General features: G+C 45.2%; 1 non-coding gene across 1 annotated transcript; it reads right to left on the bottom strand.

Moving 5' to 3' along the window:
• Positions 1 to 53266: 53266 nt before the first annotated feature.
• LOC138990602 (U6 spliceosomal RNA) lies at positions 53267 to 53370 on the bottom strand. The gene has a single exon (XR_011466727.1). It is a non-coding gene; the product is annotated as a U6 spliceosomal RNA (small nuclear RNA).
• Positions 53371 to 72089: the final 18719 nt, after the last annotated feature.

Here is a 72089-nt window from a genome sequence, read left to right as displayed (position 1 = left end):
AGCAGTTTGTTGAAAAGATCGCTGCCTTTTGGGGATCCTTTCATCATAAATCAGGTGGATCTGGTTCTGAATTCTCTTATTTCTCTCATTGTCTATCCAGTCAATCCCCTCCAAACACATATCCAGGATCTACAAAGAATTCATGCTAAAGGCAGCCAAGTCAAAATGGGCTGATGAGTTGTACAGGTGTTCGAGTCTATTTTAATTCTGTGCTTGTAATCATTAATTTAACATGCATTTATTGAGTGCCTGCAATGCACCATGCTCAGACCACAAAACTTACTACATTTATGTATGGTTGTATGTGTGTATACTGACTTACTTACTGATCTTTATCAGGTTTACATATGATTTTTCACTTCTCTTATCAGTGGTATGTGACCAGACAGAGAGGCAAATGTCCAAGGATTTTGAAATTTCAAGGGCTGAATAATTACAGAAATGCAAACAGAAGCTTGGCCAAAGGCAGTGAAACTATAAACGATCCGGGAAGGGAAGTGACAGCCTCCTGGGGGTGTGACAGGTTTTGTTTCTGTTACCAACTGGGAAGAGTCCACCTGGAGTGACCTCTGAGTCTGGTATACAGCAGCCAATTGTTCAAGGCTTTTCAGAAAACTGGAGCTTGATTCTTCTGGATAGAATAGGGTACAGCAAGCCAAATAAAACTGGGAAAATGGATGGATGTCAAGGGGCAATTGGCTGATAGTCAACTCTAAATCTTAACAAAAGTTTTAGAGATGATGACTCATGTGAAGCCTACATTGTAAGCATCCTTGGTGTGCAAGAAACACTATTCTTTCAGTTTTGGTGTTGTCATGGCAACCGTTAGCTAATGACACTTGCTGTCTTTTGTCAAAGGACACACATACCAGGAATGTGGTGATTGTGTCTAAGCTGGGCATGGCACTTGTTTGGCTACACATACTCCATCAATGGCCAGAAAATGAAGGTCATAAATGCAGGTGAGTGGAAATGAAAGTTGTGAGAGGGTTTGGGTTTTACTGGTCAGCTGGGGGAATCCGAACGTGAAGTGGAACTATTGAAATAATTTCTCAGATCATCCCAGTTCAGAGCTAAAACCTGCCTACTCTTGTGACGTGACGTTTTTATTAAGCTTAACAAAAACTTGACTTTGATCACAAGATACTAGGTTTATGTGAACGACATTTCTGGCAAGATCTTGAAAATGAATCTTATGACCCTGAGAAGTAAGTTCTCTCTCACTCTAAGTGGAGGCACCTCCTTCTTCCTCTTCAGGTTTGAATATGAGTCCCCAGGGACTTGGGCAACTGAATTTTCTGGGCTTTGGTGAACTGAGCCAATTCAGCACTCAAGTGTGTCCTGAGTCACAGGGAGTGTGGTGGGTGTGGCTGCCAGGGACTTTGGGCTGAGCTGTAGCAGAGCACAGGCTGCCCTGTATTTCTTCTCAGACACAGGTACCAGGGGCACCAGTGGTAGGGGATTCAAATCCTGAATTGACCCCTACTTCATGGGTTGGGATGGGCTTCCAGGTGGTGCTGCAGTAAAAGAACCCACCTGCCAAAGCAGAAAACGTAAGAGACGCAAGTTCGATCCTTGGGTCAGGAAGATCCCCTGGAGGAGGGCATGGCAATCCACTCCAACATTCTTGCCTGGAGAATCCCATGGAGCCTGGCGGGCTGCAGTCCATAGGGTCACACAGTGTTGGACACGACTGAAGCGACTTAGCACACACACACACACATGCACCGTGAGTTAGGAAGAGTCCCCTTCCCCAGAGCCTGTCCCCACAAACAAGTGATCAAAGGTGTGAAAAGGCCTTATAAATGGTGCAGTGTCATCACACATGAAAGTATTTTGCAGTAAAAATCATTGAACATCAGCAATGAAGGACAGTTCTGTTGAACAGGGAGTGTTTTCATCCAGCAAACCCACTGGCCCTCTTCATCTGTCGCTGTGTCATTAGAAGGTAAGTCTACTGGTTCATGCACCAAAAGCATTTATGAAATGCCAGCTAAGCAGCCAGGACTATGTTACACACTAGGAACAGAAAACATGAAACAAAGGTCAAGGTCAGGAGAAGGGAGTAGTCTGCCAAGCAACCAGCGAGTCAAGAAATCTGCAAGAGGAAATCTGCAAGAGGTTTACAAACAGAGATAGCTTCTGATCTCCAGAATGGACACATTTTCGAAAGTGCTCAGTTCAGTTCAGTCGCTCAGTCGTGTCCGACTCTTTGTGACCCCATGAATCGCAGCACGCCAGGCCTCCCTGTCCATCACCATCTCTCAGAGTTCACTCAAACTCATGTCCATTGAGTCGGTGATGCCATCCAGCAATCTCATCCTCTGTCGTCCCCTTTTCCTCCTGCTCCCAATCCCTCCCAGCATCAGTATTTTCCAATGAGTCAACTCTTCACATGAGGTGGCCAAAATACTGGAGTTTCAGCTTTAAAATCATTCCTTCCAAAGAACACCCAGGGCTGATCTCCTTTAGAATGGACTGGTTGGATCTCCTTGCAGTCCAAGGGACTCTCAAGAGTCTTCTCCAACACCACAGTTCAAAAGCATCAGTTCTTCGGTGCTCAACTTTCTTCTCAGGGGGTGGCAAGTAAGAGAAACAATTGAAGTTGAATTAAGCATCTCCCATATAGAAAGGAGCTTGTCCCTCAGTTCTGGGGGCGTGGGGGAGGAGGGTGGAGCTCGACCTGTGTCTCCCAAGGGTGGGCATATCCCCTGATGCTGGAATAGGACACAGTCGTGGGCTCTCATGTGGCAGGCCCTCCCGCCCCCCTTGGGTCTTAGTCTCTCCATTTCCTTTCTGGTGCTCTGTAGACTCACTTCTCTGCTAACCACACAGCAGGAGGAGGATCACTCTCCCACCTGCAGCCATGTTTACACGGGTGGTGCCCTGCTGCCCAAGGACACCCAGGCCAGCACCCCAGGGAGGTGACTGTGTGGATTGGCTGGCCTCCCCCACATGCCCGGGGTGAAATGTCCTCACACACACACTGCACACCACCCAAGGCTGCAGGGGCTCCTGGGTTGATCCATTGGTTGATTTGGCTTGAGTGGCTAGCAAATCTATCATTCTGCACTTACTTTTTTCATGTAATTAATCTTAATTTTTTCCATGTGGTGAACATTGGCTTACATCATTCTTCTAAATGGCTGCACCATATTCTAGAGAACAATCCATATTCCATCATCTATTTAACTATTCGGGGTGTCCCAGATGGCTCAATGGTAAATAATCCACCTGCCAGTGCAGGAGATCTGGGTTAGATCCCTGGGTTGGGAAGATCCCCTGGAGAAGGAAATGGCACACCACTCCTGTATTCTTGCCTGGAAAACTTCATGGACAGAGGATCCTGGTGGGCTACAGTTCAGTTCAGTTCAGTTCAGTTGCTCAGTCGTGTCCGACTCTTTGCAACCCCATGAATCTCAGCACACCAGGCCTCCCTGTCCATCACCAACAGTTCATGGGGTCACAAAGAGTCAGACATGACTGAAGGACTGAACACACGCACATTTAACTAGTTCCCTGTTGATTCTTTTTTATTTTTTTCCAATTTTTGGTATTATTTGCAAAGTCATGGTTACCACCCCCTTGTATATCTTTAAGTAGTTCTAGACTAAATTTCTGAGATGTAGAGATTAGATGGAGAAGGAAATGGCAACCCAGGCAAGTACTCTTGCCTGGAAAATCCCATGGACGCAGGAGCCTGGTAGGGTGCAGTCCATGGGGTCGCTAAGGGTCAAACACGACTGAAGTGACTTCACTTTCACTTTTCACTTTCATGCATTGAAGAAGGAAATGTCAACCCACTCCAGTGTTCTTGCCTGGAGAATCCCAGGGATGGGGGATCCTGGTGGACTGCCGTCTATGGGGTCGCACAGAGTCTGACACGGCTGAAGCGACTTAGCAGTAGCAGAGATTAGATATCTATAGAAGTCTCAAGGCTAAATATCTGGGTGAAAAGGTATGGACATTTTAGATTTTTGTAAATATTATCCAACTGTTCCTGAATGTCTGTAACAGTTAGCACGTCTGGTCCTGTGGCAGGAGGGTGACAGTCCCCTATCTCTGATGAACCGTGTATGTCAGTAATGGTGCTAACAGTCCAGGCAAAAACCCTGTCACAGGCTCGATTTCCTCAGAATGCCCGGGAATGGAATTCTAATGAAGGACTGTGGTTCTCCATCATCTCTGGACTAGACAGACAGGTCATCACTTGGTGGTTTTGTTCTGACAAAGGCGGCTCTCACCTGACCATCCAGCTTGCAGTCCCGGGGCTCCCAGCAGGGCTGCAGAGCTGCTGACCCTCGGGGGCGGGGGGTGGTATTCCAGTAGGTGCTATTCCCTGTCAGACACTGAGATCTCCTCAATTCTGATTTTATAATGCAGAAGTAGGAAACAGCTGAGTTTAAAAAAGTAAAAATCAAAAAACCTAACCCTCCATTAGAGTAAGCATTTAAAAAATTAAAATGGGAAGTTATGAGTAAGTTCCTCTCCATTTGTAACTGATCCGAGACTCTACTCCACTGTTTATGTTCCTTTCACGGGAACAAAACACAGAGCATCATCCAACCCCTGCATCTTCCCTGAGGCTGATGGGGGCCTGTCCCCGCCAAGGACCCTGAGGGAGTCCACGCGTGGGTTTCCTTCCTTTCTGCCTTTTATATGGTTTTCCTGGAAGGTGAACCCAGGTGCATCCTCAGGGCAGAGGAGAAGATAGCCGGGGAAGGAAAGGGCAGGATTTTCTAGGAGCAGATCTCCACTTGGGCATCGGGCCTCAGACCCACAGGGAGCTCCAAGAGTTGATGAGGACCAAATGCAGAGTGACCTGTCCCCCTCCCGGGGCATAAGTGGCCAGGGTGTCTGCCAGGACTGGGGTGTCTGGGACCAGCAGCAGACTGCCATTCATCATGGCCCTGGGGCAGGTCTCAGGGACACTGGCTCCCCCAGCAGAAAAGAGGCCCTGGGGGAGGGAAGGTATGTGACACTGTTCCCGTGACCCCAACAGCAAGACTGAGGGGTATGGACAGGGCCCGACAGCATCAGCTCCCTCCTTCTCACCTGTCTCAGAGCCGGCTCAAAGCAAACCCAGGTGGGCACGTTCCATTCTCCTAGAAACTCTAAATGCCAAGGTGCTACACTGCAGAGCAGACGCTGGATACAGAAATGGTGCGGTTTCTCAGAATTACAGTTTGTAGACAGCGACTCAAAGGCGGTCTCTCATTTCAAAGACAGTCCAGTTTCCTATAAAAGGTTTATTGAATAAACATGTGTGTGGAGAGAGGCTCAGAGCAGCGCAGACTCCAAACCCACACATGGAGTGACAGCCACCATTTCATGGCTGAATCTCAAAGGAGCGTCCCCTCTGTCAGCAGGGTGTGTGCACACCTGCCAATCGCCTTGAACTTAGAAGTTCCACCAGGCCACACTTAAAACAGAAGCATCTGGACTGGATCTGTGGGAGGGACGGAGGGTAGATCATTCGTCCCTGGTACTGTTACCAGAACAGTTCTGAGTGACCTAGGGTTCCCGTAGAGGAGGCCACATACAGTACTCCCAATGCCCACCTAGCTCTGGGCTCTGTGGCCTCATGGAGAAGAAGGAGAAGACCCATAACTCCTTCCACGTGAACCACGTGGTTCCCAGGCCTTCCCATACCATCCCCACTTGGTCCTCTTCACAGGTGAGAGTGTAAGATCCTTTATTCCCATATTTCAGAGAAGAAGCAAAAGCAGGTCAGGGCAGGACCCACCCACTGGCCCAGAAGAAGAAACAGGGCCCAACCCATCTCGTGATGGTCCTTGGTCCCCAGAAAGTGTCTGGACAGGGCTGGGCAGGGCTGGGGCTCACGCTGGGCCTTTCCAGCACAGGAAGACCACGGGTTGGCATCAGCAGAGAAGCTGATGGGTGGCAGCGGGTCCACTGGAAAGCCCATCAGATGCACCTTAGGGTTTGTGTGGGGGTTTTTCCGCTTATTAATTTGTTCATGTGGCAAAAATGGTGTCTCCCAGTGGCTTCCCCAGCCTGATGGCCCTGTCTCTGCCCAGCCCCTGCCAAACGCAGCTCAGTGATCCTGCCCAAGGTGCAGGCACCTGAGGGGAGACAGGGCATCTCCAAGGTCCGCCCAAGTGAGTATCTGGTGCTGGGATGCTCAGCCCAGTGCAGGTGGGCTTGAGGTGCTTCTACTCTGCAGACGGGAGGTGGGCTTCCTAGCAGACCTGACTTATTGTATACTGCGGACCCTGGCCTTACTCAGCCAGAAGCAGCCCCCACTTCCACCCCAACCATTGTCCAGACCTGGAGCACCTCCAGAGCAGCAGCGAGAGGAAGGGTGGGTGGAGAAGAAACATGAAAACTCTGAGGAGGGAGAGTTACCAGGCACTAGTACTGTCTCCAGAGCAAGAAATGGGAACAAGCCAGAAGACTCCTGGGCTGCCTTTTGGTGGTTTCAGTGCCCCCATAGCTCCAGCTCTTCCTGGACAGGTATGCACACAAAGCACTGCTTCCACTCTTGGTTTCTGCTGCTGGATATTCAGGATTTTCTAAAAATTAATTCTGGAGGATATCTTAGGAAAACCTGGTGAAACCAGGTAAAAGTAGATCCAGTTATTCCACACCTTTGAGCACTTTCACACCCTCAACCTCACTTGTCTAGAGAAGCAGCTGGAATGTGTAGGCCGATCCTATACAAACACACTGGTAAATCATCCGGGATTGCAGGGCAGGCACAAGCTACAGGTCAGGGTCAGATCCCAGCACCTCACTCTAGGGCCATTTAGCTACTTAAAGGCCTTCTCTGGTAACTCAGCTGGTAAAGAATCTGCTTGCAATGCAAGAGACCCTGGTTCAATTCCTGGGTAGAGAAGATCCCCTGGAGAAGGGATAGGCTACCTACTCCAGAATTCATGGGCTTCCCTGATGGCTCAGATGGTAAGGACTCTACCTGAAATTTTGCAAAAGACCTGAGTTTGATCTCTGGGTTGGGAAGATCCCCTGGAGGAGGGCACGGCAACCCACTCCAGTATTCTTGCCTGGAGAATCCCATGGACAGAGGAGCCTGGCAGGCTACATCCATGGGGTCTCAAAGAGTTGGACACGACTGAGAGAATAAGCACAGCGCAGCACAGCTACTTAAAACTTTGCCTAAATCCCTCTGTCCTGAGCTAGAGTATTTGTATGTGAAGTGAAGCAGCTCAGTTGTGTCTGACTCTTTGAAACTCCATGGACTGTAGCCTACCAGACTCCTCCATCCATGGAATTTTCCAGGTGAGAGTACTGGAGTGGGTTGCCATTTCCTTCTCCAGGGGGTCTTCCCAACCCAGGGATCAAACCCAGGTCTCCCGCATTGCAGGCAGATGCTTTACCATCGGAGCCACCAGGAAAGCCCATTTGTATGTGAATTCCCTTCATTAGTGTGGGTGAAGATCCCAGAGTCAAGTCCTCCACTCTGCCTCCCCTGGGAACCTGGTGGAGGATACCATTGACGCTTAACTCCCAGCCCACGCAGAATGCAGTGCACAGGTGCCCACTTGAGATGTGGAAAGTCATCCTCCTTGACTTTCATCTCTCTCTACACCCACACCCACTCTGTGTTCTGGAAGCTTCTCACAGTGGGATGAGCTGGGATCATAACACTCAGTCTTGGTGAATTCCTGTCCTAGGAGGACCCCTCTGCTCCCGCTCAGTGACAGCATGCCATTGGGCATTCCCTGGCCATGTGGTTGGTGGGTGTGGGGGTGGTTGCTACTCTCCATGTCCCATAGGGCAAACCCCCAGACAGGATGCATGGATTAATGGTAAACGTTAATGAACAAAGCTCCACTAACCCAAATTGCGTGCATATGCTGACAGTTCCAGGCAGAGGCTGGTCTGTGGGGACTTGGGGCTGGCTCTCAGTCCGGGGGTGCCCACCGTGAGTTATTCATGAGCAGAAGAAGCTGTCTGTCCCCAGGTCCAGGCTTCTGATCCCAGAAGGGTCTACCAGACCTGGAACCTGCAGTGCTGCCTTGGCTGCCCCCAGGATGCTGTAGTACAATGTACAATGTAGGCTTTAGTGGGGGAATTCAGCTTTCCCTCCAAACCTTCAATAACTCACAGACATAATTGATTAATACAGACTCGTTTTTGCAAGCAATGAAATGCAGCTCTCGGTGGGAGAAGAATGATCCAGACCAGAGTCCTCAAACTGGAGCATCATTAGAACCCCCAGAGCCTTGTCGGCACACAGTCCCTGGGCACCTCCCCCTCTCTGGGGTAGGTCTGGGCCTCCCGAGGACTGGTGTTCCCGGGGGACGCTGATCCACGGTTCTGGCTCCACACTCAAGGCCCACAGGGGCAGCCCCACCTATGTGACCCCCAGAGCCTCAGCCAGGCCTGCCCCTCAAGGCCAAGGAGTTGGTGCAGAGGGGCTATTTCCTGAGAGCTTCCCAGATGTGGAAAATTGGAGTGCCAACAGTGGGTTAACTTGAACACAATTTTTGTGTTTCCTCAGGTGTGGCAGTGAATCCCCTTCCCCGATACTGTAGGGTCAGCCCGGGAGTGAGGCACCAACCTCTTTATGTGACTCCTTCCCCCAAAACGGACAAACAGAAGGAAGGAAAGATAGACCTTGGGAAGCAATGAAGGTGAATGGTGGGCCTTTAGGGACTTTAACTCTTGGCTTTGTGTTTCTAGAAACATTGGATCAAATAACATCTTGCATAACCAAAATGGCACAGAAAGAAAGTGGGTGGTCTGTTTCTGCCATCGTGGTCATCAAGTGAAGACACAGGAAGATGAATCTCGCCTTTACAATTTTGGAGATGGCCAAAAATGCTATTTGGATTAATTGCTACTTGGGACGGAGAAGGCAATGGCAGCCCACTTCAGTGCTCTCGCCTGGAAAATCCCAGGGACGGAGGAGCCTGGTAGGCTGCAGTCCATGGAGTCGCTAAGAGTCGGACACGACTGAGCGACTTCACTTTCACTTTTCACTTTCATGCACTGGAGAAGGAAATGGCAACCCACTCCAGTGTTCTTGCCTGGAGAATCCCAGGGACGGGGAGCCTGGTGGGCTGCCGTCTATGGGGTGGCACAGAGTCGGACACGACTGAAGCGACTTAGCAGCAGCAGCAGCAGCTATTTGGGAGTTGGCTAAAACTGACCACATTTTCTCCTACCTCTGGATAAATATCATGGCATTGTCATATAAACCCATAGTCCTCAAATTAGGTTAAAATAGGCCTTTTTGGAGAAGCAAAAGATTTCTTTTTTTGGCAGATTTCTCCCCAAATATATTCAGACACAACAGCTCAACTTTTCTTTCTTTCATATTCAATAACAATCAAATTAAATTTCTACATTTTTGGAATTGTATTAAATTGCATTGTATTCTTCAGTTACATATAAAATTCAATTAGCATTTCTTTATGGAAATTTTAATATTGTATATAGGTCAAAGAAAAGAATATTTAAAATGACATTTTAATACTTTGTAAGAAGCAACAGAAATTCAACTTTCCAAAGCACAGCCTGGGACTACCATTGGAGAACTTCTGCAGCATTTTCCCTGAACAGAATTCATTCCAATGCAAACATAAGTGAGCCATATTCCATACAATATACACACCCTCAAGTATTGTGTGTGTAGAATGTTTGTAAGGTAAATTACCATGCATTTGAAATAGAAGATTAGAACTAAAGCAAAAATCTGGAGGAAAAAGTCACCCTAATTGCTGACCCTGATATTATTTTCTGAAATAAAAAGTGTTTTAAATTCTTGGCCAGTCAATTCAAGCCAAAATTGAACTTTTGTGCTTTTAGAAATAGCTGAACTTGGACAAGGTGACTAGAATAACTTCCTGATCACGCTCTGATTCCATTCAGGTATCTACTCCTTTCTTATGTGATTCCGAGGTGATGACCCACCCCCTCCCCAGAGGAATGCATGGCTGATACAGGCTGTTGATGGCAGCCTGGCGCCCTCGCCATGACTGGGTCATGGCTGAGCACTGGCCCAGGGGTGACCAGCAGATCCCAGGGAGGTGACTGCTAGGCTCCCGGAGAAGTTTTCTTCATTCTTAAGAGGGAGATACACGAAGAGCTAACCCATTTCTGTCCCTGGACCCCAGCTATAAGAACTCCTCCAGCCATCTTACAACCACAGGGCAGCCAGTCTGGCACAACTCAGCCCACAGAAGATGGTCCAACTGAGGGAAAAAGAGCGTATGGGTCCTTGGTGCCTGGACAGCTGTTGGGTCAACCAGTTAGAACTTGGCCTTAGTTGCTGTCAGAAATCTTTGAAAATTTAAGATTTCAGGAAAAGAGCATTTTGTTTCTATTCACTTTCATTGTACATTTTTTATTTTTTAATGTAGCAAGATATATATTTAATTTCTAATATATTTTTAAATTAATTTTTTTGGAGTATAGTTACCTTACAATGTTGTATTAGTTTCTGTGGTAGCGTAAAATGAATCAGCTATCAGTTCAGTTGCTCAGTCATGTCCAACTCTTTGCGACCCCATGGACTGTAGCACACCAGGCTTCCCTGTCCATCACCAACTGCCAGAGTTTACTCAAACTCATGTCCATTGAGTTCGTGATGCCATCCAACCATCTCTTCCCCTGTAGTCCCCTTCTCCTCCCACCTTCAATCTTTCCCAGCATCAGGGTCTTTTCCAATGAATCAGTTCTTCACACCGGGTGGCCGAAGTATTAGAGTTTCAGCTTCAGTATCAGTTCTTGCAATGAATATTCAGGCCTGATTTCCTTTAGGATGAACTGGTTGGATCTTCTTGCAGTCCAAGGGACTCTCAAAATTCTCCAACACCACAGTTGAAAAGCATCAATTCTTTGGTGCTCAGGTTTCTTTATGGTCCAACTCTCATCCATACATGACTACTGGAAAAACCATAGCTTTGACTAGACAGACTTTTGTTGGCAAAGTAATGTCTCTGCTTTTTAATATGCTGTCTAGATTGGTCATAACTTCTTTCCCTAGGAACAAGTATCTTTTAATTTCATGGCTGAAGTCACCATCTGCATTTTGGAGCCCCCCAAAATAAAGTCTGTCACTGTTTCCACTGTTTCCTCCTCTATTTGCCATGAAGTGATGGGACCAGATTCCATGATCTCAAGTTTTCTGAATGTTGAGTTTTAAGCCAACTCTTTCACTCTCCTCTTTGACTTTCATCAAGAGGCTCTTTAGTTCTTCTTCACTTTCTGCCATAAGTGTAGTGTCATCTGCTTATCTGAGGTTATTGATATTTCTCCCAGCAATCTTGATTTCAGGTTGTGCTTCACCCAGTTCAATGTTTCTCATGATGTACTGTGCGCATAAGTTAAATAAGCAGGGTGACAATATACAGCCTTGCCATACTCCTTTTCCTATTTGGAACCAGTCTGTTGTTCCATGTCCAGTTCTAACTGTTGCTTCCTGACCTGCATATAGGTTTCTCAAGAGGCAGGTCAGGCGGTCTGGTATTCCCATCTCTTTCAGAATTTTCCACATTTTGTTGTGATCCACACAGTCAAAGGCTTTGGCTTAGTCAATAAAGCAGAAGTAGATATTTTTCTGGAAACGTCTTGCTTTTTTGATGATCCAACAGATGTTAGCAATTTGATCTCTGGTTCCTCCACCTTTTCTAAATCCAGCTTGAACATTTGAAAGTTCACGATTCTTGTACTGTTGAAGCCTGGCTTGGAGAATTTTGAGCATCGCTTTGCTAGTGTGTGAGATGGGTGCAATTGTGTGGTAGTTTGAGCATTCTTTGGCATTTGCTTTCTTTGGGATTGGAATGAAAACTGAACTTTTCCAGTCCTTTGGCCACTGTTGAGTTTTCCAAATTTGCTGGCATATTGAGTGCAGCACTTTCACAGCATCATCTTTTAGGATTTGAAATAACTCAACTGGAATTCCATCACCTCCACTAGCTTTGATCATAGTGATGCTTCCTAAGGCCCGCTTGACTTTTCATTCCAGGATGTCTGGCTCTAGGTGAGTGATCACACCATCGTGATCATCTGGGTCATGAAGATCTTTTTTGTATAGTTCTGTGTATTCTTGCCACCTCTTCTTAATATCTTCTGCTTCTGTTAGGTCCATACCATTTCTGTCCTTTATTGTGCCCGTCTTTGCTACACATATCCCCTCCCTTTGACTTTCTTCCTATTCACTTAGGTCATTACAGTGCATTAATTAGAGTTCCCTGTGCTATACAGTGGGATTTCCCAGGTGGTGCTAGTGGTGAAGAACTCATCTCCCAATGCAGGAGACTGGGTTCAATCCTGGGTTGGGAAGAACCCCTCGAGGAGGACATAGCAACCCATTCCAGTATTCTTGCCTGGAGAATCCCATGGACAGAAAAACCTAGTGGGATACCGTTCATGGGGCACAAAGAGCCGGACTCAACTGTAGAGCATGGCACGCACAAGTACCCTACGGTATGTTCCTATCAGTTATTTTACACACAGTATCAATAGTCTGTATACATCCATCCCAATCTCTCAATTTCCACCACCTCCCTCCACCACCACCCACCTTCCCTCTTGGTGTCCATATCTTTGTTTTCTACATCTATGTCTCTATTTCTGCTTTCCAGATAAGGTCATCTATACCATGTTTCTAGATTCCTCATATTTGTGTTAATACATGATATGAGCTCTGTGTTGAACCACTTTTAAGCAGGTCTGCTGTGTTATTCCGGAGAAGGCAATGGCACCCCACTCCAGTGTTCTTGCTTGGAGAGTCCCAGGGATGGGGGAGCCTGGTAGGCTGCCGTCTATGGGGTGGTACAGAGTCGGACACAACTGATGCGCCTTAGAACAGCAGCAGCAGCTGTGTTATTCACAGTTTCAGCCAAGCTGTGCGTTTTCCCAGATTGAAAGATAGTTATGTCAGGTTTTCCCGAGGTGGCTTGAATTTGTGTTTGTTTAATTGGTTCTTCAACAGGAACTGTGATTCATTACAACTTATATCTTACTTTTCTCTTCCTGTTCTTTAAAGTGTGAAGTGGAAAAAGCAGTACATAATATGTCTTGGTATGTCCCCCTACCAGTGCCTGGATGACTTATTGTCGTTGAGATCCGTGGTGCTGTAGGCTTTGTTGAGATGTTTGACAGTCATTCTCTTTCCCTGCCAAAAACGCTCTGCATTTAACTCAGGGACTTGATTGTTCCTAAACGTCAACTGTCATTAAAGAAATGCACTTCATTTCACTCCTCTGCTCACTGTGTCCACTGTGTCTGCATGAAGAATGGATTTCTTTTCCCTCCAAATCTTTTCCTGTTGCTCTCATCTCATCAACCCTATTTCACGGGAGTGCAGGGTCATCAGTGCTGTGGGAATGAGGAAATGTAATCCCAGAGTCTGAACTTTCTGTAACCAACCCAGTTTTCAAGTCTTTGGTCTCATTGTTAAACCACAAGCTCCAAATTTTGTTTAGCTTCGCTTTTGTTTAGAGACTGGCCATGGCAGTGTCGGGAAGAGTGCTCACTTTGTCTCCTGTTTAAACTTGACCGTCTCAGTGGTGCTTCGTATCACGGGGTGTGTAGATAGCCTCTTGGGATCAGGAGGCCATGTGTGCTCAGGGTTGCAATTCACAAAGTGGTGGATTCTGGGTTGGGATGGGCAGGTTGATTTCATTCCTCTGTCTCCATTGACATCCTTTCCTAAAGGGTAAGTGAGACCCGCCCCCAACCACCACCACCACAATTCCAGTGTTTTTGTTTTTTTTTTTTTTAACATATTTATTTATTTGGCTGGACCAGGTCTTAGTTGCTGCATGTGGAATCTTTGAGTTGTAGCATGTAGGGTCTTCATTGTGACACGCAAAGTGTTAGTTGCAGCACATGGGATCTAGTTCCTTGACCAGGAATTGAACCTGGGCCCCCTGCATTGGGAATGTAAAGTCCTAGCCACTGGACCACCACGGAAATCCCCAAGATTTCAGTCTTCAGCACCAAAGAAAATTGTCAGGAGGGGGAGCCACAGCCTGCCCTGAATATACATTCAGTAATACTGAATGTCAGTATTAACTCATTTCAACATTTATCAGTGATGTTAAATGATGATGAATGAGTGAATGTCAGGCAGGTTAAGAATGAAATGGACTGCCTGGGTGAGCAGGAAGCCAACAGAGCAATGACAAACCCTCCAGTGCTCCATCACTGGGCCTGTTGTCAAGGCCGGTCTGAACCAATGAGGGTGAAGGACCCATGCTCTTTGCCCCAGTAACTGAGTCAGTGAGTATCCATCCCTTGGAATTGCTGTCCCAGAAGGATGGCTCAGGGGCTAACCTAGCCCCACTGGGAGCCAGTTGACATGAGGCAAATTTACCGGAGGCATTTCTAAAAGTTGCCCAAGTTGTCCCCCTAGTAAGTGAAGAAACAAAAGTCTGTCCGGGCCACAGCCTATCTGGCAGTGGGCCCCAGGTTGTTGACCATGGAGACAGAGATGCAGGATGGGAGAAAAGTGGACAGAGGTGGGGTGAGGCCTGGGGCTGCTCTGGGCCTGACCACCCCATCGCTTCATGTCACACCTTTTGTCAGTTATGATTTTAAATGAGTCTCCAAGTCATGTTGTTTGAGGGAAATGGTGTTATTTTTGGTTTTATGTGAAACTGTAGATCCTGGATTTTCCAAGAAACCTGAGTCTTTGTCTTTATTTTTCTGACACATTCATTATCCTCATTGTTGAATGAAAATATACAGAAACCAGCTCAGAGGTTTTCTGTGTAAATGACAGAACATCTCAGGCAAACAAGTTTGGACAATAAAAGGCATCTATTGACCCCATACCTAGAAAACAGCTGTTTCAACGAGGCAGTCCTTCCTGCCCTCTATGCTCTGTCCTGCCAGCTTCCTCCAGGGCCCTGACTTCCTTCACAGTGCTATTTCAATGCTCTGAGGTTTGTGTTCACACACCCCGATGGGCCCAGCCCTCATGTCCCATTGGACATGTCCCAGACTGGGTAACGTGTCCATTTTTGGACTAGCACTCACAGAGATCCCTTGGCAGGGGAGGCAGACATCTGCCCACTGGCTGAGACAGTCAGACCCCAACCCACAGCTGCCCTCAGACAGAGGAGGGTGGGGTGCAGACTGGGGGCCAAGAGTGCTCCTCCAGGGGCTGTATACAGATCTGTGCCCCAGCTGGGGCCATGCTCTGGAGCAGAGTTCAACACAGCGCAAGGCTCTGAGTTCCGTTTTCACAATGTCACTTTGGAATCACCCACTCAGAAGGGTCAATATATCAACTTTGCCTCAACCTTCCCCTTGGGCCCATGCAATCCCATCCCCTGGCCTCTGCTCCATGCCCTGGCCATCTCCGGGTCAGAGATTTCAAGGGTCCTCTTGAGAAAATACACAAGGACAGTAAAGCAAGGTGGGACTCACAGACAGATGTTAGAATCGTGGGAAGCTGTGAAGAACAGAGGGGACCTGGTGGGCATGCGGCCATGAGAACAGCAGGTGGGAGAGCCCAGGGAGAGGAAACACTTGGCTCACGTGTTGTGGGAGCTGGTCTGACTCAAGGTCCTTCCCTGAGGCAGTAGACTTGCATTTTTATTGTTGCTCCAAGGCCAGCCACTCTGTAGCCGTTCTTGGCAAAAAGTCATGACCTTCCCCCTCACTGAAACCTCCTCTTGACCTTGAATATCTACCCCCCTATCTAAGCAGAGTCTCCTGGCTGCAGGCCCCAGGGCCCCAGAATCAGGGTCAACCATGAGCCAGCTGGGCATCTACGCTCCACAAGAATCCCGGGCTCCCAGGCCACTCTCAGCTCCACCCCATCTCGGACACCCAGCACGCCCCTCTACATCACCACCATCAACACACTTTGTGTTTGTGTACATTCATTTTGCTTCCAAAGTAAATTTTGTTACCAATTTGAAAGCAACATGTTTTCATTATGAGAAGCAGGAAAAGTACAAAAAACAAAAAACAAAAAAACACCATTTTTAAAAAACCCATCACAAAAAGAAAAGTTCTACCAATAAATTAGTGCATTTCCTTTCATTTGTGTCTTTCCAATTTGATGAAAATTTGTGCATTTGTTTTTGTATTTTTGCTACCAGTCCCTTCATACATTGTGGATTTCATATAGCATTTGTACTGAAGAATCCTTTTACACGTGAGCTTTGTCTCCTGTTTTCCACTTTGCCTTGAGTGTACATGAAATAAAACATTCATGAAAGTTGCTTTACTGATTGCACATTGCTTTGCTGTGTAAATGGACCCACACTGACGTGGGCATCCTTTTCAACAACCTTTAGGTATATGCAGATGTTTTCTATTTCATAAATACTGAGCTTACAGCTGCAGTTAGTGCATTGCAGACTCTTTTCTTGGGATGATTTCCCCAGGTGTGGAGTGATGAAGTGAAGGCATAGTTCAAAGCTATTTGTGTACACGATAAGCAAGGGAGTGACGTAGGGAACCTGGGTCTCAGGAAAAAGTCCTCAGAGTTGGTCCCTAAGCCAGAGATTCACTGGACCAGATGTTTTCGGATGTGAAAGTTTTTGATCAAAGTCACAAAAGTTCTTCAAATTTATATTTTTGCTTTGCATGAATTCTTTTGGAGATTATCGAGACTGGCAGTTTAGCATTTCTGGTTGGCACGACTTCTTTCTGGAGGGGGCAGAATGGCTGAGAGGTGCCCCCCGCTGCCAGTGGCACTTTCACCACGTTCCTCACCAGACCTCCTCCCCTCTCCTGACTCCAGCCTGCTTGTGTGTGCGCACAGTCACAGGACTCATACACACACATGTGTAAGCACTCAGACACACACAACTCTGTAACACACACTCACACACATACACACACTCTCTCCAACACACTTACATTCACGACACATATGCCAGCCCAACCCTATACACTCTCATTTATTGCTGCTGCTGCTAAGTCGCTTCAGTCGTGTCTGACTCTGTGCGACCCCATTGATGGCAGCCCACCAGGCTCCTCTGTCCCTGGGATTCTTCAGGCAAGAACACTGGAGTGGGTTGTCATTTCCTTCTCCAGTGCCTGAAAGTGAAAGTGAAAGCGAAGTCGCTCAGTCGTATCCGACTCTTTGCGACCCCATGGACTGCAGCCTACCAGGCTCCTCTGTCCATGGGATTTTCCAGGCAAGAGTACTGGAGTAGGGTGCCATTGCCTTCTCATTTACTAGGATTGCTGAATATAACACAGGGTGTGCAGGTTACACTGCATTTCAGATAAACAAGGAAAAATTTTCAGTGTAAGCAAGTTCAATGCATATTTGCAATAGAGCCATGCAGTATTTGGAATGGACTTGCCTTCAAAAAGTATTTGTTGTTCATCAGAAATTCAAATTTTACCAGATGTTCCACATTTTTATTTGCTAAATCTGGCTGCCCTAACATTCACGCACTCATTCATCCATACACTCACCCGTGCCCCTCTGTACTCACACCTACTCACACACACCCTGCTTGTTTTCTTCACGTCATATGTTCAGTTTATTGCTTATTATAAGTAGGTACCAATAAAAGGCAAATTGCATGGCAGTAGATTAACACAGGAGACCTATGTCCTATCCTTGGGTTGGGAAGATCCCCTGGAAGAAAGCATGGCAACCCATTCCAGTATTCTTGCCTGGAGAATCCCCATGGACAGAGGAGCCTGGCAGGCTACAGTCCATGGGATCACAAAGAGTCGGACACAACTGAGCAACTAACCACATCACAGCCCAGCTTAATACAGATTTTAAAAATAATTGGTTTAATTAAACACTGGTGAATTTCATACCTCACAGGTGATTGTCTCTGTAAGAAACTGGTGTCACTGTGTGGAGAACCCTGGCATCCGGGCTAAGTTCCTGAGGCCTCAATGGCCATTCTCATAAAACAGGCAGACTTCAGACAGCCCAGGTTCCAGGCCCTCGGCCCCAGCAGGCGGCTCTCAGATCTCCCTGTAAACATTTCCCTTTGCACTTCCTAAGTTCTGGGCGTGTTTATTTTACAGAAAGGGGTCTCGGCCCAGCTGGGATTTGTTTGGAAAGGATTGCCTCTTTCCTTTCTTTATAAAAATAACCCCGTGTCTTTCTGTAACTGGGCCAGATCATCCATGCAGCGAGCGGGCCTCACCTTTTCCTGGGTGTGTTCCTGGAAAGAGTGTGAGGAGCCGGGCGGGTTCACCATCCGTGTGCACCCCCAGCTTGGCCTCCTGTCAAACACAGCTCCATGGCTCTAGTCTCCCTACTCCTTGGTCCCTGGGCCTCAGGGGTGCAAGGAGGGTGGGCAGGCCAGCTGCATCTTTGATGAGTGAGCCCAGGAGTGAGTGAGTCAATGAGCGAGGACCCCAGCTTCTTCCAATGTGTTTGCTATCTATAAATCTCACCATGAGCAGCAGCCTTATAGTCAGGGATCGTTCCACTCCCGACAGCCGGCTCCTCCAAGTCCAGGGCATTTTAAATTCTGCACTTTTTGGCCTGTAATTCTGAGAATGAGTTGAGAATGATTTCACTTGCCCTGCCCTGGGATGAACTCTGGGTATGTAGCGCAGTGGCCAGCAGGCCACATAGCTGAGGGACCTCACCTCAAGATGTTTGCACACAATGGCTTGCTTCCACAACTTGCAGGGACTGGAAAAAAGGACCTGAAGCTGTGAAGCTGGAGATGGTTCAGTGACCTGGGGGTGTGGCCCTGGGGGAGGTGTCTGTGGAGGTGCTGAGTGGGTGATGCACAGGGTCATGTTTTTTTCTACGGGCTTTTACACCCTCACTGGTTGGTGCTGCAGGAAATGTTCACTGTTTCCTGCCCATCAATCCAGAGAGATTGGAGCTTGGCCAGTGCTGCCCATGGCAAAGCTTTCAGCAATACATGGGCAACATCCATGCGGCCTGGCTTTGTCTTCTGTCCAGGGAGCACAGAGAACTTTCCAGAAACTTATTTCCTTAGCCCCAGAAGAGCCTGGAGAGTTGGGGATGTGCTGAGAGAGATGATCCATGTCCCCCACCATGGAAGGCACAGGCTGCCTGGTACAGAGGAAATGAGCAGGGAGGGAGAAGACCCTCTTGCACCCCCCAAACCTCCCCCCCACCCCAAACCCACCCCACCCACCTGCACATGGCCCCAGGTTCCTGGCTCGTGCTCCTCAGGCTTTTAACACCAAATGTATAGTTTCCTTCAAAAAAAAAAAAAAAAAAAAAACCCACACAAACATCTAACCACTTTCTGAAACCCACACCTAAGTATAAATTTGGCTCTTCTGAAACCCAGGAGGCCTCCTAACACGGGCCTGGTTTCTATAGAAAACCCATTGCCCTGACGTGATGGACTTTGTTTCTAGGAAGAGACAATTGTTTTATCTTGGGAGGAAGGATGTTGGGGGCCTCAGAGGACACTTGGCTTTGTCCAACATCGGGGATGCTCCCATACGCACACAGGACCATGCCTGCTCCTCAATGGAGAGGCTTCAGCCAATTGGAGCTCTGAAATCATTCCTGGCTTTGTAAAAATAAAAAGCAGGTCAGGGGAGGTCTCCAGGAGGTACTGCCCTCCCCGCTCCCCTCAGGAGTGGGCTGAACTTAGTGACTTGCTTCCGGAGAGCAGACATGAAAAGAGACAGGGGCAGCTTTACAGCTGCTGCTGCTGACGGTCACCACCGCTGGCCCTGCAGACGTGTCCCCCAAAGGGACGTGTTGAGAAGGACACTCACTCTCTCTCTGCTGCTTTCGGACTCCAAACCCCATGACCTAAGAGAAGAACTAAGAGAAGAACACCAGACAGACCCAGTTGCTGGGACATTCTACACACGGCAAGCAAAGTCCGAGATACGGTTACACACCTAAGAAGGCTGGAGAGATAGGATGACTAAATGTAATCTCGTCTCCTGGATGTGATTCTGGAACAGAAAAAGGACATGAGGAAAAAACCAGTGGAAGCCAAATAAAGTGTGAACTTAGAGGAAGTGGTGTCAGTTCCTTCGCTGTGACAAATATACCCAGTAATATAAGATGATGACCACCAGAGAAACAGATGGGACTTTTCCTTACAACTTTTCTATCTGTAACTACTTGAAAAAAAAAATGCAGATAAGAATAAAAGGAAAGTAGTCTTGATGCAAGCAGTGTATAAGGCCAGTGATTGCGAAGTGGTTTTCTAGAATTTCATCTTAAATTAAAGTTCTTGAGTTCTTTCCAGGTCACAGATGAGAGGGTTTTGATAGAAGTTAGTAATAAAATGGTGCAATTCTCTAGGGCAAAAGCAGTCACATTAGGTTAAAAAATATAAACAGAAATATCTAATCCTGGAAGACTCTTTACCAGGTTATACGTTACACAGGCTGGATGCTAGTAGCCAAGGGACAGACATCAAAGGTCAGGGCGAGTATCCGGTTAGTGTCACGGACTGCTCTCAGCCTTCCTCCTTCCTCCTCAGCAAATTACCCCAGTGATGGTGAAGAAAGAAGACAAAGTCTAATAAACCTATGAGCACAAAGAAAATGAAGAAGGGGGCATGCAGGTGAGAAAAGAACTTCGAAAATCACTCAAGAAGACATGACATCTGACTCTTCAGAAACTTGGAAATAATGAAAACAGCAAAGGAAATGCACCCATGAAATAAGTGGTAGAAGGACAATTCCCCATTCTGAGGCCACAAGTCTCTGGACTCAAGGTTACCCGGTAAAAGAGATCAAAACATACACACCAACGCTCATCTTCCTGAGATTTCAGAGTTATAGAGACAAAGCAATATTGAGAGAGAGAAAGAGAGAGAGAGACCCCATTTAAAGGGAACAAAGGCAGAAGGCACCTTTGGAAGAGTAAACATTAGTGCAGCAAAACCTTCAAATTCTGAGACGCTGCCTAAAATTCTATTACATCCAATAATAAACAGTAAGGGAGAACGAAGATATTTCAAAGCTGTCAGGACTTCTGCCTAATACTCTAGGAAGATGGAATAGGTAATTTTCCCTGTTCCTCCTGCTAAGGACAACTAAAATCCAAGCCATTACATGTGAAGACGACAGAAGACTGTGGAAGGTGGAAAGAAGACTGATTGGCGACCAACCTCAGATCCAAGGAAAACATCATGTGGGTGTGGGGTTCTTCTTGACTCAGATACCCCAGAATTGGAGCTGGAGAAGCCAAGAACCCAGAAATGCCAAAGACACAGACACAAACGGCACTAAAAAACCCCGCTCTCTCCAGCCAGAGGACTAGGAAAAGAGCAGCCTGGAAAGACAAAATACTTTTTGACAAGAACTGATGTCCTCCAGCCCCAAACCACAGAAAAACATATGTCCCCACCCTTGCCTATGCCAACCATGGCCAAGAGGGCGTTAGGGCTTCGGTCCCCACTGGGCAGCCCCACCTCCAACAACAGGTGTTGTCAGAGCAGGCAACCAGGGAGCCAAGACTTTCATCTTGATGGACACTTGAAAGTCCCCATACACATGCCAGTCAATCCTAAAGGAAATCAGTTCTAAATATTCATTGGAAGGACTGATGCTGAAGCTAAAGCTCCAATACTTTGGCCACCTGATGTGAAGAACTGACTCATTGGAAAAGACCCAGATGCTGGGAAAGATTGAAGGCAGGAGGATAAGGGGGCGACAGAGGATGAGATGGTTTGATAACACCACTGACTCAATGGACATGAGTTTAAGCAAACCCTGGGAGAGAGTGAAGGACAGGGAATTCTTGTGTGCTGTAGTCCATGGGGTTCAAAGAGTCGGACGCGACTGAGCAACTGAACACCAACAATACACATGCTGTCTAGAGTGACCACGTAAAGAAACCAGTCTGTTCATAAATGGTTTTCATTAAGTTGAGGAAGTTCTCCTGTATTCCTGAGGGTTTTTATTGTGAATGGGTATTGAATTTTCTCAAATGCATTTTCTCTCTCATCAGTTAATACGATCAGATGGTTTTCCTTCTTTAGTCTGTTGATTGGGCTTCCCCAGTGGTTCAGACAGTAAAGAATTCACTTTACCCAGGCAATGCAGGAGACCCGGGTTTGATCCCTGGGTCTGGAAGAGCCTCTGGAGAAGGGAATGACAACCCACTCCAGTATTCTTGCCTGAAGAATCCCATGGACAGAGAAACTCAGTGGTCTACGGTCTAAAGGTCGCAAACAGTCGGACACGACTGAGCGACTAACACATACACGTATGGTAGATTACATTAATTCATTTTCAGATATTTGAACTTTTCAAATAATCAGCCTTGCATCCTTGGAGAAACGTCCACTTGGATATGGTGTGTGATTATTTTGATACATTTTGCAGAATTCTATTTTCTAACATTTTTCTAAGGATCATTGCATCTATATTTATGAGGGGTACTGGTCTTTGGTTTTTATTTTTTGTACTGTCTTTGTTTGGTATCAGGATAATACTATCTTTATAAAATGAAACTGACACAGCATCTTCCTGCCGTGTTCTTTCGGTCAAGCAGTCACAGAGCCCAGATTCCAGGGGAGAGGCCATAGACTCACCCCAGTGGAAGATGTATGAAGAATTTGGGGGTCACACTTTAAAACCATCATGCCTTCCTAGGAAGGTACTAGGCATGTGAGTTTGAACTCAGAATGCATTGTTTCAAGAGCAATTTACTGGTAAAATAACACTATGCTCTTTGAGCATCACAGGCTAAACCTTCTCTCTGGGTGGAGGCCTGGGAGGGAGCCATACTGCCTTCTTCACTTATCTCCTTTGTTTCTGGGGAAATGTGTTTTGAGTTCTAAAAGCAATCCACAAACAAACCTTGGTAATCCAGACTTTTCTTTGTTTGTTGCGTTGTGTTTCTTAATTCTGCAATTTAAAATGTCCTTAAGGCAATGGGGACAAATTGTAAAAAGGGGCTGGCAGGACTCACCGGAGACTGAAAAGGAGCTGGGCAAGGAAATGGCAGTGATGGTGGTATAGGGCATTAAAGTGCCCAACACATTCTGCTCTGAAGTCAGGAGGTGGTGGGTGGCTGGGGAGCTGTGCCTGCTCTCTGTCACTCTGGGACAGGGGATGGCCAGCCAAGGGCGTGTGCCACCTCCCAGGTGTGGGGTCAGTGGTTTGGAGGCAGCGCATGGCTTCCTGGTGTGCCTTGCTTCTTTACACAGGGTGGATCCCAGAAAAGCCACCCCAGGCTTTCAAACACATGAGGTGAGGGCTGGAGAACTCTGCATTTCTGGATGTGTACAAATTACCTATGCACCTCTCATTCCAAATTGCTAGATTTCAGTTACAGGGTGGTGGAAATGGTCATTTCTTCCCACCCAGAGTCCTGTGTTGAATCTCTCCAAGGACCTGAGGTAAAGACCTCTGCTTGTAACAGCAGACTCCTTCCCCGAGGGGGAGGGACTGCTGGAGGGTCCTGCAGGCAGTTCTTTGGTTTATGAAAGAGACCACCAGGGAGAGGTGCTGATCAGTGAGATGAATTGAGACGGTTTTCTTTTTGCCCCTGGAAGCCCGGATTCAAAGGTTTCTGGTGACTTGAGACACTGCAAGGAGAGGCAGGGAAAACGCTGTTGGGGAGGAGCTTGGACGAGGGTGGAGACTCCCCTGGACCATGGGATAGGGTACCCAGGGCCCCAGACAATGGTGTCTGCTCAGAGTCTCAATGGTGAGACTCTCTCCATCCACCTTCGGTCTCCTGTCTCGCTATGCTCTATACCAGGGCCCCTGTTAGGTGTCAAGTAATGATGGAGGCAGGGGTGGTCAGTGCTTAGAGGAAAGAGGAACTGGAGAAGCCAGGAGAGGAGAAAAGAAAAGGCACCACCATCCCCTCCCATCACATGTGCCCCAATTCTCTTCAAAGCTCCTGTGGAAGCCCAGAGAGGACAGGGAAGAGTTCAGTCATGAGGAGCCTACCGGCCCTGGTCTCCCTGCCTTTGGGGGCATTTACCCTGGAATTCCCATCAGGGCCGTGGCTGCATCTCCACAGCCCTTATCCCTTGAAACCACCATCCATGAGGTCCTACAGGAGGGGGAACACAGTGACCCCAACCCTGGCCCCCGCCCCCAAGGGATGGAGTTGGTGTTGCCTGACCCCCAGCTCCTTCCATGCACCCCTCCTTCACATCAGTGTGTCTTGAACCACCCGCATGTGTGGCTTCCCAGCCACCAGCCTTGGGGGTCCTGGGGCCCCTCAATGCCCACAGACATGGGATTCTTTCTCCTAGGGTGACCTTGACCCTGACGGTGGGTGCAGGGCTGTTAAACCTCAGATTGGAACCCTCTGAGGTATCACCCACCCTCCAGGGGCCCTCGTGCAGTCAGCAGAAGCCCCCAGTTTAAGCCTTGTCTGAAACCCACCCTGGAATGCTTCCTCCACATCCCAACCCCAACCCGCTTCCCCCGACCCACTCCCTGAAGGGGCCCCTGATGGACTCTTTTAACAAAGGCACGGGTGTCCTTGGTAGAGGAGGAAGTCTTGCTGTCTGTATCCTCAGAGCAGAGAACCCATCATAGGAATTTAAATTGCATTTGCCCGAAAGGATGCAGAGCACAGTTCTCAGCCTGGATCCCACTGACATTTGGGGCTGGATGATTCTCTGAGGAAGGGGCTGTGCTCTCCTTATGGGATGTTTAGCAGCATCCCTGGACTCCGCTATTGAGATGCCAGTGGCAACCCCTCCCCACCCCCAGTCCCTGCCTTTGTGAAATCCAGGAAACTCTCCAAGCTTTGTCAAATGTCCCCTGTTGAGAGACAGGCTCCCCCACTGCTCTAGACAGTCTAGATTGGACTGGGTTTTGTGGTAGATTTCAGTTTTGCAGAGAGACAAAGGGGTCCACGAGGAAGAGTCGCCTCCCCTGGAGCCACCTGTCCCCACCCCCGCACCTCTATAACACCAGGGCGACAGTGGGCATCCTTGGCAGTTGCCTGCAGGGTCAGGTTGCCGCAGCCTCAGGCCTTCTGCAGTTAGAAACACCTCCCCTTTGTCTAACTCACCTCTTGGATGAGCAATTTAAATTCCCTTCCTGCCTTCTGCCCCAAGGTGATGAAGAACAACTGGGAACCATTTGAATTCAAAATGAGGAGGCACACTAGGAGGGCCCAGCTCAAAATCTGGTAGTGTTGCAGCAAAAACAGAAATGAGTGAACAGCCTTTGGCACCCACCAGCCAAACAAGCCTACAAGAGTTAAACTATCTTGGTTATTCTTTAGCTATTACTACTAAGAGACACTTGTAGCTGGCGGCCCCCTGCTGGCTCAGCAGTAAAGAATCTGCCTGCCAATGTAGGAGACATGGGTTCAATCCCTGGTCTGTGAAGGTCCCACCTATTGCAGGGCCACAACTACTGAAGCCCCCAGCCCTAGATCCTGTGTAACAAGCGAAGCCACCCCAATGAGAACCTCGTGCACTGCAACTAGAGAAAAGCTGGTATAGCAGCAAAGACCCAGCACAGGTAAAAGTAAATAAAATAATAATTAAAAAAATAATTAAAAAAAAAAAAAACCACTTGTAGCTGGGCTTGTCCTTCACAAAGCTAATTACTCTCTGACTCTGTATAGATTATACTCTGTACCTGGCATTCTTGTCCCCCTACCCTTCTTGTAGCATTCTGCATTTCAGAAAGAAGGTCCTGGGCTGATAACTTCAGGGACACCGGACCCAGCTGCCGAGTTGCCTAATCCCAGCTGCGGCTGTTTTGAAACTTAGCAAAAGAGAAAAAACAGCAAGGCCTTCAAGAGGATTTAAAACCTCTCTCTATTCCTGAGAAAGGGGGCACAGCTCTTGAGGAGCTAACCTTTTGCCTGGAGAAGTTAATAAAGCTAGTCTTTTCTATTTCCTCTAAACTTGGTCTCCATATTTCTATCAAGCATGGGTGGACAGGAAGCCAAGATTTTGGCAACAGTGGTGAATTCAACCAAAGAATGACTACTTCGGAATTGATTACAATAGTTGGAATTGATGAGAGGAAGGCTGGGGCCCGTTCTCCCTGCTTTCTCTGGGCTGCTTCCTCTTCTGGGACCTTAGAGCATCACCCAGCAGCTCCCCTGTTCATGGCCTCTGTTACTTTCCCCACCATCCTCTCAAGACTTCTTAAAGCCTCCACTTTCCAGTCTGACTTCCCTAGCCTGCTTCCTTAATTAGCTATTTTGTATGCTTTTCTGGTGGGAAAAGGAAGAACATTGTAGGATTGCAGTACTGTAGCCACTGCATTGGACAGTGTGAGTCCGGAGATTTCCCATGACCACCGAAATCTCTCTTCAACAACTCTGAAAGCCCAGTATTTAAAGCACTTTGTCCTCACAGAGGACATGGAGACGCTGGTTCCCCGGACCTCCATCCCTCACAGAGCATCCCGGTGTGGTCCATGGAGTCATGTATGGCTCGAGCCGTATGGTCTCTTGAGCCCCACCCCGAGAGATGCTATTTCAAGGCCTTTGGTGGCATGTGCTGGGGGCACGCTCCCTGAGGCTCTGCTGCCATTACTCAGCATCTTCTTGGTTGAAGAAATTAAACAAAAAATGTCCTGTCCCCAGGTTCAAGACAGTGCTGACAGGTAAACTCAGCACTCAGATTTCTGATAGGAAAGCCAGTACCCCCAGGACACCAGACCATCATCCAGGGTCAAGCACGGGTGGCCCCATGCTGTCTGACATGAAAGGGTAAAGTCTCTTACCCAAGACCCAGGGTAAACCCCTGTTCCCTCTCATCTTGTTCTATAAAAATCTGCCGCCTTGCACAGCCCTTTGGAGCCCCTTTCTATCTGTTGGTTTGGATGCTGCCTGATTTCTGAATCACTGAGTGAAAGATCAGTAAATTCTCTGCAGAACATTTTCTCATGAGAGTTTAGATCGCACTCCAAGTTTCTTTTCTTCACAGAACCTTTATTTCCTCTCCATGAGGGACAGTAATAAACTTCACTCACAAGGCCATTGTGAAAATCCATGGACTAAGGGCTATCAGAACATCCCCCACAGAGGTTAGCTTGGAATCAGGGCCAGGAGAGATTTCCAGGTATCTAGGGTTCCCTCTAGCCCAGAAGTACATATGTTCTTGCCAGGAGGGGGTGGCTTTTCCATGGGATGATATTTCTTCCTCCCTGGGTTATGAGTTTCTTGAGAAAGGGGTTCGTCTCCTGGGCTTTGACAGGCTCCATACTCTTAGGCAATGGCACCCCACTCTGGTGCTCTTGCCTGGAGAGTACCATGGATGGGGGAGCCTGGTGGGCTGCTGTCCATGGGGTCGCTAACAATCGGACACGACTGAGCAACTTTGCTTTCACTTTTCACTTTCATGCATTGGAGAAGGAAATGGCAACCCACTCCAGTACTCTTGCCTGGAGAATCCCAGGGACGGGGAGCCTGGTGGGGTGCTGTCTGTGGGGTCGCACAGAGTCGGACACGACTGAAGCGACTTAGCAGCAGCAGTAGCAGCAGCATACACTTAGAACCTTGCCTTTTAGGAAAATATTTACTCATAGGCAGATGATAGCATAGTTACTTTGTGGCATCAAATGTGTCTTTATTGGGACTTCCCTAGAGGGCCAGTGGTTAAGAATCCACTTTGCTATGCAGGGAACACAGGTTCGATCCCTGGTCAGGGAGTTAAAATCTCATAGACAAGAAGAGTTAGTGACTGGAGAAGGGGAGGAGGTGGGAGATGGTAGAGTTGAACAATCCTCAGCGATAGGAGACTACAGGGGCAAGCTGCAATGTCACTCACGCCTGACACTGACAGAAGACACGTTCACATTTTTTAAGGTTCCTATGTAGGGGACTTAGACTGGAGGAGGGCACATCAGTCCACTCCAGTATTCTTGCCTGGAGAATCCCACGGACAGAGGAGCCTGGTGGGCCACAGTTCATAGGGTCCAAAAGAGTCGGACGTGACTGAAATGACTAACGCGTGCATGTAGGGCTTTTACTGTATCTTGTTCCAACCTGGAAGATGTCACCAGGCTGTGCTGTTTCAGTTTTAACACAAAGTTTATTGTCCTGTACATAAGAAAAAGTGCAAGACACCAGAAATGCTCATTTCATTTTCAAATTCAGTGCATCAGAGAAATGCAGGCTTGAATTGGAAAAATGTGTTCTCTGAAAAACCACTCCCTTTGGTCACACATATGCATTTGAATGCAAGGCCCTCAAATAATCTTTCTGGGCTGCTTCTTTTTTTTAGTGTGGTCTGAATGTAAACACACTATTAGATTTCTATCCTCTGCTTAAACCAACAAAAATATCCCTCTCTTGTCGGGAGCTGCGTTAGGCATTACTGACAAAATGGAGGCACGGCCCCCAGCCCCCTCTCCTCATTCCTCAGGCACGGACCGGGATTAAGGAGTTAGGCCTTGTAATTCTGACTTGTCTTTTCCTTTCCTCGGCTGAGTTGACTGAAAAGGAATATTAAGGTGCTTATTGTTCTTGAGAGGAGCATGAGAAGGCACAAAGCCTTCTGCAGCTGTGCTCAGAAAATAATTCATAAAGTTAATCATTGACATTTGTTCAAGGACTTTTACAAAACAGTGTTCCAGGATGAGCACATAGGCCGTAGCTTGAGGCCATGGGAGGGATTGCTATCTGAAGCCTATTTGTGAGGAGAATGTTTATGGCAAAGGAGTTTACTGAATTTAGGGCGTAGAAATAATTAAAACAGTTAGAAGTTAAAGATTTAAGGAGTTGTAAAGTTAGCATATTTTACTATAACTTATAGAAGTTAGGAATTTTTAGAGACACTATAGCTAGAAGCCTTGTTAAGAGATAGTAAGCTCAGGATGTTAGGGGCAAATAGGATTTAGGAAGATAAGTAGTAAACTGAGGAATGTAGCATGAGTTACAGTGTAATCACAAGTTAACTATAGGACACTTTAGAGGAGGTAGATAATAGATGATAAGGCTGATTCCCAGAGGATCACTGAAGCAGGAACTCTCTTTGAAGAGCAACAACGATTTATGGAGATAATAAATCTGGGGGAGGGGGAACCGAAAATGTCAAACCTCTGGCCTAATGTTTTTTGTAAAAGTATAAAAGAGACTCTTGAACTTGAAATAAACAGGCAGTCCATAGAAAACTGAGAGGCTGTCTCATTCGCCGACACATTCACCTCTTCAGGTTGAATCCCTGGTTGCTGGAGTTGGACTCTGGCTCTCCCTTATTGAGGATTCCATGTGGGCATTCCAGCTGACAGACACATGAACAGGTGGCTTGTGACCTGCCTTCTTGCTTTCATTTCATTCAAGATGAAAAGTGAAGAAACATACTATTTGTTGTAAAGGACATTAGCCCTTCCTTAAGGCACTGTATCTCTTTTTTAAAATAAATTTTACATAGAAAGGTTTCCTTATAAATCTCATCTCCATCACACTACGTGCATCTGCAAAGAATACTCTGACTGTGGAGACCCTCTCTAGGGCAGCGTCTCTAACAGTGGGGAATCCGTGACCTTGGGTGGAGAGCAAATTGTTAGTCACTTGGTCATGTCTGACTCTTTGTGACCCCATGGACTATAGTTCACCAGGCCCCTCTGTCCATGGGATTCTCCAGACAAGAATACTAGAGTGGGTAGCCATTCCCTTCTCCAGATCTTCCCAACCCAGGGATTGCACTGGAGTCTTCTGTATTGCAGGCAAATTCTTCACTTTCTGAGCCACCAGGGAAGCCCCAGACCTATGTCTTACTTCTCTTTTCTTAGAGGCTTCACAGGTCCTTCTGTTATGAATGCAAACAGCAAAGCACAGCAGTGTTAGCAAAACCTGTGCTTTCTGTCACCCTAAAAAAATCACATTTTTATATCGTTTTACATTTGTCACAGATGTTCATCCTTCACATGTTTACATCCTTTGAAATCATGGTCAGTATGAGAGCCACAGTTAGATCTTTATTTTTTCAGTTTGTTAAGCGAGAACATTTTAATTATATAACACATTTTATTATACATACAAATGTATTTTTTGATTGGTGCATTCCCTTGTAATCTTGTGTGTTTTGCATACTGGAAAGCCTCAGTCTGTGAAGAGGTCTGATGGCTCAGATGGTGAAGAATCCACCTGCAATGTGGAAGACCTGGGTTTGATCCCTACATTGGGAAGATCGCCTAGAGAAGGGATACAACTCCAATATTCTTGGATTTCCCTTGGACTTCTCAAACAGTAAAGAATCCACCTGCAATGTCAGAGACCTGGGTTCGATCCCTGGGTTGGGAAGATCCCCTGCAGGAGGGCATGGCAACCCATTCCAGTGTTCTTACCTGGAGAATCCCCATGGACAGAGGAGCCTGGCAGGCTACAGTACATCAGGTCTCAGAGTTGGACACGACTGAGAGAATAAGCACAGCACACATGAAGGGGTCTGATGGCTTACCTAGACTGCCAGAGAGCCCTTGGCACAAAGCAGACCCAGGGGCTGAGCCAGAGGTCAGCCTGGGCTCCTGGATGTCCCAGGTGCTGGGTAAGTTCCTCCTGCAGGTGAAATTCACTCAGTGGAGAGAGATAGGAGATCAGAGTGGATCCTCACTTGGTATCTGCTGATGAACAACAGGCCCATGTCCACTGTGCTCCTTAACCTCCCTCCTCAGTCAAGAACCCCCAGATTCCATTGCTCAGTTTTCCAAAGGTGAGGTAGTGCCCATCTGGCGGGTTTCCACGAAAAGTGTAGTAGTTTGGAGCATGTGATTCATCCTCAGACAGACCCAGTTTTGGGGCTGGATGCCACATCTCCCAGCTGCCTTGTATACTGGGCTTCCCGTCAATGGCATCTAATTATCCACCTATTCCCTCTATTGTTCAAACCATGAATAAAACAATTTATTCTGAAAGGAGACACAATGCACTGCTTAATCAGGACTCCAAAGCCAAGGCTGAAGTGAACACCCAGGCCAGGAAATGGGATATTGTTAGTTATCTCAGAAGTCCCTGGAATCTAATCACATTCTCAGCTCCAAATGCAACCATTCTCCCCAATTTTATAGTCATCATCTCCTGTGTTTCTTTGTAATTAAAAAAATACATTTATTTACTTATTTGGCTGCACCTGGTCTTAGTTGTGGCAGGTGGGATCTAGTTCCCTGCCTAAGGATTGAACCCAGGTCCCCTGCATTGGGAACATGGAGTTTTAGCCACTGGACCACCAAGGAAGTCCCTCTGTAATTTTAAAATAAAATGTGAATCCCTGGAGAATGTAGTTTAATACTGCTCATAGTTTTATTTATTAAATTTTATTTTATTTTGTAACACCAAAACACTTTGTATTAGGGTACAGCCAATGAACAATGCTGTGATAGTTTCAGATGAACAGCAAAGGGACTCAGCCATACATGTCCATTCTCCTCCAAAACCCCTCCCATCCAGGCCAGGCTGGCACATAACCTTGAGCAGAGTTCCATGTGCTTCGTTGGTTATCCATTTTAAATAGAGCAGTGTGTAATAACCTTCCCAAAGTCCCTAACTATCCCTTTCCCCCAGCAACCATAAGTTTGTTTTCTGAGTCTATGAGTCTCTTTGTTATGTAAGTTCATTTGTATCATTTCTTTTTACATTCCACATATAAGGGATGTCATATGATATTTCTCCTTTTTACTGTCCATAGTTTTAACTTTGCTTTGTTATTTTAGTCTCTTTCAGTTTATAGATTGGCCCTCAGTCCTTTCTTTTTCTTATAATTTGTCATAAAACAAGCAGAGCCTTGCCATTTGGTCTGCAGCGTGGGTTGTATTGCAGACACTTCTGCACCTTTCAACCTGCCCCTGAGTATCTCCCATAAGTTGGATTGAAGCCGGGTTCCATGTCTCTGCCAGGACTCTAGGTCACATGGTTACTGTCCATCAGGAGGCTGTGATATCTGGTGGTCTCTTCTTGTGATGTTAGTCACCATCACTGTGAGGATGGGGCCGAGGGTACATTGTCCACAGGGAATATGAATGAGATAATATCAGTGACTAAAAGTCAGCCATTCTTCATCGGCACCATGTACAACATCCAACCCACTGTTGGTGACACACATCCCCACTGTGGGGACCCTGTTGTGGAGTCTGGGATTCTGCCATCAGACACCCTATTGCTTCCTTTTCTGTACCCCACCCCTACCCCAAGCTCATAGCATCCAGGACCTGTGCCTCTGGGCTGTGTGTCTTCATCTGCTTAGGCACGCGACTACCAGGGGTCTTCCTTGCCTGTTTTAATGAAGGAGTGGGGAGAGATTTGAGGACTAGGGCACCACCAATGATGTTTGCCCAGAACCCTCCTTGTTCAAGACAGTGGAATTGGTCACCCATGACTGGAACTGCAAGAATCCTAAAGTGAAGCAAAAGCATCCGGTCTGATCAATGCACTATGCGGATGAGAAACAATGCCAAGGACATGGGGACTGAGCAGGGCCCACAGGGTGCTCTTCTCCAGCAGCGATGTCTGAATCCTGATTGCCATCTCTCCCACCTTTACCGCCTGAAGTCAGAGGCAATGACTAGTGAGCTGTGGGCGAGGAACTGGCCGAACCCCCAGGCACCAGCTGTGTCCCCAGGCTCAGATAAGCTGCTTCGCTTCCTTGAAATTTCATAATTTGCTGACATCTTCCTAGAGCTGCTGACACATCTTTTTATTGTTTCCATATGGTCTGAAATATGGGTTTTCTCTTGTGTGTGCATTTTTTAGAACAACTCCTCCTAATGTGTTGAGTATCAAAATTTAAAGATGGTCTAAAGGTTATCCCACAGCTGAGAATCCTGGATCCCAAGAGTTCTATAGTCAAAAGTAGTGGTAAAGAGTTTGATTTAAGTCAAATCAAGGTATGAAATGCATGTTGCCTTCGGGGGTAATGGAGACAGGAGCATTTCCTTCTCAGAAGCATTTTCACTCCAGATTCTCTGGTGGAAAACTTTTTGGGCTAGGTTCCCAGGAACATCAAGAACACACCAAGAAGTCAGAGTTTTCCTTGAATAGAAGAGGAAGGGGATCTGGTAACTGTGGGGCACAGGCCGGGGTAAATTTTATATGACAACAAGTTGTGTAGTCCTACTACCTAAAGACAGAGCAAGGGAAAAAAGAAACCGCCACCTGATGAACTTAACATGAAAGGAAAGATTTAAAAATTCTCAGGGAAACATATACTAAGTAATGGATCTCCCCTTCTGGTTATCTTATTTTAGGGATTTAAATATGTCTTTAATATAATGTCTATTAGTATTTAATCATAAACTGGAATTGATTAGAGAATTGAGGAACTCTGGAAATTCCCAAAATTCCTGGAAAGAGTTTTTGTAAATAAAATAAGCTTTTATAATTTAAAATAATTTTAGACTTATGGAAAAGTTGAAAGGATAATATGAGGACTTCCTGTGTATCTTTCACTCAGATTCCCCTGAAGTTCACATTTTCCCACATTGCATTATCATGGTACGTATTTTAGTGCTTATTCTGGTCATTTGGGAGTAAGTTCCAGATATGACATCTAACTCTTTCTTTTTATTGTTAAATACTTCAGAGCACATTTCCTAAAAACAATTCTCTTACATTCTCTTACTTAACTCAGGATTGGTATTAAAATCACAAAATTAACAGGAGGAGCCTGATGGGCTACAGTCCACTGGGTCAGAGTCAGACATGACTGAACCCACTTGAGCGTGCATGTACACTATATTGTTTCTAATCTAAAGACATAATTTAGATTTTGTCAGTTGACCCAATAATGGCCTTTGTTAGAAAAAGGGGGGAAAAGTCATTCATGATCTTATCAATAAACTTTAGTCTTTAAAATCAGAAACAACTTCTCAATTGTTGTGTTTACTTTTTTCCTTCTTGAGTACGGGCCAGATATTTTGCAGAGCACCCTTGAATCTGGAGTTTGTCTGGTGTTACACCCTTAAAGAGATGGGAATACCAGACCACCTGACCTGCCTCTTGAGAAATCTATATGCAGGTCAGGAAGCAACAGTTAGAACTGGACATGGAACAACAGACTGGTTCCAAATAGGGAAAGGAGTACGTCAAGGCTGTATATTGTCACCCTGCTTATTTAACTTTTATGCAGAGTACATCATGAGAAACACTGGGCTAGATGAAGCACAAGCTGGAATCAAGATTGCTGGGAGAAATATCAATAACCTCAGATATGCAGATGACACCACACTTATGGTAGAAAGCGAAGAACTAAGAGCCTCTTGATGAAAAGAAAGAGGAGAGTGGAAAAAGTTGGCTTAAAGCTCACCATTCAGAAAACTAAGAACATGGCATCTAGTCCCATCACTTCATGGCAAATAGATTGAGAAACAGTGGAAACAGTAAGAGACTTTATTTTCGGGGGCTCCAAAATCACTGCAGATGGTGACTGCAGCCATGAAATTAAAAGACGCTTGCTCCTTGGAAGAAAAATTATGACCAATCTAGACAGCATATTAAAAAGCAGAGACATTACTTTGCCACCAAAGGTCTGTCTAGTCAAAGCTATGGTTTTTCCAAGGCTATGGATGTGAAAGTTGGACTATAAAGAAAGCTGAGCGCAGAAGAATTGATGCTTTTGAACTGTGGTGTTGGAGAAGACTCTTGAGAGTCCCTTGGACTGCAAGGAGATCCAATTAGTCCATCCTAAAGGAGATCAGTCCTGGACGTTCATTGGAAGGACTGATGTTGAAGCTGAAACTCCAATACTTTGGCCACCTGATGCAAAAAGCAAACTCATTTGAAAAGACCCTGATGCTGGGAAAGATTGAGGGCAGGAAGAGAAGGGGATGACAAAGGATGAGATGGTTGGATGGCATCATCGACTCAATGGACATGAGTTTGAGTAAATTCCAGGAGTTGGTGACAGACAGGGAGGCCTGGCATGTGGCAGTCTGTGGGGTCGCAAAGAGTCAGACATGACTGAGAGACTGAACTGAACTGAACCGAACACTGTGAGCAAGCTTCCAGTTGAAATACTTTGCATCCTCCTTGGTGCTTCAAATCGTCCAGCACAAGATGTCCATCTGTCTCATGATGGGTGATGTCAACACAAATCCCTTGGTGAATGTGGCATCTGCTGGGTTTCCCCAATTTTTGCAATTAATAAATATCTTGTGAGAAGATACCTGAAGACTTTGTAAGTATCCTGTTTGTCTTCAAGTTACACTGTGGATTTTAGAACCCACTGATGACCCTCCTCTGAATCAGTGACTCCTAGGAAGTATCTGGTTTTTCCCCTGTTGACCCCATCTTCAAAATGTGCACATAACACATCCACTCTCACCCTCTTGCTGTTACCATGTGGTTGCAGTCACCACCATATCCGTTGTGCAAGGCCTTTTTGGAATCCCCCTGCTTCCACCCTTGCCCCTCCAGACTCCCTACCAGGGGCAATGTGGCCCTGGTAAAGTGAGAGTCAGCTCACATTGCACCCTTGTCCAAACCATCAGGCAGTCCCTGGTCTTCACAGCTCACAGTGGCTCCCCCTCTGCATAAGGCCCCCCCTCAGGGCTCTTCACTGTCCTTGATGACTCTTCATGACTTCTGTCTCCTGTTTCGTCTCTGATATCATCTTCCCTCTTCTGTCCAGCTCACTCTCCACTTTGACCTTCTCGCTGGCGCTTGGCCAGGCTTGTTCTTCTCTTAGGGCCCCTGCTGTTCCCTCTGCCTGGAGTGCCTTCCATCCTGGGAGCCTCATCCTCTTCCTTGACACTTCTCTGAGCCCTACCCCCTACCACACTTTTCCTTGTCTCCTTATCACCTTCTAAATTACTGTAACACTGGCTCCCTAGATCTCATTTTTACTTGCACCTCCCCTGCCAGAACACAGTCCCGTGAGGCAAGTCGCTGATGCCTTTCTTGATCGCTGATGGACCAAACTCATCTAGACCAGTGACAGTTGGTCAAAAATATTTGTGGGATAAATAAAAAAGGGGGAAACACTTGTATTATGAAAATGGCAAAATATTTAGTTGTTCTTTTATATCTATTAGGTCTTCATTGTCCCTTAATTATCTCTAAAATGTCTTGTTCCTCTCTCTCCAGATCCTTTTCTTAGACCACCTCTTTCTCCCCAATGTTTTTAAACACAAATTTCAAACTAATGCCTCCTGCCTCGTGTCTCTACTTCAGAACACCCTCTGAGCTACAAATGTCTACCTCCCGTGTCTCATGGGCATTGCTCTTTGTTCCACATGATCCTGCGGTTCTGCGTGTCTGAGCCAAACCTTCATCATTCATTTTTAGACTTACTCTTCCTCTGAATTTTCCCCCGGTGACATACGCAGCCATTCTTGGAAAACCAAGCACAGACCAGGAAGCCATCTGAATTCTCTTCTCTTCCCATAAGATGCTAGGTCCTTGGGACAAAACTTCACACATGCTTGTACCCCTGCCCCCCCGCCCCATCTCCTCACTGTCCCCTTGCCTCACAGATGGGCTTCAGCTTCCCTTGTCAGGACCACAGCAAGTCTAGGGTGAGCCTAACCCTAACAGAAATGAGAGGCCACACCCACACTGGGTGTGGTGACATTTTAATAAAGGGGCCATTTGCAGAATTGCAGGCAACAAGTAATAAAGCCCCCCAAAAGTGCCCCCAATCTAGAAACAGGATCTTCCCTGGTGGCTCAGTAGTAATGAATCTACCTGCAATGCTAGAGAAACGGGAGGTGCAGGTTCCATCCCTGGGTCGGGAAGATCCCCTGGATGGGGACATGGCAACCCACTCTGGTATTCTTGCCTGGAGACTCCCATGGATGAAGGAGCATGGCGGACTACAGTCCATGGGGTCACAAAGAGTCAGACACGACTGAATAGACTTAGCATACATGCACACAATCTAGAAACAAATGACACTATCATCACACCCAGGTCTGAAGAGGCGAAGGGAGGGGTGGTCATGGAATCTAGAAACACAGCTGCTGTGAGGGTCTTACTCTTGGTCCAAGGATTCCACCAGATCGAGGCAAACCCCCAGGAGTGGTCCAGAAAGCAGAGACATCCCAGTCTCTCCCTCTTTCTGCCCTCTCACCTGGAATGTTCAGCATTGTTTGAACCCAGCTGGAGCCAGCTGTGATGGTCAGCCTCCCAGGGCACAGAGCAGGGGGTGGCGTGGATGCAGAGGGGGAGGTGAAGGGTATTTTAATGAAGTATAGTGCTCTTCCTTGCCTACTTCTCCATTGCCCCATGTGGCCCCCGGGATGATAACACATGGCTTATCACGGCCTGCCCTTGTACAGGATGCTGCTCTTTCCTGGATGCCCTTGGTTCTTGGTCTTCCTGGGAAATCCCTACATTTCCCACCTCAATTTAGCAGCTACTCCCTGAAGACGCTCCTTGATATCCTTTACTAATTAATCTCACCTCCTTGAGCAGACCACCTACACCATATTACAGTAAGTCCCCTACACACAAACCTTCAAATTGTGAACTTTCAAAGATACAAACATGTCCCTGTCTGCCAGTTGTCAAACTGTACTACTGCACTTTTCAAGGTACTGTTTTGTAAGATTAAAAATGTTTTCTTTGTTTTTTGTGTTTGTTGTGTATTATTTGTGTGAAATGTATTATAAACCTATTACAGTGTAGTACTATATGGCCGATTGTGTTAGTTGGGTATCGAGGCTAACTGTGTTGGACTTATGAACAAATTGGACTTCTGAATACCACTCTCGGAATGGAATCGGTTCATATGTAGGGGACTTACTATATATTTAAAACATGCTTGTAGCAGGAGACCCTAACATGGCCCCTAATTTTCTCCACCGCCCAGTGTTAAGATCCTTGAGGAATCTCCTCCTGTTGACTCTGGGTAAGACCTGTGACGTGCTTCCAACCAATGAAACGTGACAACAGTGACAGAAGTCCTTCTGTGAACAGATCTCATGGGACTGTGGCTCATCTCTTGCTGGCAGACTGTCCTTATTTCCCTTTTAAAGAAGCAGCCACCATGCTGGGGAGACCATGTGGCAAGTGATGAGGGTGCCTCCAGCCACAGCCTGAAAGGAGGTGAGGACTCAGTCCAACGCTTCAGGAAGAACCCAGGAGCTTGGGAGCAGCCCTTCCCCAAGTGAGTCTTTGGATGGAAACCCAGGCCTGGTTGACACCTTGATTGGAGCCTAGGAGAGACCTTGAAGCACAGGACTCAGTTAAGCTATGCCTGGATTTCTGACCCATGGATGCCGAAAGGTAAGAAATATGTCTTGCTTTAAGGTGCTAAATGTATGGTGATTTGTTCTGCAATAAGCAATTACTAATCCAGTTCTCAGAGAAGGCAATGGCACCCCACTCCAGTACTCATGCCTGGAAAATCCCATGGACGGAGGAGCCTGGTAGGCTGCAGTCCATGGGGTCGCTAAGGGTCGGACACGACTGAAGCGACTTCACTTTCACTTTTCACTTACAGGCATTGGAGAAGGAAATGGCAACCTACTCCAGTGTTCTTGCCTGGAGAATCCCAGGGACAGGAGAGCCGGGTGGGCTGCCGTCTATGGGGTCACACAGAGTCAGACACGACTGAAGCAACTTAGCAGCAGCAGCAGCAGCAATCCAGTTCTTTGCATTAATAATAACTGACACTTACTATTCACTGAGCCATTGACGTGATGCTCAGTCCCTCTAGTCTTTCTGCTCTGTCCCCAGCAGATAATGTTATTAGCACATCATAGGTGAGCACAACTGAAGATCAGCGGCTCTGTAATTAGGCTTCCCTCATGGCTTAGCCGTAAAGAATCTGCCTACAGTGTGGGAGACCTGAGTTTGATCCCTGGGTTGGGAACATCCCCTGGAGAAGGGAACAGTTGCCCACTCCAGTATTCTGGCCTGGAGAATTCCATGGACTGAATAGTCCATGGCGTCGCAAAGAGTTGGATGCGACTGAGCCACTTTCACAATTGGCTCAAGACAAGTGATGAGTGTCAGAAGCAGGATTTGAGCAGAGATGCTAAGAACGCCATTCTGACTCTGGGGTCCACACTCACAACCACTCCTCTCTATGACCTTCTTCTGCTGATATGGCCCTTCTCCCTGCCTTGTTCTTCCCTCATGGTGTGGGATCCTTGGGACCAGGCTTGTAGGAGTTCATCACTTATTTATTGTGCCAGGCACAGTATCTGGCACACTTTAGGTCCCTGATTAATGTACGCTGAGTGGATGTCATGCTTTGTAAAAAATTTTTCTCCATGCGGATGTACTAAAGGTAGGCAGCTGAGTTCATCTCAAGGGGGTTTCTCAAATGTATATATCTAAAATATATATATTATATATATACATTTAAAAAGCAGTCGGCAGAAAATAAATTACATATTTAAAATAGAAAGATTCTTCCTCTGGTTGTTGCTGCTTCAGCAATATTGGCATGCTTAGTTTATGCCAATCATATAGAGAATGCTAATATTCTGAGACTTTTCTTTACACTAAAAGTGGATTAGTGCATTTGTATATAGTAAAGTGAAAGTGAAAGTCGCTCAGTCATGTCTGACTCTTTGTGACCCCATGGATTATACAGTCCATGGAATTCTCCAGGCCAGAATACTGCAGTGAGTGGCCTTTCCTTTCTCCAGGGGATCTTCCCAATCCAGAGATCGAACTCAGGTCTCCTGCATGGCAGGCAGATTCTTTACCAGCTGAGCCACAAGGGAAGCCCAAGAATACTGGAGTGGTTAGCCCATCCCTTCTCCAGTGATCTTCCAGACCCAGGAATCAACCCAGGGTCTCTTGCATTGAAGGCAAATTCTTTCCCAACTGAGCTATCAGGGAAGCCCATCTGTTTACAGAGCCATATTTTAAAGATAGAGCCATACTTTAAAGACAGGAGAAAATGGACCTTTCTCTGTGAATAGCAATCTATTCTCTTGGAAATGCTTTTGGCTTACAGAAACTTCACATACTGGAATATTTAGTTGCCAAAATCATGATTTCCCTTTTTTTCCTAGGACTTCTTAGAGCATATATCTGGAGGATTGCAGCCAATGTTGGAATCTCACCATTGTCTCCAATGAGTAGAAAGAAGTACTGAAGGAGTGTAGCAGATGTGGCTGGTACACATCCACATCCTCCCATCCTCATCTCCTACAATGTGCAGACAGGATGCTGAGAACACCAACTGCAGGTACTTGAGAATCTTGGCCAGTGGGCCATTTCTAGTTGCCTAAGCCTGCTCTGCCCCAACGGGAAGTGAAGAAGTGAAGTCATTCAGTCGTGTCTGACTCTTTGCAACCCCATGGACTGTAGCCTACCAGGCTCCTCCCTCCATGGGATTGATTCTCCAGGCAAGAGTACTGGAGTGGGTTGCCATTTCCTTCTACAGGGGATCTTCCCGACCCAGGGATCGAACCTGGGTCTCCCACATTCCAGGCAGACGCTTTAACCTCTGAGCCACCAGGGAAGTCCCCCGCAACGGGAGGGGCAAGAAATGCTAGAGAGTTAATATCTCCAGGAGAAGCCCTCAGGCAGTGACTGAGAGAAGCCAGTGGACCAACACTCCCTCTCCCTTGTTTCCTGGTTAGGACAGCTCTGGGATGCATCCTCCCTGCTCTCCCAGGTAGTCAGGGACTGAGCTCCAGCTGCTGTCCACAGCAATCTGCTCGATAAGGTTGTTGTTATCTTCCCTCCCTTTTGTTGATGTCCCTCCCCTGGTTCAATTTTCCATTCCCCAACTGATGTTTCCTGGAGTCACTCCCTAAATTAATTGCTTGCGCTTGAGTCCTTCTCTCAGTGAGAACTTCTGAGGGAACCGCTTAAAGACAGTGGACAAACCTCCAGTTAGTGCTAAGGCCTCCATCAGTGTTTTATGAAACAGGGAGATAAGCAGGTGGAGAGAAACTCATTTTGAATTCTCATTGCAAATGCATGAGGAGCTGCAGAAGGGAGAGAGCTATGAAACATTTCCTGAGCAGAGGACAAAGCCGGTCACTCTCAGGCATTCTGACTAGGATATGCCTGGCTTTTTCTGGGTGATCTAATAAATTGGACCTCCTACAAAATTGTATAATATACAAGAGCGAAGGGAGAGATAAAACCTCTAAAAGAGCTGTCTTCCAGAAGTAAGAGGAATGTAAAGGATAAAATGGACTCTTTGTAACACTGAAACAGATTTCTGTTGACATTCTTTGAGAAACTGCTGAAAGCAAGACGTTTTCTGAGAAACAAAAATCACTGGAAATTTTAAAGTACTCAGGAGAATTAAGAGCACTCTGTCTGCTGAGAAGCCTGCCCAGCTCAACAAAAGACTTATTTAAGATCTAAGAGAAATATCTCCATCAATTATGTATTTGAACAGACAGGTCCTACACATTGCCTTGATAAAAATCAGTGTTCTTGAGGATCTTGATTTATCCTTGGGGGCCTCAGAGTCTTGACTGTGGCAGGGAAGCAGGGTTCTATCCAGCTTAGAAATCTTTGTGTTGCAATGTTTGGAAAGAGTTTCTTCTGCTTAAAATTTTATGTATCAGGACTCAAGTAGACTTGATAAAAATAATTGAGCAACTTATGAAATGTGGATGTTACATAAGAAATGATGATCTCAGATTGATAGTAGCAGGATCAGACTACTTCAAGTCCTTTTAGGTTTGTGGCAACTCTCCATCATCAGATGATGGTTATCAACTTTTGTAGAAATAAAGTATTTTTTAATTAAGTCATGTACATTGGTTTTTAGACATAATGCTATTGCACACTTAATAAGTTTCAGTGTAGTGTAAATACAATTTTAATAGGCATTGGGAAGCCAAAAGATTCCTGTGACTCCCTTTATAGTAATATTCACTTCATTGTGGTGGTCTGAAATTGAACCTGCAATTTTTCCGAGTCGGCCTAGAGAGAATTTGAACAACAGTCTAAGTAAATTGAACCTAACAGATTTATAAAAACAGTGCCTCACCAATATCAAAAAAGTACATTTTCCTCAAGTGCACATGGAGCCTTCTACAGTGTAGCCCATATGTCAGGCCACAGAGCATTTACTGAGCAGAGGACAAAGATTTAATAAACTTCAAAAGGCTGAAATCATAAACATATCTTTTCTGATCACAATAGAATGGAACTAGAGAACAGAAAAACCCACAAGCATGAAAATTAAACAACACAATCTTAAATGACCAATAGTTCAAAAAGAAATCAATGAGAAATTTTTAAAAACAATAAGATAACAAATATGAAAACACAACATACCAAAACGTATAGGACATGGCAAAAGCAGACCTAAGAGGAAAATTTATAACTGCAATTATATATTAATTGGACACATATGTTCAATTATGTTAAACAAGAAGACACATCCAAACAAATAGCAAAACTTTATACCCTAAGAAACTAAAAAGGGGGAGCAAACAACCGCAAAATAGCAAAAGGAGACCAATAAAAACTATTATAACAGAGAAAAAGCAAAATAGAGACTGGAAAAAATCAATGAAAGCAGGAATTGATTCTCTGGAAAGAACAGCAAAACTGACAAATTGCTTAGTAGATTAAGGAAAAAAGAGAAAAGAACCAAATGACAAAAATCAGAAATGAAAGGCTTTACAGAAATAAAAAGAAGTATAACACTGTGAAGACTAATCTGTTACAAAATAGGATAACCCAGTTGAAATGGATAAATTTCCAGAATCATCCATTTTCCCCAGCTGAGACAGGATCCAGCTAAAATAATAGAATCCGAGTGAATAAAAAATGTAAAAGGAAGAATAAGTATAAAAATAAAACCCCCTACTAATGATGGTGGAAATCAATTTGGATGGATTTTAACTCACCCTATTAAAATATATGTGGGAGACCTGGATTAGATCCCTGGGTTGGAAAGATCCCTTGGAGAAGGAAACAACTACCCACTCTAGTATTCTGGCCTGGAGAAATCCATGGACTGTATAGTCCATGGGGTGGCAAAGAGTCGGACACAGCTGAGCGACTTTCACTTCACTTCACTTCACTAATTCACCCTATTAAAATGTATAGCTCTCCGACTGGATTTAAGAAACTAAATTCTAATGCTTCATTATTTATAAGATAAATGCTTTGCTGTTTCTAACATAAAATAAAATGATAGTCATAAAAAATATCCATAGGTAAACATTTGTTGGGTTCTTACATGCCAGGCACTTTCAAACCCTTTAACATACGCCACATCTCAACAGGGAGACAGACAGATAGTCAGATAAATAACTGGCCAGGGTAGAGACAGGGAATTGAAAGAGTGGACTTTGGAAACCACACTTATAAATGCTGTACTATTTTTAAAAGAAAAAGATTGGACATTTAATAAAGAAAATAAGGGATGGAATAAGAATACATCACAAAAAGAAGACAGCAATATCCATACTGAAACTTCATGAAACATCACCTAAAGTCAAAGGTTAAAATCTACCAAGAAAGTGGAATGCTTGTGAATGTTTATGTATTTATGTGTGTAAGAATATTAGTGAACATCTGTGGCAATGACTGTTAGAAATATAAGGAGAATCTCATAAAAACACAATCAAGGCATGGTGTTTAACAAACTCCTTTCAGAAGAACTCAGGTTAGAATTTTAATACGTGCTTTCCTGGTACAGACACCCAGGTGACTCAGATGGTAAAGGAAATGCCTGCAATGCAGGAGACCCAGGTTTAATCCCTGGATCGGGCAATCTCCTGGAGAAGGGAATGGCTACCCACTCCAGTATTCTTGCCTGGAAAATTCCATGGACAGCAGAGCCTGGTGGCCTACAATCCATGGGACTGTGAAGAGTTGGACATGACTGAGTGACTAACACACCTTCACACATTTTCCTTGTCTGAAGGTCATGAGACTTCCCAGTCTCCTGTGAGCCAATTCTTTATAATATATAGTATATAAATCATATTATATCTCCTATTGTTTACTGGAGGATAAACCAATAAAAACCAATAAATAGAAACCAGAACAACAGAACCTTAAAAAAACTGGAAATTAAAAATAATATTTCCCCTGTCCCTTTCCACTGCTACCAATCTAACCAACTGAAATTAAAAATAGTAATTCAAAAAGTCCTTAGATCAAACTGGGGAAAAAAAAAACAACCAAAATTATAAACTTTTTAGAAGTTCAAGGCAAGGAGAGTACTGTATATTGGTACAAAATTATAGCAGAAGGAAACCCGTAGTCATAAATGTTTTAATTAACAAAAGAAATATTTGGAAATAAATTCACTAGAAATTACTCAAGAAGTAAGGAATGTACAACCAAAGGAAGTTATAAAAAAGCATTTATAAACACCAAAGTAGTCACTAATGAATTTGAAATCAAACACAAATGCCCAGATAAGCAATATGTAGAATAAATAAAACCAATGCTGCTTCCAGGAAAAGGCCAATTAGTAAATCAATCTCAGGCACATCTCTTCAAGAAAAACAAGAAGAGCCACAACCTGATGCACTGTGAAGGAGAAAAGAAATGAGCAGACAGATTAAAAAAAGCTTTCCCTTAAGAGCACATTCTGCATAAATTTAATCCAAAACTAAAAAAATCTAGGTGCATTTGATGTTTCCATAAATTAACAGCATTTGTCAAGAAGAGGTTAAACAGTGACTAGACTAAGCACCATAACAGAAACCAGGAAGACTGTCAAATCTGTCTTTTCAAAAGGCTTCACACTCCGATGGTTTTCTAGAAAAGTTTTACCTAAAACACCCTCAGTCTGATCACAGATATTGCTCAGAAGCCACAACTACACCATAATCACTGACAAAGTGGTGGGACATTTTGGGCACTGCCAGGGCTGTGGGCACATTCTCTGAAATCCCACGCTTGTTCAATATGATATGTCTTACTAGAGCTATACAAATACATTGCAATACTTATGCAATACAGTTCTTATAAATATATTATAATGCTTGAGTATTTTATATAAATAAATGGGCTTCCCAGCTGGCACAGCAGTAAAGAATCTGCCTGCTAATGCAGGAGACACTGGACTTGATCCCTGAGTCAGGAAGATGCCCTGGAGAAGGAAATGGCAACCTCAGTATTCTTGCCTGGGAAATCCCATGGACAGAGGGGCCTGGCCTTGCAAAGAGTCAGACTTAGTGACTAAACAACAGCATCATTTCTTTTTAGATTCCACATATAAGGGATGTCACATATTTCTCCTTCTCTGACTTACCTCACTCGGTATGATAATCTCAAGGTGGAAGACCAGTTTTGAAAGAATAGGACATTTGGAAGTTTTGTGACTTCAGGAACCAAAGCCTTTTAGTGCCCTCAGTTTCATCAGAATCTAGACAAAGTGGACATTTCTTGGTTTGTAAGCATGCATATTCCTTTGTCGTCTCTTTTTCAGCTTGGTTTTGATGTTAGTGAGTGTAAAGCAAAACTGCCATCATTTTAGGCCCCTGAGAATTCCTTTTGTCTTCTGATGCTATGGTTCTTCTTCTCCTGGAGGCTCCTAGGTACTGTCTCCTGAGCTGACATCACTCAGACAAAGGGCAAAGGCTCAGGAGCAGAAAGAGGGTGTGTGTGTGCGTGAGAGAGAAAGACAGAGAGAGAGACTAGCTGTGTGACGCAGCGGAAGTTTGGGACTGAGCAGTAACCACCAAGGATCAAAGTTTTCTGGGAATTACAAATCCCATTTTCCTAAATAAACAAGTATTACAGAAACACATCTTGTCCCTAATTCCCGGGTGCCTCTTTGTCCTTTCCACAACCATCTTGCGCGTGTAGACACTCAGAAAATATTTATTGAATAAATAGCTCACATTCCATCCAATAGGTCATTGAGTGACCTGTTCCTTTTCATCATATTCTTACATAAATTCTTTCCTGAAAATTAAAAAACAATAAAGGTGACAACATTGAGAGACCGTCTGTCGTGGTCTGTAGCGTGTGGCATTTGTATATTTGCAGTTGACGGGAAGCACTCCAGCGTCCTGTATTCTGTCTGTGCGTCACCAGCCTGTTGCTTGTCAGATGCTCGGTCAGCACTCAGCTGAGATGCCAGCCCAAAGGCTTCTTCTGAGAAACACTGGTTTGACAGAATACCGTGTCTCATCTTCCTGTGAGAAAGCAAGTCTAGAACCACAAGGGGTAAAACTAGGGGCACTAAGGGATCCTGGGTTGGATCTCAGGACAGAAAAAAGGGACATTTGGTGAAAGTCAAATTAGGCCTTAGTCTTTTTTTTTTTTGATGGTATTGAACCAATGTGAACCTATTATCCTAAAAGATAATGTTGTTAAAGTGCTACACTCAATATGCCAGCAAATTTGGAAAACTCAGCAGTGGCCACAGGACTGGAAAAGGTCAGTTTTCATTCCAGTCCTAAAGAAGGGCAATGCCAAAGAATGTTCAAACTACCGCACAATTGCACTCATCTCACATGCTAGCAAAGTAATGCTCAAAATTCCCCAAGCCAGGGCCCAACAATATGTGAATCGTGAACTTCCAGATGTTTAAGCTGGATTTAGAAAAGGCAGAGGAACCAGAGATCAAATTGCCAACATCAGCTGGATCATCAAAAAAGCAAGACGGTTCCAAAAAATATCAACTTCTGCTTTATAGACTATGCCAAAGTCTTTGACTGTGTGGATCACAACAAACTGGAAAATTCTTAAAAAGATGGGAATACCAGACCACCTGACCTGCCTCCTGAGAAATCTGTGTACATATTAAAAAGCAGAGATAAAGGTCCGTCTAGTCAAAGCTATGGTTTTTCCACTAGTCAAGTATGGATGTGAGAGTTGGACTATAAAGAAAGCTGAGCACTGAAGAATTGATGCTTTTGAACTGTGGTGTTGGGGAAGACTCTTTAGAGTCCCTTGGACTGCAAGGAGATCCAACCAGTCCACCCTAAAGGAAATCAATCCTGAATATTCATTGGAAGGACTGATGCTAAAGCTGAAAACTCAAATACTTTGGCCACATGAAATGAAGAACTGACTCACTGGAAAAAAGCGTGATGTTGGGGAAGATTGAAGGCAGGAGGAGAAGGGGACAACAGAGGATGAGATGGTTACCGACTCAATAGACATGAGTTTGAGCAAGCTCCAGGAGTTGGTGATGGACAGGGAGGCCTAGCATGTTGCAAGTCCATGGGGTCGCAAAGAGTCAGACGCGACTGAGTGACTGAACTGAACTGAACCAATGTGAATTTCTTGGTTTTGATACTTGCAGGATGATTATGTAAGACTGTTGGCAATAGTGGAGACTGGGGTCATAGTGCAGGGACTTACTGTCCTATTTTTATATTTTCCTGTAAAAATCTAAACTTATTTTTTATAAAAAATGAGTTAAAAACTGGATAGAGGAAGTTTTATATAAGTGGACATTTATTTATTTTAAAGATTTGTTTTTAATCTGAACCATTTTTAAAGTGTTTATTGAAGTTGTTACAATATTGCTTCTGTTTCACGTTTTGGTTTTTGGCCCCCAAAAATATAGGACCTTAGTTCTCCCACCAGGGATCGAACCTACACCCTATGCGTTAGATAGAGGGTGAAGTCTTAACAACTAAACCCTCAGAGGAGTCCCTAAAGCGGTTCTTTAAAAACCACTACAAAGCCACAGTCATCAAGACAGTATGGTACTGGCACAAAGACAGAAATATAGATCAATGGAACAAAATAGAAAGCCTAGAGATAAAGCCACACACGTATGGACACCTTATCTTTGACAAAGGAGGCAAGAATATACAATGGATTAAAGACAATCTCTTTAACAAGTGGTGCTGGGAAATCTGGTCAACCACTTGTAAAAGAATGAAACTAGAACGCTTTCTAACACCATACAAAAAATAAACTCAAAATGGGTTAAAGATCTAAATGTAAGACCAGAAACTATAAAACTCCTAGAGGAGAACCTAGGCAAAACACTCTCCGACATATATCACAGCAGGATCCTCTATGACCCACCTCCCAGAATATTGGAAATAAAAGCAAAAATAAACAAATGGGACCCAATTAAAATTAAAAGCCTCTGCACAACAAAGGAAACTATAAGCAAGGTGAAAAGACAGCCTTCAGAATGGGAGAAAATAATAGCAAATGAAGCAACTGACAAAGAATTAATCTCAAAAATATACAAGCAACTCCTACAGCTCAATTCCAGACAAGTAAATGACCCAATCAAAAAATGGGCCAAAGAACTAAACAGACATTTCTCCAAAGAAGACATACAGATGGCTAACAAACACATGAAAAGATGCTCAACATCACTCATTATCAGAGAAATGCAAATCAAAACCACTATGAGGTACCATTTCACACCAGTCAGAATGGCTGGGATCCAAAAGTCTACAAGCAATAAATGCTGGAGAGGGTGTGGAGAAAAGGGAACCCTCTTACACTGTTGGTGGGAATGCAAACTAGTACAGCCACTATGGAGAACAGTGTGGAGATTCCTTAAAAAACTGGAATTAGAACTGCCATATGACCCAGCAATCCCACTGCTGGGCATACACACTGAGGAAACCAGAAGGGAAAGAGACACATGTATCCCAATGTTCATCACAGCACTGTTTATAATAGCCAGGACATGGAAGCAACCTAGATGTCCATCAACAGACAAATGGATAAGAAAGCTGTGGTACATATACGCAATGGAGTGTTACTCAGCCATTAAAAAAAATACATTTGAATTAGTTCTAATGAGGTGGATGAAACTGGAGCCGATTATACAGAGTGAAGTAAACCAGAAAGAAAAACACCAATACAGTATAATAACACATATACATGGAATTTAGAAAGATGGTAACGATAACCCTGTAAGAGAGACAGCAAAAGAGACACAGATGTATAGAGCAGTCTTTTGGACTCTGTGGGGGTGGGGGGATGATTTGGGAGAATGGCATTGAAACATGTATATTATCATACACATATTATCATTCACATATTATCATATGTGAAACAAATCTCAGGTCCAGGTTTGATGCAGGATACAGGATGCTCGGGGCTGGTGCACTGGGATGACCCAGAAGGATGGTATGGGGAGGGAGGTGGGAGGGGAGTTCAGGTACACTGGTGGCGGATTCATGTCAATGTATGGAAAAACCAATACAATACTGTAAAGTAATTAGCTTCCAATTAAAATAAATAAATTTATATTTTAAAAAAAGGCCTGTTCCACTAGGAAAAATAAAGAAAGTAAATGTACGTGAAAGTGAAAGTATAAATCACTATGTTCATGTATAAATTGAATAGTAAACTACACCTCATTTTCCTAAAAAAAAAATAAAAATAAAAAAATAAAAACCACTACAATATTGTAATTAGCCTCCAATTAAAATAAATAGATTTTTAAAAAAGAATAGAATTTTAAACAGAGTGAGGGAAGAAGAGACCAGTAAGAGAAATGAAAGAGCAGGTTTCTAAAAAGCCCAGAATTGCTGGCTGCTGTGCAAGGGAGGGTCTTGGGTAGGGGAGGTATTTAATGCAAAGTAACTAAGGGTTTGTAAGACTTCCAGGTGAGAGTGAGGCCAAAAGTCAGTCACAGAGCAGTTACATGATTAACAGCATCATTCAGAAACACAAGGATCCTGGGGACGGAGCAGGTTAAAGAGGGCAAAAGTAAACTCGGGAAGACCAGGGAGTTGCATGCTCAAATAATCCAGGAAGAAAACAGAATGCCCCTCAACCAGAATCATGGTTGGAGGCAAGGCAAGAGGACTGAGAGCCTCTTTGTAAGCCTGTGATGGATGTGCCAGAGGCTTTTCTTATTTACTTATTTATATTGGAATGTAATTGCTTTACAATATTGGCTTAGCTTCTGCTGTGCAACACCGTGAATCAGCTGTATGTGTACATATATCCCTTCCCTCCTGAGCCTCCCTCCCACCCACCCCCCATTCCTCCCCTCCAGGTCATCTCAGAGCACGGAGCTGAGCTCCCTGTGTAATGTATATGTTTCAAGGCTTCTCTCTCCATTTGCTCCCCCACTCCTTTCTCCCCTGTGTCCATAAGTCGACTCTTGACATCTGCATCTCCATTCTTGCCCCGCAAATAGGTTTGTCAGGACCATTTTTCTAGATCTAGTGCATATCCTCTTCACAGACAGTGTTTTCTGTTCTTATCTGTGCTTTAGTGCTGATAAGAGTCTTGCCAATGGAAGGTGTTGAGTCAGACAAGGAGTCCAGCTTTCTCTTTCCTCTTTCCCCTTCTTAGTAGGCAACCTGGAGCAAGGGAAGACGTCTTCAGGCCACCAAGAGCAGTCTCTTTATATTCCATTTGCTCCTTGCCAAGCTCTGCATTAGTTAAGTGTGAATGAATCCAGTTCATACGGAGATGGTTTCTTTTAGCCTGATGTGTGCATTTAACATTTTTAAAGGGAAATAAGCTTTCCACCATGTGTTTGGGGTTTCGCTCAACTGAACACATTTTGGAAACAGCTGGAAATCAAGGGAGTGCCTTCGGACTCTTCCATCCTGTTTGTTTTGCTATCTCAGTTTTTGGAACGTGATCATCTCCTTAAAGTCCAGAGTTTTCCAGACTTCAGGGTGGAATCCAGCATTGCATTCCCACAGGGCATTGGTGAACAATCAGAATGTCTAGCAAGGGAGAACTCCTGGAGACCACCCACCCCCACTGGTCTGCTCCCACGGTGCTGAAATCAGGGTCTGGTCAGATTTCTTGGTCTGATGCACGCCCCCCTGCAGTTGACTTCTGATCAACAGGAAAGGCAGGCAGAGTTGAGAGCAAGGCATCTTCAAAACTCTGTAAGTTATTAAGCCAACGTGAAAGTTCAAAGACACCTGAAAGGCAAATGATTTCTAAGCTACAGAATTAAGAAGAACTGGTGAACCTTGTCTCTGGCTAAGGATGTTGCCATTTTTGGAGACTTTCAAAGCCAAGACTCAGGCCCCAGGGGCTTGGCAGGCCGTGTGAGGACAGATGGGCGTGTGGGAGGCTGGTGCTACCAGCAGCTGGCTGTTCTCTGATGACAGCCTCCGCCTTCATCCAGATCAAAATGTCACGAGGAAGGAGCAGTTTCAGCAGATGGAGGAATGTGGCCATGGGAGGTGGCTTGAAGGAGACTCATATAAACTTGACTACTTCCTGGGAAAGAACCAGAAGAAAAAGAGAGAGAGAGAAAAAAAAAAAAAACACTAAGCCAAAAAAAAAACCAAACAAACAAACACTAAACCTACCCTTCCTGGCTGGGAGAAAGAGACGAGTACAAAGAAAAGAGAGGATTAGCAGACAAGCAGCAGAGTGAGGAGTGTTGTGTGATTCTTGCATTGGGTCAAGGTGGATGGGGATTCAAGCCCCTCCACTAAACACGCTGTGTTCAGGTAGGTGATCTCACTGACCTCAGATCCCTGACCCATAACTTGGGGGTCATGGCCCTCACAGGGACACAGTCAAGGAATGTGTGTAAAGGACTCAACACGTGGCCAAACAGATTTTTTTTTTTTTTTTTTTAATGGGAGCAGAAATAGAAGGCAGGCTGTGAGGAAAACTTTAGCACCCGAGAGAGCTGAGGAGAGATAAGACTGAGATGGACAGACCGGTACGGAATGAGGAATTCTGCCCCCATCGCTCCCATGGGCAGCAAAAGGTGCCTGCATTTTGGAAGCAGAGTGAAAGTGAAAGTGTTAGTCACTCAGCCGTATCCGGCTCTGTGATTATGTGGACTGTAGCCCGCCAGGCTACAGGCTGGTTACTCTGGCCATGGGATTCTCTGGGCAAGAATACTGGAGTGGGTTGCCATGCCCTCCTCCAGGGGATCTTCCTGACCCAGGGATTGAACCCAGGTCTGTTGCATTGCAGGCAGATTCTCTACCATCGGAGAGAAACCCTGGAAACAGAGATTGGGGGCAAAATTACCCCTCTGTCCTCAGGTCTCTCCCCTGAACCCCAGGGCTGGTGGCTTTCCTGCTGGGGCTGCAGTCACCTCAAGTCTCTGCTGTGATTCCCCTGGGCTGGTGGACCCACCGCCTAAGTCTTGCAAGTTCCTGGAGACTTTTGATACCTGTTCTTTGTTGAATCATCCTTGTCTTTGTAATCCCTCACCTTTCAAAAGGGCATCATCTCTCCTCAGATAGTTTTCTCTACTGAATGGCCATCTGCACAGGATTCAAGCACCCACCCAGACCAACTGAAGCAGAACCCTGGGGTGGAACCCAGTGATTCGTGTTTGAGCAAACCCATCTGGGCTGAGGCTGACTGACTTCAGAACCTCTACCGCCTTAATTAATTGAGAAATCTTATCCACTTGATCAAGTACGATATCATAAGGATGAGTTGATCTCATACTACTTCTGGGTTTTGTTAATTTTTTCTAGAAGTCTCTGGGTGATTTAATCACCAAGTCATGTCCGACTCTTGTGACCTTGTGGACTATAGCCTGCCAGGCTCCTTTGTCCATTGGATTGTCCAGGCAAGAATACTGCAGTGGGTTGCCATTCCCTTCTCCAGGGGATCTTCCTGACCCAGGGATTGGAGCCTGGTCCCCTGAATTGCAGGCAGATTCTTTACTGACTGAGCCACCAGGGAAGCCCAAGATACCAGGGAAGTCTTTGGAGTTATGCTTTGCTTTTTTCCCCATTTAGTGCATAAAATACAGTTGCATTATCATTGCGGGTGAAGCCACGTGTTAATATTCATTACCCCTTTCACGCTAGGTTTGTCACTTTGCTTTAACTCTATCCTTGCCTGATATTGTTACTCCTAGCTTTCTCTTTGTTAGCGTTTGCCTGGTCGGTCTTTGCCCAATCTGATTTTAGTAGCTTCTTTCACACATACCTCATTCTGCAAGACTTTCTCCCAACAGGTATGCTGAACCTATGTGCATTTGTTAGTGGCATTTCATCCGAATGTGTGACTCGAACATGATGGCTTATGTGTCACTTGTCACTAGCTTCACTTTGGAGATTTGTTTTCAATATACCCTGTATTTCCTAAATCGTTTGCTCTAGGGATTTCTTTTCCTTTCTTTGCTTTGTTTTCCCCTTTCTCTTCTTTTTGATATTTGTGGGATATGTGAGTTTGACTTCCGGTACTTTGGAGGATTTATAGTATATTTTTAGTTTGTCAAGTTGTCATCATTATTATTCACGTGTCACACTTATGAATAATAAGTACATTTATGTCTTAATTTAAGAAGTATAGATAGCATCTATAGACTCCACTTTTCTATTTTGCCACATATAATATTGTAATTATTTGCTTCTATTTCTTAAACTTTTATTTTGTATTAAGGTATAGCTGATTACCAATGTTGTGATAGTTTTCAGGTGAATAGCGAAGGGACTCAGCCGTACACATACATGTATCCATCCCCCCCACCCCCGCAAACTCCTCTCCCATCCAGGCTGCCGCATAACATTGAACAGAGTTCCCTGTGCTATACGGTAGGTCTTTGTTGGTTTTCCATTTTCAATACAGCAGGGTGCACATGTCCATCCCAGACTCCCTAACTACACCTACCTCCCCATTTTTCCCTTTTTGCCACTGTAATATTGTTTTATTGTGTGTGTGTGGTTCCCTTTACTATAGAAATATATTTAAAATTCTTTTTTTAATAATGGGTGTTTAATGGATTTACACATCATCCTTGTTCAGGGGCCATGCTAATCTCTGTCGGCTTCCAGTTTTAGTACATGTGCTGCTGAAGCAAACACACTAGCACACTTAAAACTTTGTTTAACTTAGAGCGTGTAAGAAAGAGCCTTTCTTATCTTTCTTCTCCGGTGACGGGAGGGGTGTGGGAAGGGCATTCCCTGGTCCACAGAGACACTCAGTCTTCACCTCCCTGACACTCACCTCTGAACTGGCCCTGGCTTCGTCTCTGTTGCAAAGTATCAACACACAAGTTTCCCTCTAGAGAGAACAAGTCGGTGAAACGATAAAATACCTCCATCTGACAAGTAAATTGCACTTGTTAATCTTATACTTTTCTTTATCAGCTTAATCTATTCTTTGGCATCTGTGGTAAGTAAACAGGTTTTGTTGCCAAATGATAAATAGGGGGGAAATTAGAGGCTTTTGCCTTGACGCTAATTAAGTCCTTAGAGAAAGTAGTGATTCATGGTTGCGCCGACTGGGAAAATGCTATCGTGGCTAGACTGATTTTACTGGTTTCGGTGAAGACATGCCACTCTGCTTTTTTCAAAGTTTATTACAGGGTCCTGAATAAAGAATGCATCTGAAAACAACCCAGAACTGAATATTTCCTTATATAGTCATCCAACATTTATAGATTTTTTTACCCCCTATTAAAAGTTTGAATTTAATTCAGTGTAACTTCTCAGTCAAAATCACCACTTCCTCTAATTTTCTCACTACTCCATCCTGTCTCCAACTCATAGTTAATTAGCAGAATGTCTGCCTTTTTCAGCTGTTGTCCCCACTTCTCCTAGCCCTCCATGACTAAAATTGAGGTCCCGACCTGAGTGTTTGGAGAGACCAACCAGCTACCTACCTAATGGAAGCAAACCAGTGGGCTTACCCCTAACAGATCATACCTAAAGGCAACAGAGAAGGCCTCCCTGTTCTGCGGATTTAGGGCTCCCACTGCTACGACCTTCATAAGGGCCTCTGCGTTCCTGGGAGTTTCTGTATTTCTGAATGGAAAAGAACAGGAACTTGTCTCATGAGTTCTGGGCTCTGTGTCTATGTGGTATTTGTCCTCAAGGCAACACTTTGAGGGAGACCTGGGGTGCTCGGAGGGTGGAGGCAGCTCTCTCAAGGTGCTGGGACCAAGAGCTGGTGCAGGTGGATTCAGTGGCATTCTATGGCATTGACTGATGGATTCCATGGCGTTCCAAGCTGCCCCTGTTTCTGTGAGCAACCTCACTTCAGACACCTGGCATGACCTAGGGGCTGGGCATCTGGTGGTGGTGGCGTGAAGCACCCCCTGAGGAAGAGAAAAGATGAGCGGCTTCTTCCCTCCAGATTCTCTGGCTCTGCCGCTCGAGTGACCTAGGCTGAGTGGTGCTATTCCAAAAAACCATCCATAGAGAAAGCTAGAGCTGTGTTGGCAACGGCTGCTGAAAAAGTCTACTCTCTACCCTAATTTTTTTAGATTATAGAATACTTACTATCTTTCCTTGGAAGAAATACTATAAAATCAACCTTTTAATTCTGTTTCTGCTTTCCAGAGGCCAAGGTCTTTATTTGGACAAGCACACCTGAGTGTCCCTCTCCCATCTCTCCTGCCCTGCTCCTACCCTCTCAGGACTCAATCTCTGTAGGTAAAGACTCTGCTCTGCACTTGTTCTGACTCTGACACATGCTCACCTTGCCTTATGAAAGGCCAGAAGTGCCCAAGAATCAACACACTCTCTGAAAACAGCCTTTAAGGATAATAGATGGATTTTGGTGTATACCTCAACTTCCTAGCCTCTCAGGGGGACCGGCTCTGTGGCATGTCCTCCAGGGGTTCCACACAGGATGAAACATCACTCGCCTTTGACACTAGCTTCTTGATGAAACATCCTTCATTACTACTCATATTTATAATCCCAGCTGGGAAGCAGTGAGTAGGATGAACATGACTTATCCAAGGTCATTCAGGAGGTTAACAGTAGATGTCAGTAGACTTATCAACTCAATCCGAAGAAGAAGTTGGCTGCCACAGCTAATTGAAGATGCAAGCAATTGCTCGTGGGTGTAGAGAGTTCTCTGACTGCAGCAATATTTAAAGAATGAAAAGTCAGAGGGCAGGGGTTTTGAAAAAAGACTCAGCAGCTTGATAGCTATAACGCTAAGCTTTCCAAGAGTGAAATTTTCTAGGTACAGTGTGCTTTGTGATGGACAATGTAATCACCAACTCCACCTCTTTGTTTTCTCTTGTATTTACACGTGTCAACAATGACCTTAAATACATACAATCATGTCCCTGTGAACCCTGGGACACACCAAGGGTCAGCACATGTTTCTCTGCTCCTCTAAATTCCAACACTTTGGGCTCAGCTCTCTTGGCAAGACTATTATTGAAAGTCTCTGTTTGTCTCTAATGAATATCGTTCTCATGCCTGTGAACAGGGGCTGTGCCATCCCTTCACCATTAGCATCATTACCACCTCGCACTGTGACTGGCCCTTCACAGGTGCTTGGTAGCTGTTTGTGGGATGAAAGACAGTGAGCTCAGTGTTTGGCTCTGAGGATATAAAGATGAACAGGTAACATTCCTTTGTCCCTCAAGGGCTCAGATGACTTCTATGCAACATCAAAGTTGGTAGAGCTCTGGGAGCTGGGTCCCTGACAAGGATGAAGGGTATGTCAGGGAAGCTGATGATGGAGATGGCTTAGTGCAGTGAGTCTCCATCCTTAGCATGTCTGAGGATCCTGTGGTGATGCTGTGAAAATGCAGCTTCTGAGTCAAGGGTCAGGAGGAGAGCTCAGGACTCTGTATTGCTAACAACCTTCCACGGGCCGTGATGCATCTGGTCAGCAGACCACTCTTTGAGTAGCAAGGTCTTAGAAGGTAGTAGGTTTTCCCTAAATGATGTGGATTCCAGAAAAGCAAAGATTACAGAGGCATGGAGATACAGACAGGAAGTTTTAGAAGACTGTTGAACAGCTGGGTAAGGATGGAGTTTAAGTTGTATTGAGAAAACAGCAAAAGAGAAAGTATATAAAGAGGACCATGAGCCATTTAGGGCCTAGCCATGGGGTTTCATTGTTAACCTTATTCTTATAGGTAATAGGGAGCCACCAAATGCTTTTAAGAACAAAGCAGCTTGATTGGCTTGGGATTTAGGTGAACCACCCCCTGTCTGTGTAGTGAAGCACAAGTTGGCGGAAAAACTCAAGATCTTTGAGTTATGACCCAAAATAGCAATATTAAAGAAAGACAGTGAGGGATTTACCTTGGCAAGAGCTGTGGTGATTGAGAAGTAGAGATGGACTGGCACAATGTTTAGGAAATAGAACCAACAGTATTGATACAGAAATTGGGAGTGAGTATAAACTACAGTTGGCCCTCCATCTCTACAGGTTCTGCATCTGCAGAATCAACCAAAGGGGGAATCAAAAAATTTGAAAAAAAAAAAAAATCCTGGATTCCAAAATTCAAAACTTGAATTCACCACACACTGACAGCTAATTATGTAGCATGACATTGTATTGGGTGTTATAAATAATTTATGGATGATTTAAAGTATATGGAAGGATGTACATAGGTTATATATGCCAATTCTATGCCATTTTATGTAAAGGATCAGTACCTGTGGAATTAGTCCCCTGTGGACTCCAAGGGACAACTGTAGTAAACAAAACGTCATTCAGATTTCTTGCCTGGGAGCTTGAGGGGATGAATTGCAGCATGGTGGCATCTCAGGATCAGATAGCTTGGGATGTTTTCCATATGCATTTGATTTTTAAACCAATTATTATTGAATGAACCTAAAATGCAGTTTATTTTTATTTTGAACTGTTATTTATTTTATGTTTCTTAGGGATTAATTTGTCATTGAAAATTTTATTCCAAAGAATACCATACTGTTTTTTGCACAAATGTGCCTCAGTGGTAAAGAGTCCACCTGCTAATGCAGGAGATGCAGTGGGTTTGACCCCTGGGTCAGGAAGATTCCCTGGAGGAGGAAATGGCAACCCGTTCCAGTATTCTTGACCGGGAAATCCCATGGACAGAGGAGGCTGGTGAGCTACATACAGTCCACGGGGTCGCAAAGAGCTGGACATGACTCAGTGACTAAACAATACCAACAAATAATGATAGAGAAGTTAGAAGAAGTTACCAAAAACAGTTAGCTGGTTCCATACTGAAATTTGTTATAATTTCTAATGATTTCTTATTTAACATTATGGCATTTGTTCTTAATAATTGAATAACACTTTGGTATCTTCCCTCAAAAAAGTGTATGCAAAACTCTATTGTAGCACAGATTGTACTGTATTAAACAATTTTAAATAAATCTGTCTTCCAAGGCAGTGAATGTGTTCCTTGAGGACACAGAGGGATGGTATTCATATTTATCCCCTAGCCTGACAGACCCTAGATGGAGTCAATGTCAGGAACCAACAGTAATTTAGAATAAATAAATCCTGCCAAGCATTCTATTCTTTATTCTTGCCCACAAGAGGTCAGTTGCACAGACAATGGAAAGACATTTGCATCAACCAGCACTGAGTTCACCCTAAAGTCAGACAAGAGAATTAAGGACCATTTTGGAAGTTAACTGTTTAAACTGTGTGCTGTAAAGTCACAAACCAGGTCAGGCAAATGTCAGGAATCATGACCTACGAGGAAGTCTGTAGGAGGAGATGGAGAAAAGGGTGAAGGTCAACTAACTCATAGTTCTCTGTGACGAGAGTTGTTTTGGCAAGCGGTCCTGGCTGACTTCATAAACGGGAAAGCAACGGCCAGACACTGGTCAACCCGAGACACATCCCACTTTGGTTCTTCCCTCCCCACCCCACCCTGGCATTACCTGTGTGGGCCCCATTGTTTCCATGGTGATTTTAATTAAAATAGTAGTCACTGTTGTAACAAGTTACCGCAGCGATTGTCAGTGGTGCTGACGGTTACGGGAAATGAACCATTGAGTTTAATCTTAATAGATCAAGCAGGAAGGAGAGGAGAACATGCATTTAGGGGATTGTTCCCTGGGAGCTTGTGAGACGGCGAGGGCTGGGTAGAGCTGCTACCCAGAAAGTCAGCCAGAGCATGGCAGGTACAATGACATGCTGGCTAGTGAGCCCTGGACATCTGTCCGGACTTCGTCACCTAAGTAAATGGTCTTTCTGGGCAGAAGTCGAAAGTCCAGCATGTGAGGAACAAACTGGAACAGGAAGCAAAGCAGAGGATGGTAAAGGGGAGGCCAAGAGGCTAGAAAGGCAATGAACATTTTTGTTCACCCAGAAAACCCACAGACAGGAGCCTCCTTGGGTCCATGAGGCACTGTGGGTCACCCCCTCCCCTTCAAGCCCATGGCCCTCTCCCTGTCCTTGCCCCCAGGCTTCCCCCAGTGCCCTGACTCCCCATTCTCAGTCTCTGCAGAGATTTCTCTTCTCCCTCATCCTTAAGTCATCCAAATTCAGCCCAGTGTCTGGCACCAGTGATAACTTTGAACCAATCACTACTGCTAAATGTATTATTCTGTATTCTGATATAGTAAGTCCCCTACATATGAATCTTCAAGTTGTGAACTTTCCAAGATCAAAACGTGTGTTCATATGTTCAAGTACGTAAATTAGGTTACATGTCTGGTGTACATTGTCACATGCGTGCACCCTCTACAAGTGGTTGCACTTCTGTGTACTTTACAGCACTGTATAGAGTACAGTAGTATCTTTCTTTCAAGCCCAGGATGTCTGGAAGCAAGCGTAAAAGCAGCTGTACATAGCCAATTGTGTTAGTTGAGTACCTAGGCTAACTTTGTTGGACTTATGAACAAACTGGACTCATGAATGCACTCTTGGGACAGAATTTATTCCTATGTAGGGAACTTACTGTACTTTAGACAGCTGTGTCCTCTCATAGGTCACTGCTGGGGATAGATGGGCCAGTTCCCAATGGAGACTCAGAAAGAAGCATAGAGCACCTCTCTGAGCACTGAGAAGCTGAGGCGCTTTCTGCATCCCCTCGCATCATGGCTCACGGATCCCTGGTGCTCCCGGCCTCCCCGCCCATGAGCGAAGCTCCTCGTCACCCAGGGCTGCCCTGGGCCGAGATGCTGAGGCTCACGGTAGAAAACCGCCTGCACAGGGGCCTGCAGGGGCGAGACAGGGTCTGCTGTTGCAGCATTTGTACCACATGCTCTGACTGCCTCTTCTCCATCCACCTCTAGATCAGGACAGCCTCCTTTTATAGAAGAAGCATGTGTAGGGATGTGTGGAGGAGTCCAGTCTGGACGCTGGATGCAGGGCAGGATGCAGGGCGGGTGGAAGCAGATGGAGGTGCAGGTCAAAGAGCAGGTGACAAATACCTCAAAGTGAAAATATGAGAGTGAGTGAGGGTCTGAAAGGCAGTGAGAACAGGGACTGGAGAACTGGACAAGACAGAATTCACAAAAGACACAATGGCAGGATGTGGGTGATTGTATTTAGGGGAGGAAAGGAAGGGAAAGTCAAAGATGACTCTCAGATGCGGGGGTTGGACGGATGGACGCGTGCAGGACACAGTGCGGCTTTGTCGCTGTCCTCCTCTGCCTTGTGCTTCTGGGGAGATCCCAGCATGCAAGGGGGGCTTCCCTGATAGCTCAGTTGGTAAAGAATCCACCTTCAATGCAGGAGACCCCAATTTGATTCTTGGGTTGGGAAGATCTGCTGGAGAAGGGATAAGCTACCCACTCCAGCTTTCTTGGGCTTCCCTTGTGGCTCAGCTGGTAAAGAATCCTCCTGCAATGTGGGAGACCTGGGTTCAATCCCTAGTTTGGGAAGATCCCCTGGAGAAGGGAAAGGCCGCTCACTCCAGTATTCTGGCCTGGAGAATTCCATGGAGTGTATAGTCCGTGGGGTCATAAAGAGTCAGACACGACTGAGCAACTTTCACACTTCACAGCACCTGAGGACCTTTCTTATTGTTTTCATGAAAAGATCGGAATATATTCTATTTAATCTCTGTAGCCTTTACCTTGCCACAATCCTGGGTTTCTAAGAGCAATTGGCAATTTATATGACTAAATAGAGTGCTGGGCCCTTCTCTTGCAAAGCTGGTTCCTGGCACTGACCCAAGCCAGCCAACCAAGGCACAGATCCCATCCCACACCTGCACTTCCAATCAGATGGGAAACGTGTCAAAAGCAATTACAACCGATACAAAAAGTGCCAAAGCTTGGGGATTATTTCCTTCATGAAAATGAGAGCTAATTTTAGTTATTATGATAACAACACCACTCTCTGCTGCTGTGTTGACAAGAGCCGAGGGTAGGCTCTGGGGACAGGATTGGGACTTGACATCACTGGGACAGAGAGGAACGGGGCTGTGCTGATGCCCAGCAGAAACAGCCTCCAGGAATAGAGGGGACTACAACTTTCTTATCCTCCTCGAGCCCCAGAGACCCTCACCATCAGACACACAGCTGTGGATGAGGGAGGTTTCTGAAACTCAGCTGTTCTGTTCCCCCACCTGAGGCTGAAGCCGTCCAGGAAGGTGTCCTGCCTGGATCTGTGATGGGCTGGTGGGGGTGGGGGTGTGGGAAGATGGGATGCTGCCTGTCAACAGCAGAGCTCAATGAGACACACGTGGTAGGCAGCGTGCAGCACTCAGGTCTTCACGGGCAGCCCAAGCATGCACGGTGTGAGTGCAGGACATCCCTGGGCTCGGAGCCATGGGCCTGGCAGCAGGGCCACCTCTGGTCCGTCATTCCAGGGAGTCGAGCTGACACACACTGCAGAGCCTGCCTGACGGCTTATGCCCCAGCCTTGCTCGCATGGGTGGGAAGGGGGGAAATGGCCAGAATTTCCTTTCCTGCAGAGGTACTTCTTGACATGTTCTTGCACTTTTACCAGGAATAAAATCATGATGGCGAACCATTTTAGTGCTTCATCCATTCAGAAGATTTCAGAGATTTTAGCTCAAATCTGGGCCTGCCCGTGGGAAGGTGTCACTCTTGGGGTCATCATTCCTTCTACATGTGGCTCCAGGGAAAGATGAAGACCTGGGTTGTCCACTATGATTCTTAAAAACTAAGTGGTTTTCTCCACTGCGAGTGAGGATGGACACTTTCACTTTGGAACTTGGCTGAGGAGATGAACAGCATTAGAGATGAACTCCAATCATGGAAAGAGAAATCAGGACTGCCTGACCTTACTGATTTGGACAGTTCAAAGATCCAGTGGGTCTGATACTAACATCAAGATCAGAGAAAACACCACTGGCTGTGAAGACGTGGGAAGAAATTAGACTTCTGAGGTGTGGGTTACTAAGAAGACTCCTTTTGTTCCCAATTCCTTTCTCTTCCTGGTGTAAATGATAATATAATGCTTGTGCTAAGTTCGAATCAGGCCCATCAGTGAAAACCACTATGAAAACCTAAAGGGAAATATGCTGTGAATCTTACAAAACATGTCTAATTAAAGACAACCTATAAATAATGCATGATCTTTCAGCAGACCAAAATTGGAAAAATACATCATTTATGATTTTTCAGTGATCTGTCAAGTAGAAACAACTTATCCAGAGCCCAAGTCATTGTTCAAATAACCAAACATATTTGAAACCTATCATGGCATCCGGTCCCATCACTTCATGGGAAATAGATGGGGAAACAGTGGAAACAGTGTCAGACTTTATTTTTCTGGGCTCCAAAATCACTACAGATGGTGACTGCAGCCATGAAATTAAAAGGCACTTACTCCTTGGAAGGAAAATTATGACCAACCTAGATAGCATATTCAAAAGCAGAGACATTACTTTGCCAACAAAGGTTCGTCTAGTCAAGGCTATGGTTTTCCTGTGGTCATGTATGGATGTGAGAGTTGGACTGTGAAGAAGGCTGAGTGCCAAAGAATTGATGTTTTTGAACTGTGGTGTTGGAGAAGACTCTTGAGAGTCCCTTGGACTGCAAGGAGATCCAACCAGTCCATTCTGAAGGAGATCAGCCCCAGGATTTCTTTGGAAGGAATGATGCTAAAGCTGAAACTCCAGTACTTTGGCCACCTCATGCAAAGAGTTGACTCATTGGAAAAGACTCTGATGCTGGGAGGGATTGGGGGCAAGAGGAGAAGGGGACGACAGAGGATAAGATGGCTGGATGGCATCACTGACTCGATGGACGTGAGTCTCAGTGAACTCTGGGAGTTGGTTATGGACAGGGAGGCCTGGCGTGCTGTGATTCATGGGGTCGCAAAGAGTCAGACACGACTGAGCGACTGATCTGATCTGATAATGGTCATTCTTAATTATGAACCTTTCTGGATTACCAAGGAAGAATCAAATTTTCTTTAGATGAGTTATGATGAAGGATGTTTAATATAGTTTCATTTACAGTGTGCAATTAATCAGAAAGCCCACAGGTTGGAAATTCCTACCTCCATTATTAACAATGAGAAAAAGATGAATATATATACACACGTCATGGAAGGCAAGGAGAAGGAAGCCAATTTCATAACCTTTCCTTGGATTAGAATGTCTTGTCATTCCCATGAAAATGATTCTTAGCTAAACATAAATATTTCCAGTTACAAGCAGGCAAGTATCCTTTTATTTTTGCAGTGGTTATGTAATCAATAACGCTTGCTCAGGACCTCCCTAGTGGTCAGTGGTTAAGACTTCACCTTCCAATGTGGTACATTCGATTCCTGTCAAGGAGTTAAGATCCTACGTGTCTCCTGGCCAAAAAAGGAAAACATGAAACAGGAGCAATGTTGTAAAAATTCAATAAGGACTTTCAAAAGAATGGTCCACATTAAAAAAAAAAAAAGTTTGTAGTTTTTTTTTTTTAAAGTTTTGATGTTTTTGAAACATCAAAAAGAAAAAAAGCAGGTTGTTATGGGGAATTTTATTTATTTTCAATCAGTGTAAAGACAAGTGAAAGATGAAGCAGGCCCGGTATTAAAAAGAACAGAGAGGAGGATTTTGTGTCCCTTTAAGTAAGGTAATTTCATATTGTTCTGCTAACATTATGGTCTATGTCTTCGGTACTGACCACAGTTGTTCAAAATTTGGAATTTTACTTTAGAGTAAAAGAATTCAGTATTGTGTAGAACCTTGGATTTTCTTTTTCCTCACATTTCTTCTAGTTTATCTTCTTCCATCTATATAAGACTTTCTTCTTACTTTTCTTATGGAGTCAGGGACAATCTTAGCAAGTAACACATTATAGTAAAAATCAGGAAAAGTGTCCAAAAAGGGCTTTTACACTACCCACGCTGGTAAAGTTTTGAAAATGTCATTTTAAATGTTGTTGAATAGGCAACACAAGGAAGAGAAAATGAATGAACCTGGAGTTTACAAATTGCTGGGGAGAGAGACATGAACTCCCCCAGTACAAAGAGGCTCATGAGTAATCAGCTTGTGCAAGATGGCATACAGGAGGTCCAAGGAGCAAGCTCTATCACTGGAGAGAATGTTCAAGAAGGCTGCCCTACAAAGAGAATCGCTATGCAGCTGGGTCTCAGAAGATGAGGAGGAAATTGGGGTGGGAGATTACCAAAAAGGTATCTCCATTTCCCCATGGCAGCTTCTCCCATGGCTTAGGCTCTTCTTGAAGGTGACCTTGACACTTACCGTGTCTAGACGTGGAGCTATGTCCCGCCCCCTAGCACTGGGATGTCTTTGGTGACTACTTCGGCCGTTAGAGTGTACAGAGGTGATGTGACTTCCGAGGCCAGGCCATGAAGGGGGATTCAGTCTCCTCCTTGCTGCTGGAGCCCCATGCCACCACGCTGGAAGGCGCCCAGTCACCTACAGTGTAGAGGTCATGCGTGGCCTCCCTGCAGCTACATAAAGAGAGACAGGGTAGGGGAAGATGTCCAGCCACACTGCTCCAGCGCACTGCTCCAGTGCCCAGGCTCCTCCAGTCTGTTCCAGCTCCAGCCGATGACTAAGTACGGCCAGAGGATTGCCTGAGTCAGAACCACCCACCGACACTATGAGAGAATAAAATGTTCGCTGCTGATTTAAACCACCAAGTTGAGGGGTGATGAGTCAGCAACCATCAGAGATAAATGGGAACTTGGGGAGAGATGTGGGAGTTCCTGAAGCCACTCCTTCCGTCTGTGAGCCCCTGAGACCAGCCCACTTATTAGTGGCTTCTTTGGACAAGCGGTTTGCACCCAGCTGAGCTGTGTTGGAAGATGTGAACTGGTGAGAGAAGGGCTGATTGTAGGCATATGGCCTGGTGCTGATGCATCTTGACTGATTTTTCTAGTAATTTCAGCCCTGTTCAAATGTAGAAAGAGGTTTGAGCCAAATGCAGAGTAAATTTCTGTATGTCTTGGTGGAAGGACCTAGCAAAATCATGGAGATTCATCAGCAGAAAGCTGGGGATGCTATACCTTCGGGAGGATGCTGTGTTGAGTGCTGCAAGGGACCTTCCTAGAATGGCTGGAGGCTGTTTCATTTTTCAGGATCAAACCTCTCTGTTGTCTGAGTTTGGCTCCTCACTGCCTCTAGAATTTCTGTAAAGATTTTTGCTACAAAGGAGATTTGAAATACCATGCTGATTTTTGCTAAGTCATAACACAATTCTTGTTAGCTTTTGGAAATTCCTGAAAATATACAAAGGATGAGTAAGGAAACATTATTAATAATCCCATGACCCATTTTACCATGTTCTTGTATTTTCTTCTGGCATCCTTCCATGTGTATATATAATTGATAACATGTCTGTTAAGGGCAATGAATGCTCTCTAAATATTTATAGAGAAAAAATGCTCATATAATATCAAACCTAATGCCTGGAACTCAGTGCTCCATAAATGTATAAATAGACACATAAATATGATAACTTATCTTTAATGTAAATAGTCTCACAAAATGAGGGTCATACAAGTTGCTTTTTTTTCACTTCACTTTACATGGGGAGCATTTTTATGGAATAAGTTCATGAAGGAACAGGGAATGGAAACTCAGCCTCTTGTCTCTGATGTGAGTTCTGTTATGGGTCCCTGTCCCTTTTGCCTGTTATATGAATTGTGAACAGACTGTGTTTCTAACAGGTCCTGTCCCTCAGGGCATATGTGTAATACAAAAAACCAACAAACAAAAACCCAAATACATGAACAAGTCAAACCAAACAAAAACAAACAGAGAACAGAGTAGTGGTTCCCAGAGGGGCGGGGGGCTAGAAGGGGGAAGTAGGTACAGGGGGTCAACTGTCTGCTCCTGTATGGAAACTACATCGTGGGCGTGAGAACAGCGCAGTGTCCACAGAAATAGAAATACAATGTGCACATGACTCTTCTGCAATGTTATAAGCTAATGCTATCTCAATCAGTAAATCAATCCATTTTTTAAAAATTTTAGAGGCTTCTCTACATTGAAAATGTAGTTGTAAATATTGGAATTCAGGAACCTGTCTCTTTGGAGCATCCTGGCATTCAGAGGCATGCTCCTTTTACCCTTATGTCCACCTAGTTACCTAGGCCTTCATTTAGAAGATGCATGTCTTAGTTTGGGTTCCTCTAGAAGCAGAACCTGAGACAGGAAGGTGGGTGCATGTGGTTTATTTGGAAGGCAATCCCAAGAAGAAGGAAAGGCAGGCCATGAGAAGTCACAGCTGTGGGCCCCAGGCTCCATCCTGTGAGGGAGGAAAGCAGGGGATGTGGGTGGTTCCACTTGGAGGCTACGAGGCTGGGTGCTCACCTGTCTGGTCCAGCCTCATGGCCTGGGGCTGTCTCCTCGCCATCTGCCTCAAGGTATTCTGCGTCCATCCCATGTAGGATTTTCTTTTTCTTTTTGACAACATTATTTGAGCTACTTTTATTAAAATAAAAAAATTTTAATTTAAAAAGTACCAACCAACCAAAAAGTCTGAATTTTAAAAAGGAATTAGTCACAAAATATGGGCATCATAACATCCTCAGATTTTTTTTTCCTGCAATACCTGATGCCAAAATACAATGAGAAAATTATTACTAAACTTTGAAAAGTTGCAACTAAGGAATTTTGTAAATAAATTTCAACAGTAACAAAACATTTGATTATTCATAATGTGAATGAAGTAGCTATGTGAAGATAGAAGGAATAAAGTGAAATTGAGGAGAAAAGTTGTAGAGGAGGAGCCATGAACTTGGAGTTAATACACAAGGGAAGTGGGAGGGGGGTTCAGGATGGGGAACACATATAAACCCATGGCTGATTCATGTCAATGTATGGCAAAAACCACCACAATATTGTAAAGTAATTAGCTTCCAATTAAAATAAATTTAAAAAAAAGTCAAGCAAAGACTATGAGATAATGTATCAGAAAAATAAAATGAGGAATGACCCTAGCTAAGTTATATAAATTCTTAATAGGAATTGATCTAACAATGAATAAATTATATATGCAAAATCCAATAATCAAATACTATGCAGTATGTAAAATACTACAGAATTGACTCAAAACTACAGGCTAAATGTCCATTTACACCTCCCTTCTAAATATATTTCCCATGCAGGATTTTCTTTTGTGGCACGATAGCCAGGGGGACACAATGGCTTTTGTGATTCCTCTGCCTCTGTTTCCACAGCTGTGTTGTGACTCCTGGACTGCGGGGCTGCTTCGGGACTACACTCATGGTCTCAAGGTTCCCAGATGCCTTTCTTCCCAAAAGCTTCCTTGGTGGTGGTAAGACAGAAGATAAAAAGTCGAAGCCTGATTCGAAGCTTGTAATTATTTTCCTGCAGCAGGAAAAATAAGTTCAAACCCAAAAGATGGCATCCTGCAGGGAAGAAAAAGTGAAAGTCAAGTCGTTCAGTCATGTCTGACTCTTTGAGACCCTACGGACTATAGAGTTCATGGGATTCTCCAGGCCAGAATAGTGGAGTGGGTAGCCTTCCCCTTCTCCAAGGGATCTTCCCAACCCAGGGGTCCAACCCAGGTCTCCCACATTGCAGGTGGATTCTTTACCAACTGAGCCACCAGGGAAGCAGGGATAAGAACCGCACCCTAAAAGTCTGAAATCAGGAGATACTCAGAGCATGGCTGGATGCTCTGTGGTTGCTGGGGTGACAGCAGGTGATTCTAGCAGGAAGGGAATGTCTCTGGTTCAAGCAGTGCTGAGAGCCAGGGGCTGGGACAGCTCCACCTTTAGGGAGACGTGTGGACAGAATAAGCTAGTGAACCATCTAAGAAGCAGCTCACATAACGAAGGACCAAAGAAGCAGAAAACATTTTTCTCAGAAAATATTCATAGACAGGGGAATTCTCCAGAGGTCTGGTGGTTAGGACTTCCATGCTTTCATTGCACTGAACACAGGTTCAATCTCAGGCCAGGGAACTGAGATCTCACTTGCTAGGAGACCGAAATAGTAATGATAATGCTAATGATAATAAAAAGAATCCAAAAGAAAGAAAATATTCATGGGCCTTAGGAAAGATTCAGTTACAGAAGGGCTGTCCTGTACAGAAGATAGCTGATGGGTTCCGAGCTGCTTCAGAAGGCAAAATGGGGACCAACAGGCAACAGGCAGGAGGGCAGGTGTACATTCAGTATTAAAGGAACCCCCAGGCCTGCCTGACAAGGAATGAACAAGTTCCTGGAGTTTTCTGAAGACCCCTGCTGCAAACCAAGCTTTAAAGATGGGAGCTCAGAAAAGTCCATTCTTTGCCACGTTTTTTGGTGCCGTAGTTTTGTTTCAAGGAGGAAGGTGGAGTGGCCAGTGGCAACGTTGGGGGACAGAGACTGCAGTTTGCCTTGATTCATTCCCTGCACTGGGCGATAATATTGCATGCTTATCATTAGCCTTTCAGAGAAGTGGGCAGCTACTCTGTCACTTGGTCCATCACGAACGCGAAGGACCTTGGGATTCATGACCGTCTCTCAGATGCGTCTCTGAACTGGGGTGGACTCCTGTCACTCCAAGCCTTGGGGTCTCCTTCCTGATTCTCCACATGGCAGCCCCTGTGAAGTGCGGTCCCCTCTCTCCGCTCCTCATCCCAGAGAGCTTTGGCATGGAGCCCTGTGGGGAAGCAACCCGGAAATTGCCTCTTAGTTTCTTGTCTGGCAAATGGTAACCCTGCCAGTTGTCTTCCTCAGCAGCCTTGGATCTGGCAGCCCTCCCTGGGAATCACACTGGGTGATGATGCCATGAGGCTCTGAGCCCAGGGAAGTCAGAGAAGGCACGTTTATACAAGCTACATGATCGGCACCTCGGATTTCACAAATGATGTTTCAGTTCTCAGGGAGAGGTGGGCTACAGACGGGAAAAATTAAAGGGAAACCAAAGCTCCATAGTGTTGGGTTATGGGGATGAGGGGCATGTTCTAAGAGCTGGAGATGGGAGTGGAATGTCCTAGGCGTCTCCTGGGCGGGGGCAGGGAAGTCTGCTTTGTGAGGAGCTCGAAGAAGAGAGAGACATAAAGGAGAAGAAAATGGTTTTTCTGAAGCGCGAGTGGGGGCAGGACAGCCAGAAACACAGCAGCAGAAGGGAACAGCCAGGCCTCCACGGGCCCCATTGACCCTTCAGGGGTCAGGCAGTGAGAACATGTGGACACGGATACACAAGAAGTTCTCAGACGTTCAGGCTTAAAGGGTTCCCTTCATCCCCCTTCTTGGCCCAGGGAGAGAATTTTAACAGAAGAGTCAAGACTTTTTTGTGCTTTTTCTTTTTAAGGTGAGTAATTTATATCTGCCTCTGCAGGCTTTGTCTGTGCGTGTGTGCATGTGTGTGTGTGTGTGTGTGTTGAGAGAAGGCAAGGACTGAAGAGATACTTGGAATAGAAGAAAAATAAACAAACTGGGGAGTCAGCAGAGAGTACAGCAGCCTCAGCCCATCACATCTTATTCTCCCTGTTAGTCTTTTTGTCTCCACAGAAGAAAGTCTCTGCCATGTCAAAGAGCCTCCTCCGTGAGGATGAGAGGCCCCATCCCACCCGCCCTGGTTCTCCGGAGGACTGCTGGAGATGGAGAAGCAGCCCCATGAGCAATCACCATCCTCCTGGGCTGGGCAGGCTGCTCACCTCCTGGCTGAGTCTTGGGGCGGGGTGAGGAGTGGAGCTTACAGAGCTGCCCCTGTGTAAGCAACACCTTGGCATTAAAACTTACTATACTTTTCACTCTAAGCCTTTACACAAGACAAAATACAATAATTTAGTCACTTATCAAAGACAAGGACCTTTAGTTCCTCCTCAAGGACCAGAAGTCACATTCTGAGTTGTATCCTGTGGGCTGTTTTACAGATACTGAAGCCCACGTCAGGTGGAAGAAGATGACCACATGATGACCAAACTGAAGCCATGACACAAGCTGCTCTACTTGGCACAATTCCAGAAACTGGCCTCAAAGAAGTGGGAACAAACTCTGGAATTAGAGATTAACTGTACTTAACCAAAATGACCACAAGTCCACCACATCATGGATTTCAATATGACTATCAGAGGTGACTGTGCCATCCTGCACCCTCTCTGCCTGGACAACCCAGAAACTCCCCCCTTAAATGCTGCTGTCCTTTGAACAGCAAGTGGGAGCTGGTTTTCTACAACAGGAGTTTACTTTCTCCCCTGGTTATCAGCCTCCAAAATGAAGCAAACTTTCCTTTCCTACCAACACTTTTCTCTCGAGAACTGGCTTCCGAGAAGCAAGCTGCCAGACCTGGGCTCCATAACACCTGCAGAGAGGACAGTCCTGGAGGAACTGGAGGCTGACTGCACTGTCCCATCTGTCCAGGGAAGGGTCCCCAGGCTTCCTAGCAGGAGTCTTTCAAAGAAAATCCACTGGTGGTGGGTCTGCATGGGTGCAGGAGGGAACCTGGGTTTCTGGATCCTCTTCAGGCCCCCACAGTCATGCACATCTCAGAGGGGACCAGGCAAGAGTCACCTGTGCTCTGACCCCAGGGTCAGTGGGCTTGGAGACAGTGTGTGATGTCAACCATCAGTACAAGAACACACCAGGGAAAACAGTGTGGTTCCAAGAAGGGTAATTCCAGGGGGAAAAGGTTGCTGAGCCCTGCTTGGACCCAGCTTCCACTGCAAGGATACCTTCACCCAGGCCAGGATACCTTGAACACCCTAGTGATAAGCTTAGATTCAGTTCAGTCACTCAGTCTTGTCTGACTTTTTGTGACCCCATGGACTGCAGTGTGCCCAGCTTCCCTGTACTTCACCAACTCCCAGAGCTTATCGAACTCATGTCCATCAAGTCAGTGATGCCATGCAACCATCTCATCCTCTGTTGTCCCCTTCTCCTCCTGCCTTCAATCTTTCCCAGCATCAGGATCATTTCAAATGAGTCAGTTTTTCACATCAGGTGGCCAAAGTGTTGGAGTTTCAGCTTCAGCATCAGTCCTTCAAATGAACATTCCAGACTGATTTCCTTTAGGATTGACTGGTTGTATCTCCTTGAAGTCCAGGGGACTCTCAAGAGTCTTCTCCAGCACCACAGTTCAAAAGCATCAATTCTTCAGTGCTCAGCTTTCTTTATAGTCCAAGTCTCATATCCATACATGACTACTGGAAAAACCATAGCTTTGACTAGATGGACCTTTGTTGGTAATATCTGCTTTTTAACATGCTGTCTAGGTTGGTCATAGCTTTTCTTCCAAGGAGCAAGCGTCTTTTAATTTCATGGCTGCAGTCACCATCTGCAGTGATTTTGGAGCCCCCCACCCCCCACAAAAGAGCCTGTCACTGTTTCCATGGTTTCCCCATCTATTTGCCATGAAGTGATGGGACCAGATGCCATGATCTTAGTTTTATGAATGTTGAGTATTAAGCCAACTTTTTCACTCTCCTCTTTTACTTTCATCAAGAGACTCTTTAGTTCTTCTTCACTTTCTGCCACAAGGGTGGTGTTATCTGCGTGTTTGAGGTTATTGATACTTCTCCCAGCAATCTTGAGAAGGGGACGACAGAGGATGAGATAGTTGGATGGCATCTCCGACTCAATGGACATAGGTTTGAGTAAACTCGGGGAGTTGGTGAGGGAAAGGGAGGCCTGACATGCTGCAGTCCATGGGGTCGCAAAGAGTCAGACAGGACTGAGCGACTGAACTGAACTGATATTTCTCCCGGAAATCTTGATTCCAGCTTGTGCTTCATCCAGCTTGGCATTTCGCATGACGTACTCTGCATAGAAGTTAAATAAGCAGGGTGACAATATACAGCCGTGATGTACTCCTTTCCCAATTTGGAACCAGTCTGTTGTTCCATGTCCAGTTCTAATTGTTGCTTCTTGACCTGCATACAGATTTCTCAAGAGGCAGGTCAGGTGGTTTGGTATTCCCATCTCTTTCAGAGTTTTCCACAGTTTGTGGTGATCCACACAAAGGCTTTGGCGTAGTCACTAAAGCAAAAGTAGGTGTTTTTCTGGAAACTTCTTGCTTTTTTGATGATCCAGCAGATGTTGGCAATTTGATCTCTGGTTCTCTGCCTTTTCTAAATCCAGCTTTAACATCTGGAAGTTCACAGTTCACATACTGTTGAAGCATGGCTTAGAGAATTTTGAGCATTACTTTGCTAGCCTGTGAGATGAGTACAATTGTGCAGTAGTAGTTTGAACATTCTTTGGCATTGCCTTTATTTGGAATTGGAATGAAAACTGACCTTTTCCAGTCCTGTGGCCACTGCTGAGTTTTCCAAATTTGCTGGCATATTGAGTGCAGCACTTTCACAGCATCATCTTTCAGGATTTGAAATAGCTCCATGGGAATTCCATCATCTCCACTAGCTTTGTTCATATTGATGCTTTCTAAGGCCCACTTTACTTCACATTCCAGGATGTCTGGCTCTAGGTGAATGATCACACCATCATGGATATGGATATCGGGGTCATAAAGATCTTTTTTGTA

This window comes from Bos mutus, chromosome 13 (assembly GCF_027580195.1).
Source record: "Bos mutus isolate GX-2022 chromosome 13, NWIPB_WYAK_1.1, whole genome shotgun sequence".
NCBI classification, from domain to species: domain Eukaryota; kingdom Metazoa; phylum Chordata; class Mammalia; order Artiodactyla; family Bovidae; genus Bos; species Bos mutus.
Note: the sequence above shows the minus strand (reverse complement) of the source record. Positions and strands in the feature narration are given on the sequence as shown.